Source organism: Cryptomeria japonica, chromosome 6 (genome assembly GCF_030272615.1).
Source record: "Cryptomeria japonica chromosome 6, Sugi_1.0, whole genome shotgun sequence".
Lineage (NCBI taxonomy): Eukaryota > Viridiplantae > Streptophyta > Pinopsida > Cupressales > Cupressaceae > Cryptomeria > Cryptomeria japonica.
In genome coordinates, this window is record NC_081410.1 from 606810067 (window position 1) to 606882155 (window position 72089).

General features: G+C 36.2%; 3 protein-coding genes across 3 annotated transcripts; 2 read left to right on the forward strand and 1 right to left on the reverse strand.

Moving 5' to 3' along the window:
* Nucleotides 1–27196: 27196 nt before the first annotated feature.
* LOC131036227 (ferruginol synthase 1-like) lies at nucleotides 27197–27922 on the reverse strand. The gene has a single exon (XM_057968074.2). It carries the CDS (start codon nucleotides 27920–27922, stop codon nucleotides 27197–27199), a length of 726 nt encoding a protein of 241 aa, XP_057824057.2.
* Nucleotides 27923–33402: 5480 nt separating this feature from the next.
* LOC131036226 ((S)-N-methylcoclaurine 3'-hydroxylase isozyme 1-like) lies at nucleotides 33403–35499 on the forward strand. Its single transcript, XM_059207157.1, has 2 exons — nucleotides 33403–34290; nucleotides 34867–35499. The coding sequence occupies exons 1-2, from the start codon at nucleotides 33403–33405 to the stop codon at nucleotides 35497–35499; spliced, it is 1521 nt and encodes a 506-aa protein (XP_059063140.1).
* A 9631-nt stretch (nucleotides 35500–45130) lies between these two features.
* On the forward strand, nucleotides 45131–45646 carry LOC131876737 (uncharacterized). Its single transcript, XM_059222202.1, has one exon. The coding sequence runs from the start codon at nucleotides 45131–45133 to the stop codon at nucleotides 45644–45646; it is 516 nt and encodes a 171-aa protein (XP_059078185.1).
* The last annotated feature ends 26443 nt before the right edge of the window (nucleotides 45647–72089 follow it).

A 72089-nucleotide genomic window follows, 5' to 3' on the forward strand; every position in this document is an offset into this window, starting at 1 on the left:
GAATTTCCAATATTTTCTTAGTCTTCTATCTGGGAGGCGATCACTTATACTGTGTGAATACATGTCTCGAGATGTGATACGTCAAATATCACTGAAGGCCTGATTCCACTTCACACATATAAATGATCTAATCTTGTCTGTTTATGCAATGCGTACTCAGGTCATCCTGGTTCAATTATACCTTGACGCTTGTGCAATCTTGCAAAATCAAATATCATGTAAATTTTACTCAGGTCATTATGGTTCAATTATACCATTATGCTTGTATAAATTTTCAACATATCCTAAACAAATCAATGATCAATGAGGATATCTACAAAGAAAGCAAACATATGGTTCTATCGGATGGCAAATACAGAATGAGGGATGCTCCAAAAACAATTAGTTGCATATCATTTTACAATTAGTTGAATATCATTTTACCAGTAGTTACATGTCATTTCACATCATTGCATATCATTTAAACATCATTGCATATCATTTAAGCATGTTTGCATATCATTTTCACATAATTGCATATCGTATTACATTTAGCTGCATATCAAAACATATATCTCATTTTCAAGATATATCTCACAGCATATAAATAGCATACATCTTGCATCATACATTACATCATATATTTCAGCATTGCATCAATAAATAGCCCACATAACATGCATCCATATAAACACATCACATGATAAAAAATGGTGCCATATATATATATATCTCAAAACTGATCAAAATCTACAAAATGTGTCCAAACACTGTGTCCAGTACAAAGAATAACAATGATCCAAAAATACGACAGAGACCATGTCTCTCAAGTATGACTATCTCCTAACAGAGATGGTCTCACTCCAGATGCACCCACCCCTGGATCTCCAGGAGGGTCTTGTCTCGGTGGCCCCGTCACACCTTGACTCTCAGATCCTGACCCAGTGGCTCGAGATCGGCTAGATCTCGACTGAGAAAAACTCTCAACTCGTCGATCCCTGGGTACTACAGCCTCATAGTGTCGCCTATAATATTCTGCCTCCTGCGCTCTCAGTGCCAACTCTCTAAGGGTGTCTCTCATGGGACCACCCGCTGCTGCTCTCTGCATGCTTGCCACCACCTCCTCCTCTCGTCCTCGCCGCTCTATCTCGATATCTCGCTCAGTGGTCAACTGAGCAATCTACCGCTGATAAGTCAAAATCTGTGCCTACAGCTGCTGCACAGTAATCTGTAAGGTCCGGATCTGATCATCCTCCATATGCCCTGAAACTCGAACCCATAGGGGTACCTGTACTAGAGGAACCCCTCCCACTCAGCCTGTGCTCAGTGCTGGAGGTGGGAGCACATCTGTCCTCCTCCTCTAAGCTGGTCGCATGGCCTCCTCTGCACCACCCACTACAACTAACACCTCCCCCACTCTCCCCTCTCCACTGGCTCCGATAGCCAATCCACCTCTCCCCCTGTCTATCCTCCCCTATCTGACAGCTCTATCCACCCCTCTCCTCCCTCTATCTCCCCACCTCCCTCTGGCTCCTCTAACTCCTCCTCCTCCATCATCCTCGTCATCTCCATCATCTCCCCCGTCTCCCTCCTCCTCATCTGAATCAAAAGCTGGCCTCATCTCCTCCGGATCTGAGATCCTAGCCATCGCTCGTGCAACAAATAATCGGGCAAACTCATCCGTCATACCCGTGTCCTGAATCTCTGGGGCATAATCCCAGATCTACCCAGCCAACCCCACAAATTCCTCCACCGCCATGGCACTATCAATATTCGGCCCCCAATCAGCCACATGCTACTGCCGCCGTGCATATAAGCACACTCCCTGAGGTATACCCTGCTGGCGCCCGAACTGTCTCAAAACTCGGGTCACCACAAACCGCTCAATCACGAACGGGGTCCTCCCAATCAAATATCTAGTCATAAATACAAAGGGCATCTCCAGCCCATCCTCTGCCCATACCTCACAGCCTGTATACGGTCGCCAGGTGACCGTATCTATATTGTCAAAAACCCTCCTCCAATGCTCTAGTTTGCCCAACTTACGCTGGACAACTAGACCTCTGTATCCGTAGGCATATGCTGCACCTATGGGCCTGTCCCTATCTTCTAGTGGCCTCGCTGCTGGAATATGCTCCCAACACCATACCTATAACAAAGTCACGCCAGCTGACAAACTACCGTAACCGAGGTATACTACCTCATATAGACTCCTGTATAGATGAGCCAACATCGCTGACCCCCATGCAAACCTCCGCCCCTGTGTGACCATCTTCTCCAAAACTAACCCCCATCCCACCGAGAATCCCTTTGACTTGTGATTAGGACAAAGGAATCCCCCAATGAAACCTGCTAGTACGGATGGCAGTGGTGCGTAATCCAAATCTAGAAACTCCTGCCATGGGATCTCATAACCACAGACAGTATCATCCTAGAATATCCAGCGCAGTGCCTCTGTGCCACCCTCCTCTGACTGCTTGTATGGTAGTAGTGCACCTACCATAGGAATTCGCAAAATCTGGTAACAGTCCTCAGGTGTGACTGTCATCTCTCCCATGGCAAAATGGAAGGTGTTCGTATCACTGTGTCACCTCTCTGCCAAAGCTGTCAAAAGCCCCCGGTTCATAGTGAACCGAGGCATATCCAAGAGAGAGGTCAATCCACATCTCTCAATAATATCCAGGTCGGCCTGCGACAAACGCGGTATCAATGTCCATAGTCTGGGAAATCTCTCCCTTGACTGTACCACACCCAATCGCTCCTGTCAACACGCAAACCAAATCCAATATCAGTTTCCACATCAAAACAAAGATATCAAAATCAAACTTACATCAACAACATGAAACAATTTGCTCATCTATATCAAAGTTCAAAATCCTATCATTTCATATCAACTTGTAAAACAACTCAAGTTATCAAAAACAATATCAAAACTTGTAAAACAACTCAAGTCTCCAAAATCACATAAACTTGTAAAACAACTCAAGTTTCCCACCCATATCAGCTTGTAAAACAACTCAAGTTTCCAACCCATATTGGCTTGTAATACAACTCAGGCTTTCACACACATTGAACTTGAAACAGAACACGCAAATACATCATACTCTGATTAACACAATAGATTGATATCTATAAATAACTTGGAAAATCGCAAATCAAAACAAGTTATACAAACACTCATGTTGGATAAATTCATCAAAACATGACAGGCAAACAAAACAAATTTTCAAATCGGCCAATTTTGCCAAATTTTTCAAATGCGCTAAAACAGTTATTAAATGCGCTAAAAAACCTCCCATGCACTAGGCTGTCTCTCCTACGTGCTATTCTATCTAACCTATGTGCTAGACTGACTCTACGCGCTAATCTTTTCTCTCCATGCACCACCTAACCCACCCTATGCGCTAGACTCTGTCTACGCGCTAATCTATCCCTCCTAGGCACTACCCGTTTAGCCCTATGCACTAGGTTAACCCTACGCGCTAAACCCCCTTGCCTATGTGAACCCCTGCGACCCCTATGCGCTAGGTCACCCCTACGCGCTAACCTGCTGAATGGATGCGCTACTCGACACTTTCCATGGGCTATTCTACATGCACACGCTAACCTAATAATTTTATGCGCTAGCCTACCTTTTTCGGATGCGACCCCTAAATTTGAACTCGACGCGCTACTTCACACTTCATATGCGCTACTGTAGACCCTAGACATGCTAAAACGTCACACCTGAACTTTAAAAATTCAAAAAAATGCCTAAAAATGACAAAATAAAAAATCAAAAGAGGGTAAAAAATGTTGACTTACTGGTGGTCCACGCGCTACAGGTCTCTGGTACCTCCAAATGCGCTCGAATCGGTGTCTATGATAAGGAATCGAAATTTTCTCTCCAGAGAAAATTCTCTTTCTCCAAAGTCAACAAAGCACAAATGAATCTAAATCAAGCCCTTTTTCCCCTTTTATAGGAGGAAAATGAAATTAGGGTTAGCCAAATGGACCTGTAATATGGTCACGGTCTCCCCTATACCATCACATTTGTAACTTATCGGGAGATGAATCAATTTGCACACTTTTTACATGCACAAAATCATACACATCATACGCAACTCATTAAATTACATCAAAAATTTTCAAACAAAAAAATTGATTCATCTCCTGAGGGGGCATCACCATCAAATATCAAATCTGGGGCATCACACATCAAATCAAAATCGGGGCATGGCTGGCAAATCAAAAGAGCGACACAGAAATTGCATTTGATCATAAATCATGATAAAGCATCATTTTCTTTGAAATAACATGTGCACACACGTCACTTCAAAGAGGGGCAAAATGTAGACATATAAAAATGACCATATTCCTAAATGAATATTTTATGTTCATTTCTCTATTTGATTAAATCCAATTTAATTAAACTACCCACATTCCTCTATTTAATTAAGTAAATTACTCAATTTATTTAAATAAAATTTACTATACCCATTTAATGAATAAATCATTTTATTCAATTAAATCCCCCTATCCACTTTTAATTAAATTCAAATTTAATTAAATAGTTATCCTAAATTGAATAAATCTAATTTATTTAATTTCCCCAAATTGCAACCAAATTGAATTAAATCATTTAAATCAATTAAATCCTATTATCCCTCCATCCACTTGCAAAATCCCAAACCCCTTTCTAATCCCTTCTAGAATCTTCTAATCGCTTCTAATTAACCTAACCCCTCCTCTAAACTTTGTCACATCCCTAAGCAAAGGGAAGTCACTTCTCAAAACCTCAAAGTCTTTGATAACCATTAAAGGTTTTCAACCTTCAACCACTAAATTCCTCAAAGTCTTTGATAACCATTAAAGGCTTCCAACTTTCAACCACTTAATCCCCAAAGTCTCCAATAACCATTAATGGTTAACTCAAACCCTCCTACATGGTTAAAACATTTGTTTTGACTCAACTTCTATCTAACCCAAGGGTCTCATCAGGCCTTTAATGCTTTGACCATGATTCTCTTAATCATTTGCACAAAGGTTTATCCTTGGATTAACTCTTAATCCAGTGGGTAATCTTAATTTAGACTTGACCCTTAGCCTGTAGATAACCATGAGGTCTTCTCAAGCTTTTAATGCCTCCAACCTCTTCTCTCAACCCAACCCTATGTTGACACTTGTCACCATTTCGTTGGTGCAAATCATGCACATGGATCCCCAACTTTCAAACTCAGCCCTTGATTAAACCATTCAATCCTGACCATCCATTGCCCTGTTTACGCTATAAATAGAGCTCTCATTCCTCCATTTTCAACAATCATCTTTCAAATTTGAAGCATTACACTTATGTTCAAATTCTTTCAAGCTTTCTCATTTCATATATGCTCATCATTTAGCCTCTTTTAGATCAGGAATTAGACTAATATACATGTTTAGAACAATTTCTTTATCATTTTAGCTCAATCATAGATTAAATATAGTATGCTAGGATAGTATTCATACTAATCTTGTCATCTTATCATTTAGTTTATTGCATTTCTAAGATCATACATAGTTTAACCCATCTCATCCTAAAAATTATCAGTGCATCCCTCGTTCTTGCATTTACCATCCCTAAACCATTTTGCTCAGTCATCTGAGAGCAAAAACGTTGGTTTGAGGGACATTGTGAGATAGAGAACAATGGGACCCTCCTTGGGAAGCTGAGTAATACGTTATTACTCCATAGCTTGCATCAAGAAGTCTTGTGTGTGTGTGTGGACTAGTATTTAATGATATTTTCACATATTAAGTTTTATTTGCCCACTTTTCCCGCATACAGATAGATATGTGCTTTGTCTTAGAATGAAATACTAGATTCTTTGATATATCAATAGCAACAGAGTTATCATAGTGAATAACTACTAATTCATTACAATCCACCTTTATATCCTTCAATATTTGCTTCATCCATAGAACTTGTGTACAGTTAGTAGCAACAACAACATACTCAACTTCAGCAGTAGATAAAGAAGTGCATGACTGCTTCTTGTTGATCCATGAAACAAGTTTCTTTCCAAGAAAGAAATCTCCACTGGATGTTCTCTTCCGGTCATCAACATCTCCAGCCCAATCTGCATTTGTATATGCACATAATGTAAATTCATCATTTTTTAGGATACCACAAACCATATTTAGTTGTTCCTTGCAGATACCTAAAAATCCTTTTCACCACACTCTCATGATTTTCTCTAGGATCACTCTGATATCTTGATACAATACAAATTAAATTCATTATATCCAATCTAGTTTGAGTCAAATATAACAAACCACCAATTATAGATTTGTACCTAGTAGGATTTATCAATGTAGATGCATCTTTCTTTGTCAATTTCTCACTTGTAACCATAGGAGTACTAGCCAGTTTATAATTTTTCATACCAAATTTATTCAACAGCTCTCTATAATACTTAGTTTGACAGATGAAAATACCTTTATCAGTTTGACTAATCTGCAAACCTAAGTGTAGTGTCATAAATTATGACCCTAGCAATTTATGACTGCATTAGGGTCCTCACGCATGCGAACTCAAATCTTCTAGCCTGATTGGAGACTGGAGAGTGCTCGGCTTGCGAAAATAGCTTCTTCCTTGGCCTTTGCATCACCTCGACCGCATTCTTCTCTGGAGAAAGGGGTAGGATAGGGGCATCTCACCACTGTCCCCCCTTGGATAGGGGTGTGGTGCCCCTATCCCTACCCTATTTTAGGGCAGGACCCTTCTTAGAGCATGCCTTGTGGGTTGTGCCTCAAGCATAAAACCTCCCCGATGTCGGCCCGTGATGAAATCCAAATCCACCAAACATGTATTTAAGGGGGAATTCATCCTCTCATTCATATAAGTTGAAGTTGGATAAGATTGGAGTATGCACACACGATCAAGCATTCAAGAGAATTCAAGCATTCAAGCATTCAAGCATTCTATTCCAGCATTGAGCATTCTCAAGTCTCCCTTCAAGGCTAGGTGTTGCATTCAAGTCAAGGATTCAACCATTGAAGAGGAGATTGATTTCAACATGCAATTCCATACAAGCATTTCTATCAACATTTCTACTACAACCTCCCTTGAGGTGATTTACAATTCAGTCTTTCATTTACATTTACTTGCAAGTACTTCCTTTCATTACTTGGTTAATTCCAAAACTACGGTTTGACCTAAAGGCAAACGCCCAATCCCAACCCATTTCCCTCTTTTTTATGCATGTAGGTTGCAAGTTCACAGTAGTACTTTTGGATTCAGGCTTCATTTGCAGAGGCGGGAAAACCCTTTTCATTTCACAAATTTTTCAAAGGACCGTGTACATTCCCGTCACGGTCCGGACAAATTTTCATCAAATTCGTAGCATGACTTCATCTCAACATTTTACTACTAGATCCAGGTGTACAACTTCATCCCATATCCCAATCTTAAGTTATAATTGATTCTTTGTCACTTTTGCTCTACATAATTCAATCAATTCCTTTCCATTTCAAACAAGGAAGAAGGGATCATCCTAACATTCTCAATTCATTAAGAATTCAATCTATCATCTTTGTGTGGATATTGGATCTAGCGAATTATCGCATCCCTTATCCTCCTAATGTAATGGTGGAAAGTTCTTGAATGGTAATCAATAGCAAAACTCTCATCTCTCTTTGAAAGAAAGGGTAGTTTCCTTCTTGATCTATCATTCACCATTTTTCCCACCATTACATTTTGGTGAAAACGACATCTTGTTTGCTTTCCTTTGAACAACATTGCATATTTTTCATTTATAAGTTTCCAATTTTTGCAAACTTAGTGGTTAAATCATTAAAAACCCTAGTTTTTAAATTTAAAACTGAACTTGTGATTTATAAAAACTTGTTTGTCTTAGATTTGCAAAAAAATTTGTTTGTCAAATTCAATTTCCTCTTTGTCTTGTTCAGTTTGCTATTAAAATTTACAAAATTAAGAGGTTACTTGTTAAAACCCTAATTTTCAAAAATCATCTTGAACTTGTGAAAAAATTGGATTTCAATTTAATTTTCAGATTTCTGATTGTTCTTAGATTTGTCTTCATTCCTACAATTCAAATTTCAAAATTAAGTGATTAGGTCATCAAACCCTAATTTTTAAAATTAATTAGATTTTGTGTCAATTTCAAATCATTTTCATTTACATTCAGATTTTTAAACATTTTCCAAGGTGTCCCTATCCATTAGGTTTGACCCTTTTCAAAATTGCACTTCAATTCCTCTTTTTCTTCAAAACCCTAATAGGGTCCTATTTTCACCTTTGTGCCTTCATTTCGCCCATCTAGAGATCATAAAATTCACCAATTTTGGGGGGTTAGATTTAAAATCATCATAATATCCATCGCTGGAAATTTTGAAAAAAGTTGGTCAGACCATGTGCGTTCCCGCCACAGTCCTCGACTTTTTTCCCAAAATTTTGAGAGACTGTTATGACTCTATTTAATAGCCTAAATCCGGAAGATTGGCTGATTTTATCAATTTTTCAACCCTTTAGAAACGGAAATACCTTTGTGTAGCGTCCTAAAATTGTGACACTTGCAATTTCGACCACATTTGGGTCTTCACGATGGCGATGCAACACAGAACCTGAATGGAGACCCCGAAACTTGCTTATAACATCAAAAACTGCATTTCTCAGCACCCTGGCCTGATCCTCCTTGCACCCTGCTGTCTCGAGAGGTGGGACCATGGCGCCCAGTGCCCTGGTCCCTGGCCCTATTTTGGGCCTGGTCTCCTATGGGACTTCGGGTCTTTTTGTTTGCAATTTGGAAAATAACATTTCCTGGTCGGCCTAAGGTCGAGAAAATCAGTCTTTTAACCCTAATTGGCAAGTATATAAACTACTTTTCCTCTCTCATTTTGGAAAGGGGGAAAAAGGCGTGGAAACGATATTCAAACATTCAAGCATTCAAGCATTCAAGCATTCCTTCAAGCAATTGATCATTCTAAGTCTCCATTCAAGGCTAAGTGTTGCATTCAAGACAAGGATTCAACCATTGAAGAGGAGATCACATACTACCACATACAACATACAACATACAACAACATCTATACCTTCGCATATAAGGATACAAACATCCTTACAACAAGGTATTAGTACTTGTTTTACATTACATTTACAACGTTTCTCATTTCTTGGTTAATTCCAAAACCAGGGTTTGACCTAAAGGCAAACCCCTCATCCCTAACCCCCCAATCGTCTTCGCTTTTCTGTGTGTAGGTTGCAGGTACGCGACTGTAATTGAAGATCTGGAATCCTTGTGCCGAGATGAACAGATCCACCTTCATTTCGCGGATTTTTTGGAGGACCGTGTGCACGCCGGGCGCCATCGTCCCGTCAACTTTCGCTCAAATTTGCAGAACAGCACCGTCTCGACATTTTACTGCTAATTCCAGGTCCGCAGCTTCATATCATATCCCTATCTCTGTTTATAAGCGAATATTTCCCACCTTACATGCATTCCTAGTTCAATCTTTCTATCTACATTTATTTACAAAAGAGGGTATCCTTGATGTCTTAACCCTTGAAACTCATTTAGAATCCAATCTTGCATTGTGTGGGATTGGATCTTGTGGGTTTCAACCCCTCTTTTGAATGTAAAGTCCCTCCTAAGTGAAAACCATCAACCCTAGTGACTCTCCCTTCTCTCTCCTTGGAGATTGGGGAGGAGAGAACAACTAGGGTTCGATTTTTCCGCTTTACATTTTGGTGAACCCGATGTGAACATCCTTTCTGATTTTTCATGGTTAGATTGGAAAAATTGATTCCTTGATTACATTTCTATGTTTGATCTTTTGCAAAGTTTAGAGGTTAATTGCATAAAAACCCTAAATTTTCTTTTTAGTAATTGAGCTTACGAAATGTTTAATTGTTAATGCTTGTTTCAGATCTACCCTTCTATTGCAAATCACCAATTCATATTTGTGCTTTAATTTTGAAAATTAAGTGGTTAAGTGTCAAAACCCTAATTTTTAGAACCCTCTTGATTCAACCTTTGTCCAACAAATTCACTGATCAAAACATCTCCAAATCAGTTGTAACTTTGGATTCTGCAACAAAATCGCAATATCTTTCATCCCTGAAAATTTGGAAAAAAGTTGCGAGGACCATGTGCACCCCGAGCGCCATCGTCCCCGACATTTTTTTCAAAATTTCGGGAGCTAGATCTTACTGTATTTTTCTGCTAAAATCCAGAATTTTGACTGATTTTATCAATTTTAACACTTTCAAAATTAAAGTCAAAGTTGGTCTTGTGATTGCTTGGATTAAGGCTTCTAATCATTCAAAAATTATTGAAATTGAAATTTTGTGTCAAAATTGTGTTTCTTACTGTCCTAAATCTGAAAAGTGTGTTGACATTCATTCGAAATTTTAGTGTTTTATTCAAATTCTTGAAATTTGTGACTTTTGAAGTTAAGTGTTTAATTGCGATAACTTTGATTTCCACTTTCAAATTTGAATTTTGCATGAAATCGAGTCAACTTTTAAATTTCAAAACTTGCATTGCTTTTAGCATTCCCTCTAAAATCATAAAATTCAAAATTTCAGTTTCCCTCTCTTTTTCAAAATTCAAATTTTGCATTTTTCAACAATCTTGGTAGGGTTCAATTTTGAGATTGCAACTTTAATTTGGCCTATCTACAGATCATAAAATCACTCAATTTTTTTAGATTAGCTTTAAAATCATCATAACTTTCATCCCTGAAAATTTCGAAAAAAATTGCGAGGACCGTGTGCACTCCGAGCACCACGGTCTCGGACATTTTTTCCGAAATTTCGGGAGATTGTCCTAATTGCATTTTACAACTTAAATCTAGGAGATTGGCTGATTTTATTGAAATTTGCTACCTCTAAAAATTCAAAATCTTCTCTCTCTCTTTAGTGCATGAGTTTTACAACAATAAGCCCTACTTACACTATTCCCGTTAGACGAAGCCTTAGAATTAAGTCTTTCCAAGGTGTAATTACCGAGGAGATGGAACCTAATTTGAATGGCCTTTTTAATGAGGACATGGGTAATTCCTCCAATCCTCTTAATGATGAAGAAGCTCTCCATGAGGTTTCTGTAGAACAACTTTTGAAATTGGATAACCAATTTGATGATTTTCAACAATGGATGTCTCAAGAATACCCCGATAGCGAAGCTCTTTCATTAATTGAGGGTCTAAAACGTATGATTCAAAGTGATAAGAATGGAATTGATATTTTGCATGGTATTGCACACATTGTGGATTCGAATGTGATGCCTATGAAAAGTTGTGCTGAAACTTTAGGTTACACACAACCTCCTACTCAAGTCAATCATTCTATTCCTTTGACAACTCCTATTGCTAGTATACCTACTTTTAAATCAAACATAATGACTACTTCAACACAAGACATCCCTCCTATGATCACCAGTCATGGGGGAAATCCCTCTTCTTCAATCAACCCTCTTCCTTCATTCAATCCAACTTCTTCATTCATTCCTTCAATGAGTGTTCCTATTATATCACCACAAATGAACATGACGCAAGGGGGCAATTCATTTAACCCTTCCATTCCTCCTTGTAGTGTTCCTCCTTTCCAATCATCTCCTATGACTAACTATCATAGTGTCCCGCCACCTTACTCTCTACCTTCTTTCAATAACATAACACCTCCATCACAATCTAACACATCTAATATGAACTCTTCGACTGAAGCGACCATTAACAATCTTGCACAAACTGTCTCTTCTTTACAGCAACAAATTGCCTCTATGAATCAATCTAAGTTTAGTGTGCCCACATTTGATGTTGCGAGCCCACTTTCTCTTGATATTGTTTGAGCTATCCCCCCTAAACATGTTGAAATTCCGCATTTGGAGCTTTATAATGGTAAGGGTGATCCTCTAACACATGTTAAGACCTTTCAAACAATATGCACTGATTTTGCTTATGACCAAAGGTTGCTTGCAAAACTGTTTACTAGAACATTAAGAGATAAAGCCCTACAATGGTATTGCTCGTTGCCTTCCTATTCTATTACTTCTTTCGAACAACTTGCAAATGCTTTTATTCAACAATTTCAAAACAATATAAGTCCTAAAGTTACTTTGATTGATTTAATGCATTGTAAACAAGGTGTTAAAGAAAATGTGACTGATTTCATTGGTAGATATAAGTATTTGTATGCTCAAATTTCTTTTCCAGTGCCTGACAATGATATTCAAAGAATCTTTATTTCTAATTTACAAAAAGATATTCGAGACAAACTTTTGTTTTCTGAGTTTACTTCTTTCCAACAGTTGTGTGCAACTCTTCACAATTATCAACTGACTGTGAGTCAAATGGAACAATCACATCCTATGGCTCCGAGTGATAAGGGTGATAGTAGTCAACAACCATTTGGAAAGTTTAAACCGAACAGAGATTCCATCAAATTCAATGAAAACATCATCAACAACAATGTGAATGCAGCATCAGGTGTGCCTCCTATTTCTAAGTTTTTCAAGAAAGAAAGAAAGTTTACTCCTTTGAATGAATCATTGCATAGTATTATGAATAAGTTATTGGAACAAAATGTACTTACCCTTCCTCCTATACGGCAAATAGATCCTGCAAAGATTAATTCACCCTATTTTGATAACAAATCTTTTTGTCAATTTCATCGTCATCCTGGGCATGATATTGAAAAATGTTTTTCTTTAAAGGGAAAAATTCAAGATTTGATTGATAATAATACTATCTCTATTTCTGGTGTGAATGATAAAGGCAACACATCTGTAGCTCCTCCTAACCAAAATCTTCAGATTTTTACTGATCCATTGCCTTCTCATACCTCTAATGTGATCAATACTACTGATTCCTCTGTCTCACTTGATGATCTTGTGTCTATGACTCCTAATGTGATTAACTTTGTGGAGCAGCAGAAAATCCCTAAAGAACCTTCCATCACATTTGATTCCAGTGAAACTATCAGGGCACCTGATGGTCCTTTATATATAGTTGCAAAAGTCAAGAATACACCTTGCCATGGAGTGCTTATTGATCCTTCTTGTATGGTTAATGTCATTACTGAAGAATTTCTTTTTACTTTGCAATTAAATCAAGTGATCTATGATGAAACAAATGTGGTTGTGAAACTATTTGATGCATTTTCTTCTCCTGCAATTGGTTCTATTACATTACCTATTGAGATCCATAACAAATCCCTTGATGTGGACTTTTCTATTATTCCATCATCCGAACAATTTCGTGTGAAGCTAGGCTATCCTTGGCTGTCTTCCATGAAAGATATTGCTTCTCCTATTCACAAGTGTTTGAAATTTCCCCATAATGGTGAAGTTGTTACTGTCAATCATAGTCTCTTTAAACCAGCTGAAAGAACTTCTAGTGTTCCTATTGATTACTTTTGGCCTAAACAGTTCCAATCTCTTCCTCCGCGAAGTGATCATCTTTTTAAATCTTATAGGAAGTGGAAAAAAGATATGATCCTATCTCTAAGTGAACCTAGAACACCCAAACTTGACATTCCTATCATTCTTGAGAAGGAAGTTCTTCCTTTGAAAGATGAAACTAATGTCTTTCCTCAAGAAGATTCCAAACTCATCCCTATGGATGTGACTATGCCTATATCTAATAAACTTCCTAAAAGTAGACCTATACCTCCTCGTCATGATGGGCTTGGTCTCCTTCCTAAACCAAATATTCCTCCCTTATATGGAGCAGTTCCTCCTCCTTCTTTTTATAGAGAGAAGAGACCTTCTTCTTCTCCTATTATCCAGCCTAAGAGACCATAACCTAAACACCCAAGTGATAAGAACATTCCTCCTCCTCAATCTCCTCAACTTCCTACTAAGACTACACAAAATTGTTCTGCACGTGAACGCCGACGAAAGCGTTGTCTTAGAGCTCAGGCAGCTGCTTCTCAAACTTTGCAATCCCCAAAAACACCTTCAGCTAGTATTATTCCATTTTCTCCTCAGCCGGAAATTGAGCCAAAATCTCCTAAACATAAGATGCATGATGGTCTTGATCCTGTGCGAGTTAAAGATCCTATTTTTATAAATCTTGATGATGATATAGATGAAAATGTTATTCATGATGCAACTGTTACTCCTGTTCATTCTGATAGTGAATATGAATATGTTGATGTTGATAACCATTTATCTAACGCATTTTCTAAAGCACTTATCCTAGCTCCTAGACAAGAACACCGTGGCTTGGGATATGAACATAGCCCTTGTTTTGATCTTGTGATAGCTCCATCTGCTATGTTGGATGTTCCTCCTCTAGCATGTTTCCTACCTTCCCAAAATACTGATCAGCAAGATCGGGGGGTAGATGACGTGCTAGACTAGTTTCATTAGCATAGCAGATTCTCTCCTCCTCTCTTTTGTTACTTCTTCTATGTGTTATTCTCATTCTTCTATTTGTTGTCCTTAGTTTTGTCTACTTGAGGACGATGCAAAGCATTGAGATCTCTTGGTCTCTCTCATGTTGACTCAAAAGACACATGTGTTCCCTTCTTCTAGGTGACCTTCCTTGATTGGGGAATGAAGAAAAATTATGCATACATACATATGATATACATGAATTATCATACAGCATACTGACCCCGAAGAAAGCGAAGTCACCTTGTGCTTTGTGTTTTGTCTCTATTATCCTTGGGCTTATCTCACAGTTGGGGGCTAAATCCTTGTGATAACGTGTTCCTTTCCCTTCTCATTTCTTATATGTATCACTACCTTAAATCAATCACCCCCCGGTGAGGCATGTGCGATCGCTTTAACATAGGGAGGCATACATCCCGTTCATATCTTTTCAAGATACTTGAAAATTTCTTGACAAATTTAGCTTTGCCTCGAAAATTTTTGAGATCTTTCTTGCATGACTCATAGTGAGGGAACCTTACTACTGACAGTCATGGTTCTCCCTCGTGATCTTCCCTGTTACTTTGTCAATCGGAGTCGTAAGATCCTTAGTCCACTGGGGGCTTGGTGTATCTTGCCTCCTTGACGTGGTGAAAGCCTTTTCAATGTTGTTTCCTTGTACTTTACCGGAAGTATTGGCGTACGCTTATACTCCCGCTAAAGTGGGGGCTAAATGTAGCATCCTAAAATTGTGACACTTACAATTTCAACCGCATTTGGGTCTTCACGATGGCGATGCAACACAGAACCTGAATGGAGACCCTGAAACTTGCTTATAACATCAAAAACTGCATTTCTCAACACCCTGGCCTGATCCTCCTTGCACCCTGCTGTCTCGGGAGGTGGGGACAATGGCACCCAACGCCCTGGTCCCTGGCCCTATTTTGGGCCCGGTCTCCTATGGGACTTCGGGTCCTTTTGTTTGCAATTTGGAAAATAACATTTCCTGGTCGGCCTAAGGTCGGGAAAATCAGTCTTTTAACCCTAATTGGCAAGTATATAAACTACTTTTCCTCTCTCATTTTGGAAAGGGGGAAAAAGGCATGGAAACAATATTCAAACATTCAAGCATTCAAGCATTCAAGCATTCAAGCATTCCTTCAAGCAATTGATCATTCTAAGTCTCCATTCAAGGCTAAGTGTTGCATTCAAGACAAGGATTCAACCATTGAAGAGGAGATCACATACTACCACATACAACATACAACATACAACAACATCTATACCTTCGCATATAAGGATACAAACATCCTTGCAACAAGGTATTAGTACTTGTTTTACATTACATTTACAGCATTTCTCATTTCTTGGTTAATTCCAAAACCGGGGTTTGACCTAAAGGCAAACCCCTCATCCCTAACCCCCCAATCGTCTTCGCTTTTCTGTGTGTAGGTTGCAGGTACGCGGCTGTAATTGAAGATCTGGAATCCTTGTGCCGAGACGAACAGATCCACCTTCATTTCGTGGATTTTTCAGAGGACTGTGTGCACGTCGGGCGCCATCGTCCCGTCAACTTTCGCTCAAATTTGCAGAACAGCACCGTCTCGACATTTTACTGCTAATTCCAGGTCCATAGCTTCATATCATATCCCTATCTCTGTTTATAAGCGAATATTTCCCACCTTACATGCATTCCTAGTTCAATCTTTCTATCTACATTTATTTACAAAAGAGGGTATCCTTGATGTCTTAACCCTTGAAACTCATTTAGAATCCAATCTTGCATTGTGTGGGATTGGATCTTGTGGGTTTCAACCCCTCTTTTGAATGTAAAGTCCCTCCTAAGTGAAAACCATCAACCCTAGTGACTCTCCCTTCTCTCTCCTTGGAGATTGGGGAGGAGAGAACTAGGGTTCGATTTTTCCACTTTACACTTTGAAATTCAACATTGCAACTTTCAAGAAATTTTTTAAAATTGAGAGGTTAATAACTGTCTGCCCTGATTTTAAAAATTCTAAAATTAAGTGGTATTCCCTTAGCCTAATTTTAAAATTCCAATTTCCTTTCATTTTTGGAAATTATGTCATTTTCTTCCTCCAACAAAGTTCAAATTGTGTAATCATTATTTTCTTGAATTTTGCATTACTCAATTTTGTAATCTTTGTTCTACAATTAAAAATTCAAATTTTCCCTCTAGTGTATGAGTTTTACGACTATTAGTCCTACCTATCCTATCCCCGTTAGACGAAGCATTAGAATTAAGGCTTCCCAAGGTTTAATTACCGAGGAGATAGAGCCTAATTTGGGTGGCTTCTTTAATGAGGATCATGTTATTTCTCCCCACCCTAATCATGTGCCTATTCACCCCATTGATGGATATCATGATGAAGAAGAAGCCTTGACTAGGGTTTCTTTAGATCAACTTTCTACATTGGACAAACAATTTGACCATTGATTTGTTCTTGTCAATCGAAGCACTATTTTTTCTTCTGCAATACTTTGCAATGTACCAGTTTTGTTGCATGCTCGACAAACAACATTATTCTTCATAGGTCTAAAGTTCATCTGATTTGGTCTTGTCCTGCACTGATTAGAGATGTGTCCAAACATTACACAAGCATAGCATCTCTTGTTTTGAAAGTTATTTATTACTACTCTACACATATTTGACTTGTGTCCAAAGTTATTGCATATGAAACATTGACTGCTAAAGGTAGGAACATTATTCATGTTGTTCATCATTTGTTATTGTTCATCATTCCATTATTCATTCTAATTCTACACTAACTCTCCATATGACCAAACTTGTTGCAAGTAAAACATCTACCATTGAATTTATGAATATTAGGTTGTCTTACTGGAGGATTCTTGCTCTTATTTTGATCAGGTTTTGCATTGCCTTGTCCAAATCCAGAGGATTCACCTTTCTCAAATCCTAGGCCTTGCATATCCTTTCCATGTCTCTGAATTTCTAGCATCTCATCAAGCCTTGCTGAACTGGTTTTGAATTTGTCTTTGTATTCATTGGCAGTAGCAAGTTCATCCCTCAAGGTAGCAATCTGTCTTTCAAGTTCTTGACCATTATTCCTTGATTGTGTCAGCTCAAGCTTCAACTGATCATTCTCATAAGTAAGCCTGAAGAAATATTCATCAACTCTTTCATTCAATGATTATGTTAGAATCTCTTCATTCTTCTTCTGGTCCTCAATTTCCTTAGTCAGTCTCATCACAATGGATTACATCTCATTCTTCAAAGGAGCATTCTCTCTCTCAATCTTGTCTGCCTCATCAACTTTGTCCTGGTATTCCATGATCTGATATTTTTTCTCCTTCAACTTGTCATTTAATTCCTTCCTCTTTTCTCTATAGATACCTTCTTGATCCTTCAGCTCACTAATGAATTCATCAACAACATTCAGGTTCTTCTTCAGTGTACATATCTCACTTCTAGTTGCATCAAGATCCAAAAGTGCCACATTGAGTTGTCTCTAAAATCAGAATCCATAGAATCAATCACCCAAATCTTCCTCAAGCGGTTAAGCTTCCTCAGAGGAACTAAGCTCTAATACCAATTGTTAGAATCAGAGATCACTGAGAGGTGGGGGTGGTGAATCAATGATCTACTAAAAAATCAAATCCACAAACGTATTCTTTATCCACTAGTTATCAATGCATAATAGAAAAGAACATAAACATGCAGCAAAGAATCCAAAAATCCACAACACCAAATTTTTTACGTGGGAACCTAGAAAGGGAAAAACAACGGTGGGGCTGGGACCCACAATATTCATATACTATGACCAGGAGTACATAAATATTACATAGATGGGGAATGCACTTTCATTCAGGCTCACTACCTAGAGCTCACTGCTCAATTACAATTTCCCGGAAGGCTACAACCTTCAAGGAAGTCTCACTGACTTACAATTTGATTACAATGATAAAATACAATGAAATGTACTCTTAAGTAGCATCTGACTATGCAATAATGAGTTCTGGTTAAGCACTGAATCTCTGACTGTCTTCGCTCTATTGAATACTTTGTTTCTATCTCAGTCAGCTACCGGATTATCTATCAAATAAATGTGCACATGAAACTGCACTCAATCACATTAAAACTCATCGCCACACCACTAATACCCCAAAAATCAATCGCCAATTCAATCTTATATATCCGGTCTTAACATAAAAGCAATCTCCTTCAAGTCGGCTTCAAGAAGTGTAACGTGTAGCTCCAAGTCGACTTCAATCTTAAACAAGACATAGAATTGGACCAGAAGATTATAATCACATGCTTCCTAAGGGTCTTCCCATTCACCGAGATCACAAAAACAACCACCAAAATTACCGCAATCATCGAAAATGCCCTATTTTATCGATTAACTGCCTATCGGTTAACTCTAGCTTCCAGATAAGATGAATCACAACCACTAGATCAAGTCTCTAAGAAGAGTTGCCATCAATGAAAACCCTAGACCATAAATCAAGCATCAAATATCACTGGATGAGTATCGATTGCCAACATTCCTACCAAAAATTTGGTAATTTAGTGCTCTAATTATTGTTTTAATTTTTATTCTAAACAAGTTCCACCTACAAATTGACTAGAGAATTTATTTTCAAAGTAGAAGAGGGAGACAAACTCACATCCCCACTAATCTACATTTCTAAAAGATCCACTTTTTCCATTTATCTCCTAGGGTAGGGTTGGTTTTGGTCAAAGGGAGGGCTATATTAAGTGACTCTAATATTTAGTGCTTCTCAACTTCAACATCTTAGCAAGAGTTGCCATACTACTAGAATCCTTTAGGTTTTACAGTGGATGTTAACAATAGAATAAACTCATAAATAGTCATGATTAGACCTTGATATAGTGGATGGTGAGCACCATGATCAATACACTTCCCAAGGAATAATTTTTTTCTTATTTTAGACAGTAGGAATCGGGTATAGAACCCCCTTATAAACTACAGTGTTTCGGGTGAACTTTTTAATGTAACCAGTGACACATCCTCCGCTACCAAGTGGGTTGGGGGAGACAAGACCATGTGACTATTGGAATTAGGGATCACTGAGAGGGGGGGGGTGAATCAGTGATCTACCAAATACTAAATTTTCTGACTTAACCTTGAAGCACCAGAAGCATACACATGAAACTGAAATGCAGAAACACAAAGCAATTAACCACACAATCATAACACCAGGATTTTTACTTGGAAACCCAAATGGGAAACACCACGGTGGGATTTGAACCCACAATATTATTCCACTATGACCAGTAGAAAAATAATATTACAATATGGAGAATTCATAGGCATTCAGGCACACTGCCTAGAGCTCACTGCTCAAATACAATAAGGGCTACAACCCCAGAAGGATCACTACTACTAATTAATTAAAATGATGAATTATAGAAAATAAACTCCAAAATGACATCTACAATGCCTAGATGAGTTTCGGTTAAGTGCCAAATATCTTGACTGTATCACATTTGTTGTTCTGCTTTGTTCTTTGTCTTAGTTAGCTACCAGATAAAGAATGCACATGTGAAACTACACTACAAAGTATTCTTGATCACCACTCATTCGCATACAATCATACCATTATTTTCAATTTGGAGAAATTAATTATGTTTTGCATTGATGTTTTATCATTGATGGCAACACCGGTTGTTTTGGTTGTTTACTGGTTTCCGATTGGTTCCAGTAGAGTGGTTGGTTTATGATATTGATCCGGTATGACCTGATATGCTTTGGTTTGTGGAATTAGTTTGGATATGTTATTCATGCTATTCAGATGTGTATCATCATCAATTGGTTCAGGATTTGATCACTCAGGAGCTATCATTTTTTCTAGTAAGCCTTTTGGTCACCGGTAAGGGTTTTATCGACAGAGCTTTGTTGAAGATCTTTTGATGCACGTGATAAGTGGTGTTGGTGTGGCTTCTAGATGGATTTCAGGATGTTGTTGGTTATCTTGTTCATGTTCTAGTTCATCGGTGGTGTTGGATTTCGTTTATGGCAACCTATTTTGGGTCCGGTATTATCTAGGTTATGGACTAGTTTATTTAAAATATTGGAGGATGTTCTTGATGCGTTACCGCTAGGATTTAAGGATTGGTTTACATTTTTCTTGGCCTAAGCCGACTTGGTTGATCATTGGTATTACGATTTTATGTTATGAACTTATTGTATTGGTGGCCGACCTAATTGTTTAGGTTCTGGGTTGGTATAAATATGATGTAATCATATGCATAAGGTTTGGTCAATCATAGGTGATTGAATTGGTTTTGTAAGAGAGGTTTAAGGCCTCTGGTATTGAACTTAACTAGAATTGTACATAGGCATAGGAGATGCTATACTTGCAGTTCCCTCTTCTTTCTGGATTGTAGTTCGATGATTTTGTAGTCAGTGAGGCTCCTTTTTGTGATGAGCAGTAAGCTCTAGGTTGTTGGCCTTCCTGCATGTGTAGGCCCCTCATATTTTAGTCACATACTTACTGTAGAAGTATTATCTAACTGTGGGTAGGCTTCCCACCGTGTTTTTTCCCTTTACTGATTTTTCCACGTACAAATCTTGGTGTCATGTGTTATGGATGGATGGTAACTATTTTGTGATTTATGCTTATGTTTAATTGCTTTATCAGTCATTATGGTATTTGGTTTATGGATTCTGGTATTAAGTTTATGTGTTTCAGTAATAAGGATTTGAATTCTTAGAGTTCTATAATCCGATGACAATTGATTGACCCCCCCCCCCCCCTCTCAGTTGTCATCTGGTTATTTGAGTTGTCTAACAATCGGTATCAGAGCTTGGTCCTCTCTGCAGAAGGTTAACCATTTGAGGAAGATCTTATGGCATCTAGGAGTTCAAGTTCATCAAATACATTTGCAGTTGTTTTTTGGAGAAAAATTCCTAGGCTTGATGGAACAAATTACAGGGTATGGAAGATTCAGATGGAGACTCATCTGAGATGTCTTGGAGAGGAGATTTGGGAGATCACTAAGAATGGTGTTACATCATTTAATCTGGCATCTGGCAATCCTCCTACGACAGGTCTGGATAAAGATCTTGAGAATGATTGCAGAGCTTGAGAAGCCCTTTTGTGTGCACGTTTTGATCAACAAATAATGGGAATAACTAACAAATCAATTTCAAAGTCTATATGGGACAAATTAGAGACTCTAAATGAAGGTGAACCTACTGTTACAATTGCTAAACTTGATGGTTACTGGGTGAGGTACGAAAACCTGAAGATGGAATAAGATGAAAGGATTACTGCTTTTATGGAGAGAGTTAATGAGATTGTTTTGAGAAGTCAATGTTGTGTTGGATCTCTAAGCGAAGATGAAATAGTTTCTAAAGTACTGAGAGTTTTGCCACCGGCTTATAAGATGAAGGCTACTGAAATTAATGAGTTGAGAACTATGGAAAACACCTATGTTAATAGGGATACCTTGGCTAGGAAGTTATCTTCTTTTGAGCTTGAGGAATTTGGACCTTCTAGTGCTGTGAATTCTGAACCTTCTTTTCATGCATCTACATCATCTACCAGTGAGAGTGTTAGGAAATATTTATATGCAAAGGAACTAGAGGATATGAAGAAATAAGATGAAGAGTTTGAGCAACTTGAAGCCTTATTTGCTAGAAGAGTACCTAAAGGACCGGCAAGAAGTAAGTATAAAGGGAAATCACCTTTTAAATGTTTTGCATGTAATAAGATAGGTCATTTTGCATCTAGATGTCCTAAAAGTAATTCAAGATTTCAAGAAAGAGCTAGAAGATATTTTAGGCCTAACCGTGATTATCAGAACAAGCATAAGTATAGGAAAAACAAAGACAAATCATGCTACTATGTGGATGAGGAAGGTGTGACTGATTCTGATGATGAACTGGCACAAGATTTAGCTAGTGGATCCGGTAATGGAAAGGAATGGGTTTTTTTGGATATCAAGGAAGATGATCCAATACCTAAAGAGAAGGCCCTCGCTGCTAAAATTTAAGACAAGGATGAATGGTTAATTCACATTGGATGTTCACATCATATGACTGGAGATAAAAGGAAGTTCTTATCTATGCAAGAATTTGATGGTGGTATGGTTAGATTTGGAGATGACAAATCATGCATGATCAAGGGAAAAGGAACAATATCATTGGATAGTAAGCATAACACTGATAATGTTTATTATGTTGAAGGTTTAAGGTATAATGTTTTGAGTGGAGGATAGTTGGTGGATAAGGGATTTCAGTTATAGTTCAAGGATGGAAAATGCAAGATTATCAATAGATTTGGATTGGAAATTGCAACTAGTACACAGACTAAAGGTAATATCTTTCATTTGAACTCCGGTGAGAAGACATGTTTGATTGCACAAATTTATGAGAGTTGGCTATGACATAAAAGGTTGTGTCATGTGAATTTTGATTTCATTGTGAAGATCAATTTTACTAACGCAGTTAGAGATATACCTAAGATTGTAAAGCCCTATAATCCGATATGTAAGGAATGTCAAATCAGAAAGGAAGTTAGAAGTTAATTTAAGAGTATACAAGACAAATCTAATGATGTTCTTGATCTTATTAATATTGATTTGTGTGGTCTTGCTAGAATCAAAATTTTTCAAGGTGATAGATATTTCATGCTAATCATTGATGATTATTCTAGAATGATCTGGGTTACTTTTCTAAGGGAGAAGTCTGAAGCATTTGGAAAGTTTAAAATCTTTAAAGCTAAAGTTGAGACAGAGATAGGATTGAAGATTAAATTTTTAAGGTTAGATCAGGGTGGCGAATTCACATCTGGTGAATTTAATAGCTATTGTGAGAAGAATGGGACCAGGAGACACTTTTCTGCACCCCAGACACCTTAGCAGAATGGAGTTATAGAAAGGAATAACATAGCTATCTTGGATGCAGCTAGAACTATGATAATGGAAGTGAATCTGCCTCATATCTACTAGAGAGAATCTATAAGAATGACAGTATACACATTAAAAAAAGTTCATATCAAAGGAGATATTGGTAAGACACCTTATGAGTTATGGTTTGTTCATACACCAACAGTTAAGTATTTCACAATCTTTGGTAGTAAATGATATATCAAAAGAGATGATTCGATTGGAAATTTTGATCCTAGATGTGATGAAGGAATATTTATTGGTTATTCTAATGAAAGAAAATCATATAGATGTTATAACAAAAGATTGCAGAGAACTGTGGAGAGAACAAATGTCAAAGTGGATGAGAAGAACATAAGTCAAATCAGAACCTATGAGAGAGAACCGACAGTGGAAATGATCATAACTGAACTAGTAGCACCTACACCAAAACAAAATGTTGAACTAGTTACTCCGACAGTATAAAAAAATTCAACAGTAACTGAAGATCAGGACAGAGGAACAAAAAATCAGAAGACTCCTAGGTATGTAAGGTTGAATCATTCTGAAGATCAGATCATGTTTTCTTTTTTAGATACATAAGTTTATATGCAGAGAAATGGAGAATTTGTGCTTTTGAATGAGATTCTAAGAATGGGGAATTCTTGAAGCTTTGTATCCATGCATGTTCTTTTGGTTAGCATTTACTTTCAAATTTACAATCAGTTCTTTGAATTCATCTGCCTATTATTATTATGAATGCGTATGTTTACAAAACTTTGAGTCTTGATGCATTTACATCATTTTAGAAGGATAACTATTAATTTCTTATGTCCATTTTTCATGCGTAACTAATGGGTGAACTTTGAGTTACCTATTTGTGTCTTTATCAGCTTTGTTCTTTCCTTCATTTTGTTTTTGTTTGCCTTTACTACTTTTTGGTCAAAAACATAACCCGTAAAAACCCCAATTATTTCATAAGAGGGAATTGTACCTTTAAATGTAGAGGAAAGTTGCTAATTTAATTATCAATTTCTCCAACTAATTGTTTCATATTTGTCTCTATCAATAGGGTGCAGAGGGTTTTGTTTTTTCTTCTAAAAGGAAAAAATATATACACAAACAATGAGTTAGTCGGTGTTTTTTCCTTGTTTCTTTGTTTGTTTGGTTTTTCAAAATTTGATATATATTTTGAGTCTCATTTATTTTTGTTCTTTCTTCCCATTTTTGTATTTTAGGTTGCTTTGGGTATGTTTGAATTATTGATTGTCTTTACTTGTTAATGGGTATATGCTTTGTGTCTTTTATTTTATTATATATTTTAATATATATATATATGATATTTTAATCCTTTTATTTATTTGTTTCTTTGATTTGTTTATCAGTTTATTATTTTCTAGTTCTTCTATGTAGGTCAACTATTCCCTCTTCTCCTAGCCTTGTACTTCATGCACCTTCTACCTCCACCCTTCCCCTTTTAATTTATTCTACTCAGTTCTACAACCAACCTATTTTTAATCTCCTTATTCGCTGTATCATCCTGATTACAAATCATAGAGTGTGATCCGAGACATTGATGAAAAAATATACATGCAATCTAATCCAAAAATTTCTACAATAATATAATTCATGTATTGTGGAAATCTACTAACATTAAGCATCTGTAATGTAAATACAACATATCATCGAGAATATATATTGATGGAAATAGAAAACATCATTGATAAGTATGATATTAGTAACAAATTAAAGTGAAACAAAAATACCTGGCATGCAGGCATTGCGGATTATGCATTTTCATAGTATTTATTTATTCATTCATAATATCACTTGACATAAACTTACACCAAACCCTGTAATAGAGCTAGTAAGTAATTTTTTTAGGAGAAAAATCTTATCATAAATTTCTTTGACCCTTATTTCTAACACATTATTCTAATATAGATGATTTGGTAATCTTCGTGTGGGGATTGCATGCAACTCTATAGCCTTCTTCACTATTGTTCCAAAGGTATCTGTCATGTCTATTTTCTAATAATTTAGTCCAATTGGAAGGTTCCAATAAAATGAATGGATTAAAGAAGCAATAGTAAAATGGACCATTTGATGAGCCAAAGGAAGTCCTAAGCATAATCTTCTTCCAACTCCAAATGGTATCAACTCAAAATCGTGTCCCTTATACTCGATCTTACTATTCTCACAATTAAAAAACCTCTCTGGCATAAATTTTAAAGGTTCCTTCCAATTTTTAGGATCCCTTCCAATTGCCCACACGTTCACAATCACTTGTGCATCCTTGGGTATCATATACCCCCCTACTTCACATAAGTTATCTTCTTTGTGAGGAGCTACCAAAGGAAGTGTTGGGTGTAGTCAAAACACTTCTTTCACTATAGCGTGGAGATAAGGTAGATGGTTTATGTTAGATTCTTCCACCTTTTTGTTGAGGCTGACTACCTCTTCTAATTCTTTTTGTGCTTGTTTCATTACATGAGGATTGGCAGTCAATTCCACTATAACCCATTCTATTGTTGTAGTAGTAGTGTCACTACTAGCAGCCAAAAATTCCTACATGATCATAAAGAAGTGATCCATCAACCATACAAATTTATATTTTATTGAAAATGAAAAATATGAGTTGAAGTGTGTATTGAACAACAAAATAATTCATATAACTAAAAGAAATCGCTTGGTGGGGCTATCTACCTTTTCTTACTTTAAAAAATTAAACAAACATATATGTTTTAGTTTTTTATTATATAAGAAACAAATAAACATTTAACATACATACAATTAAACATTTAATTTTTATTTTTATTGTGACTTAAGGCCCTAGAGAATTACTTATTATGGAGATGCTATGATTGGTTATGTGTACTCTATTTATAAATCAAATAATTTAATATCAAATAGTCTATAACAATTTTATTATTTATTTACATAGAAAAGAATAAATAATTATCTTAGATTTATTGAATTTTTTTTCTTTTCTTATTAAAATATTTAATATAAAAAATTAACCATTGAGTTGAAGACTCCACATCAATTAATTATCTTTTGTTTTATGATATTGCTATTAGGATTCAACTATGTAGTTTTCGAGTCAAACTCATTGACCCATATTTCATAAGTAGTGGTTCACAAGAACCCATCTCTCATGAGAATGAATGGTCCACTTAGCACTCATTGCATCTAGGTGATGCTCATAGAGGTGAAGCATTGGATCTTCTTAGAATTATCTTTTGTTTACTTTTGTAGGGTAATAAAAAATTGTTACGCATTTGTAAACGTAAAAAAGTTATGACATTTAGATTGAATATATCTAGATTATACGGCCGACCTTTAACCACACACACTAAGCAACATATTAGGATTAGAGAATGTTAGTCAACTCTGAGTGTTTAATACTTTTAATACTAGAAGTGTATTCTTAGTGTGACCACACACCTTAAGCAACATATTAAGCCTAGAAAATGTCAGTCAACTCTGTGTGCTTAACACTTTTAAGCCTAGAGGTGTATTCTTGGTGTGACCACACACCTTAAGCAACATATTAAGCCTAGAAAATGTCAGTCAACTCTGAGTGTTTAACAGTTTTAAGCCTAGAAGTTTATTCTTAGTGTGACCACACACCTTAAGCAATATATTAAGCCTAGAAAATATCAGTCAACTCTGAATGTTTTACACTTTTAAACCTAGAAGTATAAATTGTGTGTGTGATTTAAGCCATTCCCAATTATGCTATGTAATCATTTTTCTTCATAAATATTTTAGACCTATCTATTATCAAGATGACCAAACAAAACAACCAAAATCTCTTTGAGACTCATATTTATCCCGACTGATCCTAATAATAGATCATAAAATTGATGTGAAAAACTGAAAAACTAAGAGAATATGCAATACTTACCAAAACTAAAGCCCTGACGTTCACTAGAGTGAAATCATCTGCAGTCAAATCGAGGAGAATGTCGAGAAAGTCCTTTTCCTAGGGGAGATCCACGCCTCTCCTCCTCGCCGCCAGCCGATCTTGTATGAATACATCTAACAACTTATGTAGTCGCTTATTATGGACGGTCACACCACGGCTCACGCCCTGAGGGTCCAGGAATCTCAAAAATGGATAGAACTCGGCCAAATTGGGTATTCCGGCCAACCTCAGCGACTTAGTAAAAGTGTTCCTCAATTCTGCAGGGTCTGGATTGTTGGGATCGAAAAAGTTCTTACTGAAGATGGCGCTGCTCATGAGATTGAGACCCTCGTAGAACACCAAATGTGCAATGTTCAAACATTGTCCCCTCTTCTCGAAGACCATTCGAATCATGTCAGAGACTTGATCTCTTCTGAGATGTTGTAGCGATTGGAGTCTGCTGGTAGAGAAAAGCTCTGTGGTGGCGATTCGCCTCAATTTCCTCCAGTAATCTCCATACTGAGCAAACACTATTGAGGATTTGTGGTGAGAAAGAACCTTGACTGCTTCTAACACAAGCTGTCCTGCAAAGTTTTTGTCGTGGGTTTTGAAGATCTCCTTTGCCATTTCAGAGGATGAAACCACCACAGCAGTTTTCATGCCGAGAGAGAGAGTCATGAGAGGATCGTATTTCTGAGAAAGAGCCCACATTGATTCATTTGGGTTTTTCCCCAGCTGTAGAAGGTTTCCCACAATAGGCCAGCCAGGAGGTCCGGGAGGAAGATATTCACTTCTTTTCTTCATTGTTTTGGCGATTAGATCTAATAAGAAATACGACAGCACACTGCTCACCAGCGCAGAAAGCCAAATGAGCCATTACTCTTCCATTGAATGGATTTCAGATCTGCCAAGGAGACTCAATGGGAAACCAGCAACAATACATTAAAGATTTGTATATATAAAACGCTTAGTATCAAGATAGCTAATGACATCTGACAAAAACGTGCCCTTCCCTCGGAAGAAACGTGTATAAATTAAATAATGATAATGTTGATTTTTACTTGCTAATAGATACTCCTTTTGCTCAATTATTCATGTAGAAATAAATAATAATATAGTTGGTCATTATTTTAAAATTACATAGTATTGCCGTATATCTAGATACTCCAAAAGAATCTTTAATTAGGATTTATGGTAGCAATAAAGGTTGAATATAGAAATAAACAAGAGACGTCAAGTTCCTGTTCAGAGTGTAATGTTTTCAAGTAGATAGATTATGAAGATGGTTAAAAACATTTACAAATTTCTTTGGGAAATTAGAAAACAGATTTATAAATTGTTTGGGAAATTAAAGAACAGATTTATAAATTGTTAATGTTTTCAAATAGATAGATTATCAATATGGTTAAAAACATAAAAAATCATTTCTAAATTGCTTTGGAAAATTAAAGAACAGATTTATAGATTCTTGAAATAAATGGACAAAGGTATGAACTAAGAAATCGTTTACAAATTGCTTGAAATAATTAAACAGATGTTGTACAAGTTAAGCTTGCAGATGTTAGAGATTGAATAAATGCATTGAGCACATACTGTAACTCGATGTTGTAAGTGATATTTAAGTCATTTACAACATATTCAAAATGAAGGTAAGTCATAATGTAGCTAAAATGAAAATCAATTGTAATACCTTTTAAAGTAAAAACAAATAAATAAAACTGAAATGAACTGCATAGTCTTTCAAATAAAAATTATAATTAAATCAAACTTCGTGATCGGATCATAAGATTGTGTACATATCCTACCCTTTATGAAATTTAAACTTGTGACATCTCTTTTAAGACCATAAATACTCGACCACTACCAACTCAGACAGTACCCATTTATCTCCCTTTTACATGAATAGCAATCAAAGCTTTTATGAAATTTTTAAATGAATCTAGAGCAGGCACGACTCCTTATCTCAGTAATTTAACAGACTCCTTATCTCAGTATTTTAACAGAAGAAAGGAAAAGAGAACACAAAAACTAAATTCTACAGAAAAATTCGTACTGTGATTTTTGTCATAGAATTTGCCTTTTCAGACAAGTGCATGAAGAGATTCGAAACATAAAATTAGAGTAGCTAAAAGCTATTAATAATTACTTAAACCTGCTTCAAATTGACCAAAAAATTAAGGAAAATGATCATAACAGGTTCGTTGCAGAAGACATCTGAACCAACTTTTGTTTGTAGATATTTGAACTGTAGATCTCAAATGCTAAAAACTAGTAAAAATTCTTCCAAAATATATTAAGACAATACTAAAAACTTAGTTTACTTTGAAAATGTGAGAAAAAATTAAGAAATAATTAATGCGATAAAGGTTGAATATAGAAATAAATAAACAAAATTGTGCGGAGCACACAAAGGAGACTGAACTATATAAGATGTAATTCGTTTCGCAAAGAATGCATTAATTAGCTGTGCATTAATGGTCTATATTCTGTTATGTCAATGCCTCTTCAAACTTCTTTAAGTTCTATAAACAAATTTAAATATTAATAGGTACAAATATTAGAATTATTATTATTTTATTTATTTATTTATTTATTTTTAATTTTAGTATATAAGATAAGTATGAGTACAAATATAAAAAATTGTTAAATTAATCTTTTTATTGTAATATTATATAGAAATTATATCATTAATTAATAACTTTTTAATGATAATAATATACAAAAATGATATTAGGATTTAATCTATTTATTCAAAATGATTGCCACATTGTAAGTCTTTTTTCACAATGGCTGTAACACTGTAAGTCTAGATCCCATGTAGCATTCTTCTTCAATATAGCCATTCAAGCAAAGGTACTAGATCTCATGTGGCATTCTTCTTCAATACAACCATCTCTTCATTCATGGCTTCCATCAAAGAATCTACATCATGTATTCCCATTGCCTCTCTAACAGTCCTAGGCTCATTAGTGTTAGCAATCAAAGCAAAAATACAACTTGAACCTAACAACGAATAACCAAACCTTTCTAGTGAATATCTATATCTTTCGGGTTGTCAAATGATTATCAAAATAAAAAATTTACCATGACAAAGATATTTTAGAAAAGGAAAATGGTAGCCATGGACAATTTTCAATCTACCTTCCAAAGTGCAGTACATCACAATATATAGACTCGCTATCGATCACAATGTAGGAAAATCTTCCCAATTATAGTCAAATGTATACTTCTTCACTTTTTCATCCTCTTCAAGAAAGACATCTACAAAACCTTGATAATTTATCTTTTTGTTCTTTTTCACTTTATATCCTTTATAGTTAAGGCTCACCACCATCACTATATAAGCCTTGAATATAATAGAAAATAATCACTACCAAAGATCTAATTTCAATCTTTTGGAATTATCTAATAATCATCAATTTTGAGATTAATTAGTAAAATATCAAAAACTAGGTTTATGAATTTGCCAAATAGATTTGGAATGGATAAAACACATGCTCCCTGCACCCATAGTAGAAATAAAGAAAATTGAATTGAAATGCTTATGAAAAATACAAGATTATTTAACAAACAATTAATCCTTGTTCCAAATTTCTATAGGCTACACTAGAGTTATAAAGCCTCATGAATGAGAAAAACTTAGGGAATCATAACAACTATAAACCACAAGAAATTTTAATGAAAATACATACTACCAACATAACCTTTTATCTATTGTTGTTTCCTCTATTTGGGGAAGGCTGCCCTACTTCCCTCTCCATTTCTAGTGCAACTCTGCCTATGAAGCTATTGGTAATACTTTGGGTCATTTCCTCAACGTGGACCTTAATATAATCTATTTCTCCCACACTTCCTATGCTCAAAGTTTGGTGAATTTGGACTTTTTGAAGCCAACACTTATCGAGATCTCCCTGATGGTGTGAGGGTAGTTGTGACATCATATTTTGGACTATAAAGGGATACCTTTTCAGTGTATATATTTTTATATCGGTCATTTGCCTTCTTCTTGTCCATGTGGCTCTCATCCGCATTCCTCCCCCATTTGGTGAAATGTTGTTGACTACTGTAATCTCATAGCCTTTCTTGTTGCTTTTGATTATCGGTTGGAGTCTTTAATGGATTTGGTGCTTCCTTCTCCTGCAAGGTTATCTTGTTCAATGGCATAGACCCTTATTCCTATTGATGTGGCTCCTCTTGTGACTCTTGTGGGTCTCTCAAGTTTTATCATTAACCCCTCTATGGTTTATGACTCACTGTCTCTAGACTATAGGGTTCCCTCTCCAAATTTGGTAGCTTGTTTGGTTGATTTGTCTCCTACTTCCAATGGGTCTTTGGCCCTTGATCTATTGTGTTGTCATGGCAAATATCATTATTCTTGGACTATTGTTCACCACAAGAAAAAGAGTGTCATATTATTCCGAATATGCAGATTGTTCTGTTGGGACCACAAATGGGTTCTAACTTTGATTTTCAATGAAGGTCTATTTTGTTGTTTTGACCTGCTCTATGGAGTTTTTCATTTTGTTTCTGCTTTGTTGTCTATTGATTTCTTTTTATGTTGTTCCTCCTCTATTTCTTTTGATTACTCTTTTGGTAACCCTTATGATTTGTACTAGGATTGGGGACTTGTCAAAAACTCACTTATTTTTATTAAAAACATTATAACCTTTTAGTATTGTATTGCAATTAGAATATTTGTTAAATTTTGCCATCATTTTATTGTCAAAAAATATTAAATATTAATGTCATTTCTATATGATATTGCTATTGAGATTCAATAGTGTAGTTTTTGAGTCAAATTCATTGACCCATGTTTCATGAGTAGTGGTTCGCAATAACCCATCTCTCGTGTGAATGCATGGAATACTTAGCACTCATGCATCTAGGTGATTCTCATAAAGGTGAAGCATTAGGCATTCTTGGGATGTCACCCATCCTAGTACTATAACTCTTGCATGCTTAACCATGGAGTTTCCTACATTAAGCCCACTTAGCTTGCTACCTCATTTGCAAAACCTTCAACAAGGGTTGTTCCCTATGAACCATTCATTATAGAACCCATTTAACTCATCAATTGGTAGCTAGGAGATATTTTTTACAACAAGTCAAATTGTAATATTCCTATGAGGATTCAACTGTGTAGTTTTTGAGTCAAACTCATTGACTCATGTTTCATGAGTAGTGGTTCAAAAGAACCCATCTCTCATGAGAATAAATGGAACACATAGGCTCATTACATCTAGGTGAAGCATTGGGCCTTCCTAGGAGGTCACCCGTCCCAATATTGCTCCAACTCAAGCACACTTAACCATGTAGGTTCCTCCAATGTTAAGCCAACTTAGTTTGCTACCCTATTTGCATAACCTTAAACAAGTATTGTGCCTTATGAAGGCCCAATACTTCACCTCTATGAGCATCACCTAGATGGAATGAGTGAGCTAGTTGTTCCATTCATTCTCATGAGAGATTGGTTCTTGTGAACCACTACCCATTAAACTTGGGTCAATGAATTTGACTCAAAATCTACACAGTTAAATCTTGATAGTAATATCACAACTTGACTTACTATGGAAAATATCTCCTACTTAACATTGATGAGCTAAAGGGGCTCTATAATGAATGGTTCATAAGCCACAATACTTGTCAAAGGTCTTGCAAATGGAGTAGCAAGCTAAGTGGATATAATGTTAACGGAAACTTCATGGTTAAGTGTGCTTGAGTTGGAGTAGCACTGGGATGTATGACCTCTCAAGAAGGCCTAATGCTTCACCTCTGTGAGCATTACCTAGATGCAATGAGTGCTAAGTGTTCCATTCATTCTGATGAGAGATGGGTTCCTGTGAACCACTACTCATGAAATATGAGTCAATGAGTTTGACTCAAAAATTATATAGTTGAATTCTTATAGCAATATCACAATTTGAAATATCACCACCCATTTATCAATTTCTATATCATTGACTACTGAAATAAATACTAAATACTGCCTCAATTTATCAATTTCTAGAGTATATCGAATAATGTTGTTTATGACAATTCAAATGCATAGCCATTATTCGTTTTATACACAAAATGACAATGGCCGTTACCAAAATATGCGTTTCATGCCAGGGAAGGACATTTTTGCCAGATTTCATGAACGCTGTGCATGTTATCATCGAGATCATTCGAGGAAAATGATTTTTAGGAGGGAGAATGACGTCATTTGACAGATTCCGAGCAGATCTGAAATCCATATAAGTAAACCAAGTCATTGCCTTCCGAGAAGATCTGAAATCCATTCAATGGAAATGCAATGGGTGATTTGGCTTTCTGCACTGGTAAGCAGTGTGCTGACATGTTTCTTATTAGATTTAACGGTAAAAAGAAAGAATAAGAGCAAGGCAAATCTTCCTCCTGGACCTCCTGCCTGGCCTATTGTAGGAAACCTTCTTCAACTAGGGAAAAAACCGAATGAATCTCTGTGGGCTCTTTCTCAGCAATACGGCCCGCTGATGACTCTTTCTCTTGGCATGAAAACTGCTGTGGTGGTTTCCTCCCCTGAAATGGCAAAGGAGGTCTTCAAAACCCACGACCAAAACTTTGCAGGCCGGACTCTGATAGAAGCAGCAAAGGTTAATTCTCACCACGAATCATCAATAGTGTTTGCTCAGTATGGAGATTACTGGCGGAAGATGAGGCGCATTGCTACCACAGAGCTCTTCACTCCCACAAGACTCCAAGCGCTGCAACATCTCAGAAGAGATCAAGTCTCTCAGACAATTCGAATGGTCTTTGAGAAGAGAGGAAAGACTCTGAACATTAAACATCTGGTGTTCTACGAGGGTCTCAATCTCATGAGCAACATCATCTTCAGTAAGAACTTGTTCGATCCCACCAATCCAGACTCTGTGGAATTGAGGAACGCTTTTAATGAATCGTTGAGGTTGGCCGGAAAACCTAACCTGGCCGACTTTTATCCGTTTCTGAGATTCCTTGATCCTCAGGGTGTGAGCCGTGATCTGGGCGTCGTATTTAAGCGACTAAACAACTACTTGGATGTAGTCATACAAGATCGGCTGGCGGCGAGGAGAAAAGGCGTGGGTCTTCCTAAGGAAAAGGACTTTCTGAACATTCTGCTCGATTCGACTGCCCATGATTTCACTCTAGAGAATATCAGAGCTTTAATTACTGTAAGTGAAGATGTTTTCCTATATCAAATGATTTGATTCTTTATTACTACAAAACTCTTTTTAACATAAATATTTTGGATCACATTCTATAATCTTATTAGATTATGTAAATAAACTTGTTTAATCTAATGGTGATCCAAAACAGTGATGAAGAAAAAAGCTTATATGATCAAATTCAAGAATATTCAATCTAAATATATAGAAATAGTTTAAATGAGTACTATTGGCTATTTTGGACATATAGTAAACATAAGATAATTATTTAGTATTTTGTTTCAAAGTGTAAAATTGTTAGTGACTATTTAAAGTTGAATTATTCGATATATAAATAAAGTGCACCTAAACAACCGCATATTTAAATAAGGTTTTTCTCTATTCTTAGATCATAATAAAATAAAAATGAAAGATTTAATCATATTTATGTCTAAACCATATAAGTTTTCAGTTAATAATTAAGACTTTTTAAAAGTTTTATGAATTGGATAGTTGTTCAACACCTTCTTCAACTCCTATGCTTCATTTTCAAAACAATTATGAATTGCATTGTTGACAAGTGATTTCTTTATGATCATGTAGGAACTTTTGACTACTGGTAGTGATACCACTACTACAACAGTAGAATGGGCTATGGTGGAACTCATTGCTAATCCTCATGTAATGAAACAAGCACAAGAAGAATTAGAAGAGATAATTGGTTTGAATCGAAGAGTGGAAGAATCTGACATAGATCATCTACCTTATCTCCATGCTATAGTGAAAGAAGTTTTACGACTACACCCTACACTACCTTTGGCACTACCTCATAGAGCAGATAACTTGTGTGAGGTGGCTGGGTATATGATACCGAAGCATACCATGGTGATTGTAAATGTGTGGGCAATTGGAAGAGATCCTAAGATTTGGAAGGAACCTTTAAAATTTATGCCAGAGAGGTTTTTCAATGGTGAGAATAGTAAAATGACATATAAGGGACAAGATTTTGAGTTGATACCATTTGGAGCTGGAAGAAGAATATGCTTAGGATTTCCTTTGGCTCATCAAATGCTTCATTTTACTATTGCTTCTTTAATCCATTCATTTAATTGGAGCCTTCCAAGAGGGATGAATTATGAGAAAATAGACATGAGTGACACCTTTGGAATGGTATTGAAGAAGGCTATAGAATTGCATGCAATCTCCACACCAAGATTACCAAACCATCTGTATTAAAATACTATGTTAGAAAGAAGGGTCCCATGATGAGTTTTTGGTTGTGTGAATACTACTTATTAGCTCTTTTACCAAGTTTGATGTACATTTATGTTAAGAGATATTATGAATCCTTAAATAAATATTATGAAAATGTGTAACGTCCTATGCCTATGCGCCTTGTATGCCTATTTGGATTTTCTTTGATACTAACATTATGCATTATTAACCTTATATTTTACTGTTGATGACCTACTTTCAATAAAAATAAAATATAAAATATAAAAACTAATTAAAGTATTACAAGATATATATTTTGGGGAAATTCACTCATAGATCTATAAAAGAGTATTTTTAGATTTCAAAAAAAAATTATTTATAAGAGTAAGAGTTGTTGAAAGATCTATTTTTTTATTTTTTTTATTTCCTTGATAAGATAATCAACCTTATATTTGAGTGCTGATGACCTACTTTCAATAAAAATAAAATATATTGATGATGTTTTGTATAATTGCCATCAACATATTTAATAAATAATAGTTTGTATTTCCTTGGGATGTATACATAATTACTTATATATTTAAACTATAGTAATGTGTTGGCTTTAGGGTAAAAGTACAAAGTTGTGCCACACTTCTATAAAGGAAATTGTCAATGTTGATTCAATTTTTCAAAGTAAATCAATAGTAATTAGTTTATTGATGATGTTTTGTATAATTGCCATCAACATATTTAATAGATATTATTTTGTATTCACGTCATAGTGTTTGACTATGTATTAAGAAATGTATACATAATGACTTATATGTTTAAACTATAGTTATGTGTTGGCTTTGAACTATTCACTATATTTATTGTGTGTGATTATGATTATGATATCTTGTTCGAGACTATGAACATTGTTGTCATAACCAAATATTTTTAGCTGCTATGTTAAAAAAAAAGTTTGATTTAAAAATTATTACTTAAAAAAATATTTAAAACCACTATCTATTCATGCAATGAATTTCTGCATTATTTAAAGATCTTAACTTTAAGAGTCTATTTTTTAGGCGTGTGGGAAAAAACAGTTGAATGCTTTGTTTAATTGCGAAGTGGAGTGGAAGTTTATTGAAGATAAGAAAAAATAGAATTAAAAAAGATCACAAGAAAGAAAGACGTAAGCTTTGGGAAAGGAGAATGGCTATCTAGCTCTTAAAATATACCAATGAATAAATTACTTTCATACATCATAATTTATGCATAACTTAAACATCAATGCATCCCACTGTGATTTCTATTCTAAAATGAATTGCATGATCTCGGATTTCATTTTAGATTCTCTCTCAATATGTACTGAGGGTACGTGGTAGAACATACAATGCTATACTCACAAACTATCTAGGGGTCATGGTTTTCCATTAATTTAAATACATGTTACATACTGACAACCTCATTTCTTATATCAATTAGTGATCATTTAGCCTTGTAGTGAAGCCAAAAGACCACGGAAACAAGACCGATAACCTGGATAGATTTCGAAATATAAATCTATTGTCGTGATAATCATTCATCACTGTTTGGCATACATTAGTAGAAAAGCAATATTTGGATAATAGTAGTTTTGGTTTAGAGTTTCATAAAAAAGCTTTTAGCATTAGATAATATTAAAAATCAAAGAGGATATGTGTAGAGTCATTAATTGCAAGCTAATGATTAAATATGATTGTATAGTAGATATTGATACTTTGATTAGAAGTTAGACACTTCAGATATCTACATGTTTTGTTATGATAAGATGAATAAAAATATATTCAAGCTATCTATTATTCGTTTTGATTAGCATAAAACAAGTTTTACAGGGATCCAAAATTCATATAAAAGAGATAGTCATTAAAGACAAATTAGAAGCGAAGTCACAACGGGCTAGTAGCAATGAAAACAATAGAAAAAATGGTCTAACACCCCATAAAATAAACAATTTTGTTCAAGATTTGAACAATTTTAACATTTTTATCAATAAAGGCCCTATTGATATTAGTTAGCTCCTCCATATCACTGGCTTTGACCTACTTACCTTTATCTCTGCTACGAGTGCAAGTTGAAGGTCCTTGATTGGTTTGAGTCTTCCATCTAGGATGGGCTCCTTTACCTTGCCTTTGCCACAAACCAAAATTGAGGGGGAAGCATGAGTGGCCGAAGGGGAAACACTAAGAGATTAAACTTTTTCATTTTGCCTTGGAAGGCCCTTCATGCTATTGGTCATGGCAGTTCTGCTCACTACAATGACAACTCTTAGCTTCTCATTGACTCTATCCATAGCCACCTCCAGGTTCATTATTTTTTCTTCATGGCTTTAACACCTATCACCAGTTTTTGACTGAGCTCAAGTAGGTTGTTCGTGTTGTTTGAGGAGGGAGAGTTCAAGGTATTCTATACCGCTAAAAGGTTATTGATCCTAGTTTTCAAACCAAAGATCTCGACAACCACCCAATTGAAAACACTGATTTTTCCTTCCATTTCTGCCTTCACCACAACTTCTCTAACCCCAGAATCTACCACAGAGGAGCCTATATCTTTACCACAGGGGTAGCTATCTCATTATTGTTATTGTTGGTGTAAATAATTATTCATCTTGGATATTATTACACCTTACTTAAGTTTACTTAGGAAATGCATTTCATAGTAGTTTGGGTATGAGACACTTGGGTGTTTGTGCCACATTGGGATAGTGTGTGTAGGAGAATTTCCACCTTTTATGGTGTGATCTTGTTACCACTCTATCATATCCACTTATTGTGGAGTGATAATTCCACCTTTAGTGGGTGATCCACCTCATCATGTGGAATATTTTCTTGTTTCTCCTACCTACCACACCTATTTCCTACCTACCCTTGTTTCTTATTGAGCCACATGTCATGTTTGTGTGCTCACATATCCATATAGCCTTGCCTATATATGCAGGCTCATATTCATTGTATGAACAACTATTTTTTTAATCTATTGATGAGAATGCAGTTTATTCTTGTCCTATATTTTGTCTCTCTATTTTGTACATTTCATTGAGCTCTTAATCTTGGCACAATCTCACATGGTATCAAAGCCATTAGAGTGTCATTGATTCATCCTTGAGAGGCATTATTGCAATGTTAAGAGGAAGATCTGAGGAGTAGCATCTTTTGGAGGCATCCTAGACTAGATCTGACCTCGCCATTGCATCTGGGTGGCCATTTCCATGAATTTTGAGTATAAATTCAGCCTATTTTGGTGAAAGTCAAATTTCGAGTTTGGATGAAAAATTTTGCCCAATTTGGGCGGTACGGTACGGATTTGGAAATTTTTTCTGCAAAAAAAAAATTAAATTCATTTATCCACAGAAAAATAAATTTGTTGAAAATTTTTTTTTTGAAAAACAAAAAAAGAAAAAGAAAAGGCATAAGGGATTTTTTTTGTTTTTTTTTTTAAATCAAATTTATTTTTTTAGTTACGGGGGGAGTTCCCCCCCGCTGACCTCCATAGTCTGCAGGCTTGTTGCCATACCTGCCTTACCTACCTTTGTTGTCGTGACTGTCGTGCTCTCGCCGATTTGCACTACCGCAACCCTTCCTCCGCTCCCTCCCAAGCTCCTGGCTGCACCTTCCGGCGACCACCCAAAAGCCGACTATCCACCGCAGGCATCTCCCGGTTGTTGCTACACCCACAGTCCTTTTCAGTGCTGTTGCTTCACCTGTAGACCTCCGAGCGCCACACATTCCCGGCCTCCCTGCCGATGCCGACACCGGTCTCCCTGCCAGCAGCAGCATCGACTCCCTCCCGTCGGCAGTCTCCACTTTTCGGCTGCACACTGCCAGTCGCTCACCTCCTGACTGGCCCCATTCACTAATATCCACCATTCTCACCCAGCAACACATGGAAGCTGATCATTCATCCAAACAGACACCACGTACTTGCCACATCATCCTAGCGGGCAAATTGGATTTTGTCACATGTATGTCTGTATAGTACAGACGCCCAGTCAGCAGGGGAGGTGAATTTTTTATGATGGCTAGACGACTATAAAATTTAGGCTCATGAGTTGCTGATGTCATCACTTAAAAAAAAAATTTGTAGGCCCCTCCATTGAGCTTTTTGATTTTGTAGTTCAACATCAAATGGCCATATCTTGCTCATTTTTGCTTCTTTGTTGGTGCAATTTTTTTTTGAAATGGGCTAGAATTTCGTGTAGTTTCTCGTGGTGGAATTATTTTCTGATTTTTATGGACCAAGTTTTCAGAAATATCTATTTTTGGTGACTGTACCTGTCCAATCCCCATTTCTGCAACTTCCGAGACTCCTTTTGGGCTCATACGAACTCCTTTTTCAGGTGCCAATTTTTTTGAAAGTACATAATTTTTTGTATACTCTCATAATATGCTATCAGTTTGCAACAATTTTGGGTATAAATTATACTTTCAGAATATGGTCGTTTTTGGCCAATTTGGCACTTGTATTGCATAGATCTATCTTGTTGGTCTTTCACATTGTAGTTCTCAGCCTATTGGGGCAGTTGTAAACAAAAATCATAAGTCGACCTTGCCATTGTTTTCAAGTGGCCTATTGTACACGCACTACATATAAAGTTCCAAAATCATCATTTTCGGGGGGGGAGGGGGGGGGAGGTACTTTGATTGATTGTATTTAGGGGGGTGTCTCTTGTTCTTTTGTGCTCTTGTGTTCCCTCCTTTTTTCTGCTATGGGTTCTCCTAAGTTTCCTCTCTTAACTCCTCATAATTATGCTACTTAGAAAATTGATGCATGGAGTAAACTTATGGAAAAATGACTAACTCATTATATTGATGGAACTATTGTTGCTCTCATTGATCCTAAGGCCGATTCTGTTGGTCACTTGAATTGGCTCACTAAAAATATCATGGCAATTGGTACCTTAAGAAAGTATGTATCAAAGGATCTCATTTTTCATATTGATAAATATACTCTAATTAAGGATGCTTGGCAAAAGTTTCAACACTTGTATGGTCAAGTTGATGATATTACAGGATATCAGATTGATAGTGATCTCACCATGTTAGATCCCAAGAAATTTGATACTATATAAGATTATGTCACTAAGGAAAAAGAATTGAGGGCGCAACTCAAAGATTGTGGCATTGATAAGAAGGATACTCAATTGGTCTTCAATTTGATGGGCAAACTTCCACAAAAATATGCAATATTTGCTTCTAGTTTCCAAACCCATAGGATGACAATGGTTTCAAGCTACACAATGCCTACATTTGATGCTTTTTTTGAAATGTTGATGATGGAACAAACTAAGTTGATAAGCATGGGCATTCTTAAGGCTTCTAAGTCTCAAGAATTAGTGGCAAATCAAGGGAACAAAGAAAATCAAGGAAAGGACAACTCAAACAAGAATAAATGGAAATCAAAGCCTAAGGACAAAGCACCACCTTCTCCACAACAAGGAGATTCATCCTCTTCCAAGAGGGAGAATTCACCAAAGAGGGAGAGACCTACTTGTGCCTATTGTAAAAAGTTTGGTCATGAGGAGCATCGTTGCCATTCTAAGAAGATTGATGAGCTCTGACACATCCTCAAAAAGCACAACATTGATTTGCCTAATGCCTACAAGAAGGAGGATTCATAAACTTCAACTTCCACACATTCAAAAGGAGAGGGGCAAGCATTCATGCCTTCTACAAGTGGGAAGACTCACTCTTTTGGGACAAGAAAAGGAAAATCTCTTGGTGCTACTACAAGTCATGTTTCAGGGGCTTCTCATCATATGGCATCTTCATAGTCTATGTTCTCTTCATTTGAACCTTGCACCATGCTGCAGATTTTTATGGGCAATCATACACACATGGATGTGATTGGGAAAGGAACTATTTCCATTGGGGATAACTCCTTCAATTATGTGTTGTGTGTACCCCATTTGATAAACAATCTCCTTTCCAGCTATCAAATCACACCTGGCGCAACAAAGAGAATTGTGGAGTTCACACTTGAGTCAATTTTCATTAGAGACTTGGAGACTAGATCTATCATTGCGACTGGGTTGGTTGATCATGCATCTCGGTTATACTCCTTTTCAGATTTTGTTGATGATGATGATTTCACATATGATGATTCTATACATGATGATCACACTTCTTGTGATGGTTCAGATTTTGAGGAGAACTTTGGGTACTTGAACTTGGGGATTCTCACATGTGAACCCATTCTTGAGCCTTGTATTTCATCTCCTCCTCTTGATATCACATCACCTATTGCACCTGATGATGCAGATAGTGGGACAATTTTTCCTTCATATGATTCAGTGCAGTAGGATATTCATTGTCTTCCAGCTTCATATTCATGGGATGAGTACTTAATAGACATTGCAGGTTTGTTTGTGGAATCCTACATTGCAGATTTGGGAGACATCATTGATGATATTCATCTTCTCTTTGATGAAGATGATCCTTCTTCAATTGTTGTGAGGGAGCACTCTGACCCTCTTGATCATTCTCTACATGATCATTCTTTTGTGGTTGATATGATTGTGGATACTTGTATACATCAGTTGGAGGAGGTCTCTTTATGCTTTGAGGAGACATGTGAGTCTTTGGGACATGTTCTACATTCATCTCCACTAGATCTTGGAGTGCCTTTTTCAACAGTGTGGAGCGATTTACCACCTTTGGAGGGTGTATCTTTCAGCATCAACATGTGGACACTTGAGCAGTTTTCAGAGATTCCTTTCATCATGAGTTTTTTTCATACATCTTCCCTTCATGATTGGGGAGACTTCATGGATACACCTTTGGTTTTGTTTCTTCCTAAGGGGAGGAATGTTGTTCGACATTCATGGAGCAGTTTCTTCATTCATTCTCGAGCTTCTATCATTGGTGCAGATTCCACATTGAGGGTGGGTACCTCACTTCTCTTCTTCTCTCATATGGGGGGGAACTTTTTCCTCACATGGGGTTTTGTTCCTCACATACTTCTATGAGAGTTCTCTTGTATAGTTTTCATCTCTCTTTTGGGGGAGGATTTTTTCCCATTGGGTTTTTCTCTCTTTCCCCACTTTTTGAGAAATTTCATTGCATTGGTTTGCATGCGTTTGCATTTGTAGATGGGTACCTAACATGGCCTCGTAGCTGGGACCCATCTTGAATTTCTTAGTTGCGTTATAGACTTAAGTGCATTCCCCTAAGTTGCACCTAAGGGGGGGGTGTTGGTGTAAATAATTATTCATCTTGGATATTATTACACCTTACTTAAGTTTACTTAGGAAATGCATTTCATAGTATTTTGGGTATGAGACACTTGGGTGTTTGTGTCACATTGGGATAGTGTGTGTAGGAGAATTTCCACCTTTTATGGTGTGATCTTGTTACTAATCTATCATATCCACTTATTGTGGAGTGATAATTCCACCTTCAGTGGGTGATCCACCTCATGTGGAATATTTTACTATTTCTCCTACCTACCACACCTATTTCCTACCTACCCTTGTTTCTTATTGAGCCACATGTCATGTTTGTGTGTTCACATATTGATATAGACTTGCCTATATATGTAGGCTCATATTCATTGTATGAACAACTATTTTTTATCTATTGATGCGAATACAATTTATTCTTGTCCTATATTTTGTCTCTCTATTTTGTACATTTCATTGAGCTCTTGATCTTGGCAAAATCTCATAGTTATCATAAGGAGAATCAATATATTAATTATTGGAAGTTTTAAATATAAATATATTTGTTGGTTCTTTCTTTGTGTAAAGAGTTAAATATATAAGAATTTATTTAATCATTAAATCGTGACCTTTATTAGATAAGATGCATTGTTTTTTCATTAGCGATGATAAACTAGTAAAGGATATGCAAGGTATTAACAAATATGTGTAGTGAACTAGTTCTCATAGCTATGATTGAGTAATTATCTTTATGGTAGTATTAAGTATTACATGATTAGTTGGGTATCATTATCCAATAAGTCAATATTTGGTTAGTCTCTTGAAAAAAGACTAGGGGGAATCCAGTAGGCCTAGGTGTTCTATGGGAACCAAAGTAGAAGACAACAACTTTCAACTCTTTAGAGACATCTTTAGTTAGATTGTAGTTGTCACAATTTATCAAGATACTGAAGATAAGCTCAATAAAATCATCTTCATAATTAACATCTTTAATTAAATATCCCTATAGGTATCCTAAAAGAAGGAAACAACCACACACCCAATATGTTCCTCATCCTCCTAAATATTTCCATTTGTATTCATTATTTTCCTAATTGTGTTCCTCTTTGGTGCAGGGGCACAATTGGGTCTATGGGGCCTATTCAGTGTGTTTGTTTTTTATTTCATGTTTTTTTGTTAATATATGATGTAATAATGTCTCAAGGACCATCTTCAAATTTTTGGAGTCATTTTGTAAGGCCTTGGTGCCAATTTGTTTGGATGTACTCAAATAGGTTGTCTTGGTCAAACTAGGTCAACGCCTCCCAAAGTGTGGTATGGGAGTGCTTCTTGTTTATTTTATTTTGATATGTCCTATTTGACATTTTTTAAAGGTTCCTAGGGGTCATTGGTGTCTTTTGTGCAAAATGAGCAATTGAAGGCCTAATATCTCTATGTATTAGGTCGGTTTGACAAGGTTGGAAGATACATTGATGGTTTTTGTACCAAAAAAACCAAGGAGTCCACAAAATCTATAAAATCCATTCATTTTTGACATCCCCTTAGCTTCCAAAATGGTTGTGTAGATCAATGGATTGTCTAAGAGGTGGCTATAGTGTTGTTGGAGGCCTAATTAAGCTCTTGTAGGACTGTGTTAGTGAATCAAAAGATTATCTCGAAAAAGGGCTACTAGAGACTATGCCTCATAGGATGCAAATGGTGTTGGGTGACTAAGCAGGGTTTTCTCTAAAGGTGAAAGTGGTTATCCTGAGTCCAAATTGGTCAGGGGTCTTGTTGGAATTCTTGTCGTAATCCTTTCTTGTGTATTTTACCATGATGTCTCATTAGGCCTTTGTGAGACATTGACAAGGCTTCTTGATTGAGCAACTATTGGGTAACCTAAAGTGGGAATTGAAAACCTAATTCCAAGTTTTTTGTGAGGCCTCTTAGACTCTCTACATCAAAGTGGTATCAAAGCCACATTTGGTTTGGTAAGGGAAAGCAACAGTGTGTGAAGAAGGGTAAGTGATTTTGAGTAGGTAGTATGCCTCCAAAGACTAGATTGACAGTAGCTAGGGAGTTGAAAGCCCTAAGAGAAGAGTTAGAAATAGTGAAGGACAAAGAGAGGATGAGAGATAGGGTTGAAAACATTTATAGTGACCCCGAAGAGGAAGGAGGAGGAAAAGGTGAAGGTGAGATCCCTCCTGCAAGACCTCAAGAAGAGGAGATCCCTCCTAAATAAAGAAGGTTCATCAATGCTTTGAAGTCAGTAAAAGGGTACGTTGTTGATGTGAAAATGTATCTCCCAATGTATGAAGGAAAAATGGATGTTGAGGAGTTGATAGAGTGGATTGATTCCTTAAACAATTATTTTGAGTACAAGGAGGTGCTTGAAGATAAGAAGGTGAAATTTGCCAAGACCAAGTTGAAGGATTCTGCCTTGACATGGTGGAACTACACCCAGGGAGAAAGGACAAAACAAAAAAAACCATGATTAATTCATGGGATATGATGGTGAACAAACTAAAGGGACAATTCCTACCTGTTGATTGTGAGGTTCAAGTGTTCAGGAGGATGCAAAACTTGAAACAGAAAGACATGGATGTGGCTGCCTACATTGAGGAGTTTCATAAACTCAACATGAGATCAGGACATGTGGAGAATGAAAGAGAAAAGGTGGATAGATACCTTAATGGTCTGAGGTTTAATATCCAAGGTGAGATCAGCCTTCTTGTTCCTAAGACCGTGGATGAGTGTTTTCAAGTGGCATTGAGGGCAGAAGAAAAGTTGAAGAGGAAGAGTGATCAGAAAAGTAGAGGAAGATGCAGAAGTTTCAGAGGAAGAGGAAAATTTGGGGGCAAAAAACATTCTGAAAGACAAGAAGGAGAGTCAAATCAAAATGAACAAAATGGAGACTCAAATAGTAGAGGAAGTTTTAGAGGAAGGAGGCCCAATGGGAGAGGAAGTAATGGTGGACCGGGAAGAGGTTCGAGTACTTTTACTAGTAGATGTTACAATTGTAACTAAGTAGGACATCCAAAAGCTTCTAGTTCCCATAGAGGAGATAGGAGGAATCAACTAGTGCAAGAGGAAGATAGCCAAAGTGTCAATACACCACCCAAACCCATAGATCTAGAATAGGGAGAGTTTAATGATGAGGAGAACACTTTTGAAGGTTCCAAGCACCAAAGAGCAACCATAGAGGAAGTCACTTTTCAGAACTTCTTGTAAGTCCAAAGGGAAGGTATGTAAAGTCAAAGTTGATTCAGGATCCATAGATAACTTGGTGTCAGTAGAACTGGTTGAGAAATTAGGATTGAAGAAAATCCCTCATCTTACCCTTTATAAGGTGTCTTGGTTTAGTAAGGGCCAGCAAGTGCTTGTAAATGAACAATCTTGGGTAGAGTTTTAGATTGCGAGGTATAAGGATAGAGTCCTATGTGATGTGATTCCCATGGATGTTTGCCAATTACTTCTAGGACATCCATGGAAGATGATCTTAATGCTCAACATGATGGGCAAAAATTGCTTACACCATAACCAAAAATGGAGATTATTTTACTTTGAACCCTTTGTCGGATGAGAGTGTGGATAGGCAAGTTGGCTCTAGTGTCATGGTGGTAGGTGAGAAGGAGTTTGTAAGAACCTTGAAAGAAGAGGGTGGACAAGGGTTTTCTTTGATTTTGAAACCAAAAGGTAAATCAAACTTTTTAACAAGTAAGGGGAAAGACACATCACAAGCCTTATGTCCCCCATGGATTACAAGCTCATATCTCCCCTTATGACCCCCTTTGCATAAGCATAAAAATAATGTAGGAAGGGTCCCATAACCCTTGTGTATCTCTCTCTTCCAAGAAGAGTCTCTAAACTCATAGGCTATCAAGCAACCCTTCACCACCAAGGCTACTCTACCCTCCCAAGGGTGAGTATGGCCTTGAAACATCCATAACACAAATAATCATACTACTCAAAAAAAAAGAAAAAAAAAGAAGGAGCTTCCACATGCAACTCCACAAATCACATAAACAACAAAGCAAAATACACAAACAATTTTTCCTTCACATTAACAATGGTATTCAATATGCATGGAAGAAAACTACCAACCTTTGATCCTGCAAATGGTATGAGGAATGGTTGAAGGGGAGCTGCCCAATCCACTAGTATTTTCTTCCCAAAACTTAAAATGCAACTTCTAAATCCAAATTTCCAATAACAAATCTAAGTCTCCAAGATTCGAGAGTGGGTGATCAAAATACTAAGTTTGAAACCCTTCCCTAAGTAGACTCTTCTCACACTTTCAAACCTCTTGGAAAGGATGTGAGATCTCATAGGTTGGTCTTCCCAACCTCTTATAGCCTTACTAAAAATGGAAACTGAAAAAGGTAAGAGAAAGTGGGGACGAGAAACTATCACTCAAATGGAAGGTTGTCTAACCAAGGAGAAATCCTCAAAAGTTGAATTCCATCAATCTTGGAAAACTCAACTTTTAAGGTGACTTAGCAGTCACATGTGAGTGGTCACATGGTTAAAATTAACCTTTACCCCTAGGTATAACATATGGGCCTTCAAAAATTCCCTAAGCCTAACCTTAGAAGTTAGTTTGACCCTCTAGAAACTCACCTAAAGTTTACCTACGGGTCAAACTTGAGTTGACCATTCTAATGGCTCTCTATCCAAGACTCTATTGGGACCACACTAAGATATTTTGAATAATGCATTGGTTATACAAATTCCCTTCAAGGGACATGTCATTGCCAACTCACTTCACAACACAAGTGTCAAGTGACACCATAAAAATACACAATACTTTAATACGCATGGCAATGACCCTTTTTGGAATTAACAATTTTAAGAAATACAAATTAAACATACATTCAAGTATTCATATTTACAAATAAAACACATTACACACGAGGTGTTGTCTCTCCAAATGGACAACCCTTGGCTTCACAAATGCACATAGGTTTAGCTTGTTTCTTTGAATGGTTTCCATGGCCACATGGATTAGTTTTCCTGCACATCTCATTTCGCACATTAGTAATAACAAATAATCATATGCAATATTAATATATGGAAAGAATACAAATCAGAGACTTTGCATACAATTTAACTCATAACAATCAAATTATCAATTATCCAATAGAATCCACATGTAATAATTTACTCAATGGCATCATCATAATCATCATGAAATTCAATCATTCGTAAGGCATGCATCCATGTTTTCTAACATCATAAATAAAGTCAAATAAATGACATACATCATATCAATGTTATCCAATCACTGGATCATATAGAATCTATATCCATAATGCATCAAAATAAAGTATCAATAATAGGTCCAACATGAAAAATTAACTGCAATGCTATGATGTCTCGGGGTAGGGCCTCACACCTCCCCCTCTAGGTATAAACTTCCTCTTGGAGTTCATAAAAAAGATGGGGTTACTGAGATCTCATATGTCCTGCATCCTCCCATGATGTTGTAACCTCGTCATAACAATCCCACTAGATCCTAACCTACTCCAGCTCTCAGCCTTGACGAGCCAGCCTCCGACAAGCCAAAATACAAATGGGATCCAAAGCCAACTACTCGTCTGAATCCACCTGCAAGGCATCCCAATCTAATATGAGACTCATCATAAATATACTTCCTCAGTACAGACACATGAAACACATCATGGATGTGTGACAGGATAGGTGGCAAAGCTAGACGATATGCAACTAGTCCTATCCTCTCAAGGATCTCAAAACGTCTAACAAAGCAAGGTGCAAGCTTAGAACCCTTTCCATAACGGATTGGACTCTTATGCGGTCACACTCTCAAGAAGACTCTTTTTCCAATCATGAAGCTATGATCTATCCTCTTTGCATCTGCATACTTCTTTTGTCTATCATGTGCCTCTCTAAGGCGTTGTGTAATCAAATCCACCTGCTGCTCCATATCTGGACCTATCTCTAGACCAATAGCTACTCTATCCTTAATGCGGTCCCAACTCAAAGGTGTTCTACAAGGTCTTTCATACAAAGCCTGATAAGGTGGCATCCCTAAAGAAGTGTGATGCCCATTATTATAGGCAAAATCTACCAAAGGAAGATACTCTTCCCATCTGGTCAGATGATCCATGACATACATAAGTAGCATATCTTCCAACACCAGGTTCACCCTCTTTGTCTGTCCATCCATTTTCACATGATAGGTTGTGCTAAAGTTGAGTTTGGTACCCAACGTTACTTGCAACGCCTTCCAAAAGGAATAAGTAAAGAGGGAATCCATGTCTGAAATAATCTTGCATGGAACGCCATGAAGTCTGATAATATCTTGCAAGAATACTTGTGCCACTGCTAGTGCTATGAGAGTAATCTAAACTGGTGAGAAGTGGGCCACTTTGGTCAACTTGTCACCTATCACCATGATGGCATCATGACGACGTGATGACATAGGAAGACCAATGACAAAATCCATCGAAATAGTATCCCACTTCCATTTTGTTATCGCATGAGACTGGAGTAACCCACCTGGAAGGCAGTGATCCACCTTGATTCTATGGCACTCAAGACATCGGGCTACTAGTTCAGCAATGAGTTGCCACATACCTAGTCAATAATACAATTCCCTCAAATCTGCATGCATCTTCTTAACTTTGGGATGTGTAGCATAAGGAGTTGTATGAGCCTCCATCACAATGAAATCATACAACTTTTAGGAAGAAGGCACATAAATGTGCCCTCTATGGTGTAGTAGTCCATCAGACTCTAATGAATAGTCTACAAATCTCCCTTCTAGGGTCTCCTAAGATTGCACCGCCTGACATACCTCTAAAAACCACTCATCCTTAGGAAACTATTGCAATATGGGATCTCTCAAATTTATGTCCATAGACATGGAGTATATCTCATGACATCTCCTACTCAAGGCATCTGGAACTATGTTTTCTTTCCCCTTGATGTATTGAACATCAAAATCATACTCACATAAGAAATCCATCCATCTTCTTTGACGAGCATTAAGATTAGGTTGACTAAATATGTACTGCAAGCTCTGATGATCCGAATGAAGCTCAAAATGATGACCTAAAAGAAAGTGTATCCACCTCACAAGTGCGTGCACCACTGCTGCAAGCTCAAGGTCATGAGTAGGGTAGTTAAGCTTGTGAGTCTTAATTTTCCTAGACTCATATGTTATAGCTCGACCATCCTGCATAAGGACTGCTCCTAAACCATCCAAGGAAGCATCTGCACACACCATGAAATTGGTTGAGGGATCTAGCACAACAAGGATAGGTGCACTAGTAAGTGCCTTTTTGAGTTCCTGAAAGGCCCTCTCACACTTTTCTATCCACTGATTTTTTTCCCCTTTCGCTCAAGAGATGTAATAGGATGTGTAACCCTAGAGAACCCCTCAATGAAGCCTCTATAATAACCTGCTAGACCCATGAAACTCCTGACTTATGTCACACTAGTTAGCGCTGGCCAATCCATAATAGCTCTGATCTTCGATGGGTTGACTGAGATCCCATCACCGGATATGACATGTCCTATATAATGGATCTCTGATCTAAAGAACGCACACTTCAACAAACTGCCATACAACTGATTATCTCTCAAGCATAGTAATACCTACCTCAAGTGCTCCTCATGCTCCTTGTCATTATGAGAATATATCAATATATCATCAAGAAACACAATCACAAATCGATAAAGGAAATTGCGGAATACCCCATTCATGAGACTCATGAATACAGCTGAAGCATTCGTAAGACGACCAAATGGAACCATGATGAACTTATAGTGGCCATACCTAGTACGGAAAGCTCGGTCTTGTGGATATCGCTCTCCACTATCCTCATCTAATGGTACCCTGACTTCATATCTATCTTTGAAAATACTTTGGCACCCTGAATTTGATCAAATAGGTCATCGGTCTTGGGCAAAGGGTATCAGTTCTTAATGGTTACTTTGTTCAACTGTCGATAATCCATACATAACCAAAGGGATCCGTCCTTCTTCTTTACGAAGATGACTGGTACACCCCAAGGGAAGATGCTAGGGTGAATGTGACCTTTCTCTAAAAGTTCCTCAAGCTGCATATTAAGCTCATTAAGATCATTAGTGATCATCCTATATGGTGCTCTTGAAACTAGCTTAGCTCCTGGTACAAGATCTATGTGAAAATCAATCTATCTACGAGGTGACATACCAGGTAGCTCAGAAGGAAACACATCTGCAAACCCCTTAAGAATAGGATGATCATCAAGTGAAGGTTCCTTCTCATCCTCTTCTTCTCTATCACTAATGGTGATGGCAAATAACTGGCATCCCTTTCGCATGCTCTACTTAAGTTGCTTAGCGAAAATCATACAAAGTGAAACAGGTCTCTGAATCCCTAAAATTTCTTTGGAAGTACCATGATCGTCCACACACTCAATCTTTTTCTAGCTATAGTCCATCTTGGCTCTATGGGCATACAACCAATTCATGCCAAGAACAATGCCATAAGATCCTAGTGGTGTGATTCAAAGGTCTACTATGGTTGTTGTACTTCCAATTTGAAGCTGACAGTCCCTAACCACTGATTCAACGGACACCCTAGCTCCTGAAGCTAACTCCACTTCCCAACTAACATCTTGCCTAGTTACCACTATCCCGCAACGCTCCACAACCAATGGAGATATAAAAGAATCTGTAGCTCCTGAATCAAACAGGATAGTAACACTACTTCTTCTGATCATACCTATGGCCTCTATGGCTATGGCCTAATGCTCAGCTTGGCGGTTGTCAACTGCTGTGAAGACTCTACGGGACTTGCCCATGTCCCCAACTGTAGGTTCTAAACCTATCATACGCTGACTACCTACCATCTGGCCCTGTGGGCATTCTCTTGCCATGTGTCCCATGGCCCCATAAGTGAAGCAAGCACCATGGTCCATGTGTCTAAAACTGAACACACTGTGGCCTAGAGTATGCCTGTCCGATTGTCCTGCTCGATCCACTGTAACCACCCCTCGAGGACTGTTGAGTTCGAGTGGGAGGTGTGTATTGTACCTGTGGTCACTGATCGCACCTAGGACCTTGTCTCTGCCATAGCTTGAGCTTAAAGCCCCATTGTCCCTGTGGAGGCCTTTGCCTCTAAATCTGTTGTGGCTGCTGCGGAGGAGGGGGTTTGAAGGACCTCGATAAATTTTTGTGATTACCCTTCTAGTGGGGTTTCTGAAACCCAAAAGACTGAGGTATAGGGTTTTGGTTCTGACATCTATCTTGTGTGTCTTGAGGTCTACCCTAAATCTCCTCTGATAACAAGGCCTTCTCCACGGCAACCCAAAGGCTTCCTGGAGCTGCCATCCGAACTGGTCCTGCTATAGCAATATTGAATCTACTACTGGGAGCCTATCCTGAACTAATCCTATCAGGTTCTGAAGTGCTACCAAAATGTCTCGGTTAGGGTCAATCAGTTGTTTGGGAGGAGCTTCCTAATTCCCTTTCAGAACTAACTCTTCATGCACAACGTCTTCATGTGTCATGCGAGCACGTCTAGGACCCCTATCGTGCCTACGAGCTTGTTGCGTAGTCAGAGGCATCCTTCATGAACAATAAAATAAAATAAATAAATAAGTTGAAAAGAAAATCATAATTAAAGCGAAACTTAGTGGAGAAAGGTTCATAGTGCTGGAAACCTTTCTCTGATACCAAAATGTCATGGCCAAACTTTTGGGAAAAAATGCAACAAGAAAATTTTTTAAACAACACTAAAATACTAGATGTTCTACGTTCAAAAGATGAGATAACTTAATTTGTCTACACTAAAGGTTAACTCATGTGTCAATAAGAATGGGTTCCTAAAGAGAGCGATAATTAATTTAGTTTAATTAGGAGACTTAAGTCTCATCTCAATCTCTTAAGCTGCTTAATAAACAATTATATTTTAGTTTACTTAACAATTACAATAATTACCATTACTTAAATTGAATCATTTAACCCTATAAAGCCATCACAACTTTATCAATCAATTAATTTAATTCACCCAAATAAATCCTCCAAATATTTTAAGAGTTAATAATAATCCCTTGAAGTATTTAAATAATTCCCCAAATTTATAAAATTAATATTAATACAATTCCATTGTATTAAAAATAATAAATTGAGCCAATAAAATAAGGATATCAAAAATTGTCTTTTTTAAAATTTAACTAAATCTATAATAATATTACCTAACAAATAAACCTTCCAATAATGTTGAAATAAATTCCCCTCAAAGATTTAATATTCTTTAAAAGTAAAATTATCCCCCCTTTAGATTAAAATAATCATTAAATTTAAATCATCCTATTATATTAAAATAACTCTAATTAAGTTGTTATACAAATTCTCCTTTAAAAGGGTTATGACAAAAATACCTCCCTAATTTAAGACAATAATATAATAATAATTTCCTTCCATTTGAAATGGGGTTTTTACCCCCCAAAACTTAAATAAATTTAACTCTAATAAAATGGGAATTTTCCCATTCACTTATTTTAAATTCCAAAGGCCCTCTTATTTTTTTTATTTCTTTTTCTACCATAACTATGGTTTATTTTCTTTTTAATTTCCTTTTAACACTCATCTAACATTCTTTCTTTTCTTTGTTAGCTTTACTAACCCTAACCCAAAAATTGGGTTAGGGTTTTCTCTTAATGTTTATGTAGGTTGCTTGTAGGGAAGAGGGCCATGATGGTAGTAGAGTTACTACCCGGGCGACAGAGTTACTATGGCGACACTACAGTGGCTGGGCTGCACCACCCAAGACGCGGCTTCATAGTGGACGCCCACTATGGGTTGCGTTGAGGATGCGTCCTCACAGTGGTCGCCCACTGTGGGATATGTCAAGGATGCGGCGTGACAGTGCTCTCCCATTGTTGGTCGCACTGAGGACGCGGCCTCACAGTGGTCGCCCACTATGGGTCGCTCCGCCAGGGATGTCGTTGGCTCCTTTCTCAGGGCCCACTACTGCATTCCTAGCATTACTTTATATATATATATATTTTTATTATATCTTTAAAATATGTATATATATATATATATATACATATATATATATATACATATATATATATATACATATATATATATACATGTATGTATATATACATACATGTATGTATATATGTATGTATGTATGTATACATGTGTATGTATATATACATACATGTATGTATGTATATATATACATACATGTATGTATATATACATACATGTATGTATATATACATACATGTATGTATATATACATACATGTATGTATATATATACATACACATGTGTATGTATATATATATATATATGTATGTATGTATGTATGTATGTATATATATCTATGTATGTATATATATGTGTGTATACATATATGTATGTATGTATGTATGTTTGTATATGAACCAGAAAATGAAAGTAAATGCATATATATATACATGCTCAAATTTAGTCCTACTATACTATTTTGTTTTTGGTTAAATGCAGCATCTAATATATATATCTACAACAATACATTTAATGTGAGTAGGTTATTTTATAAATCAGATTAGTTTGTTGTAACAACTTGTTTGTCTACATGAAATGTGAAGGCATATATTTAAACATTTCCTTTGCAATGTATTTTCCATATTTACTAAATGTAGAGATTTATAGAAATGCTATAATGAACTTTGATTTTCAGATTTAGGAAATTTAATAGTTCCATGAGTTTAAATGAATACTAATGCAGTGATTAAATAGTCGAACTCTAAGCTAGGTAATAATCAAATTTAAATGCTAAAACAAAATATGAGAAAAGGGGTTTATCTATCCAATTTCTTTCCATGAAATCTATTTTCTTTTACAATGAAATTAAGCAACTGTAAATACATATATATTTCTCTTTACTCTTATTTTTGGAAATGAATATATATATATATTTTGAATGAATCTACTAAATAGTTCAGACAGATTTAAAATAAGACGTATATAAAGTTTAAAATTTTCAAGAATATTTATTTGACAATATCTAAATCTGAAACTTTACAACTTAATTTCATCTAAGAAATAAACTTCCCAACTTTATTCTTTTCTCTTAAAGAAGATTACAACAGAAAACATAACACTTTTATATTTTTTTTCATGGTACAAAAATAATAAAAATTACTAGCTTAATACATTCTTTTACTCATAGTCTTTTGAACACTTTCTAATAAAATACAAATCATTTTTTTTAATCCACTTTTACAATAGTAACAAGATCAAAATCTCAAGCCTCTTACATTTCTACAAGAATGTGGGCTTGTTAAAATACATATTTTCAGAATTTTCAAATGAACCAAATAGGAGACTTGCACATGAACTTGGCTTTTCTCCATCCTTTATTCCAAATAAAAAACCTGCAAATAAAACTTATAGCTTGTGACCATGGAGGCTCACCTCCCAACCTAGTCTTACAAGAAGCCACCCTCGAGCTAGGAGAACCAAGGCTAAACAGGTTACAAAAAAACTCAACCACATAAGCAAGAAGAACTTAAACATCACATGGAATCCCAACACAAGGATTTACATTGTCACTATGTGACTAACTTTTTGGGATGAAGGTGGACCAAGTACCTACAAGAGATCTGCAAGAAAGAGGAACAATAGCCTTCACAAAGCTACCAAAATATAACCAACTCAAGTCACATACTTGACCCAAAACAAACCTTATGTCCCCCATGGCTTACAAGCCCATATCTCCCCTTATGATCCCCTTTGCATAAGCATAAAAATAATGCAACAAGGGTCCCATAACCCTTGTGTATCTCTCTCTTCCAAGAAGAGAGTCTCTACACTCATCAGCTGTCAACCAGTCCTTCACCCCCAAGGCTACTCTACCCTCCCAAGGGTGAGTATGGCCTTAAAACACCCATAACACAAATAATCATACAACTCAAAAAAAAACAAATACAAAGAAGGAGCTTCCACATGCAACTCCAGAAATCACATAAACAACAAAACAAAATACAGACAATTTTTCCTTCACATTAACAATGGTATTCAATATACATGGAAGAACACTACCAACCTTTGATCCTGCAAATGGTATGAGGAATGGTTGAAGGAGAGCTGCCCAATCCAATTGTCTTTTCTTCCCAAAACTTAACACTAGTACATTTGGAATAGATTTCTGACTGAGGTTTCCGACGGAGAAGATATATTGTGGCCAAATTTGATTTTTTTTTTTTAAATTCCTGCATTCGTTGTAATTCTGACAGCAATTTCCCATTTGGTTTTGACGAAGAAGGCATTAGCAATGGGAATTTTCTTTTTTTCAAAAAAGTGCTCAAGTTCATCATAATTCTGATGACAATGACCATTACTTAAAAAAAGAAGAGGGGAATTCATTTATGCATTGGTAATCCCACGTAGGCGTCCGTGGCGACTTCAACCCCCAAGAACAACCTGCGTCGAAGGCATTTGTGGCATTGCTTGCAATCCCACGTAGGAGGTAGATTCAAATTGCCCTAGTTTTTAATTTCATGTTGCAAAAAATATACATGTGGTAGTTAATTGCCCTAGTTTAATTTTGTAAAACCATAGAACTGTGATTGAGGAGTGAGCGTTCAATTTTGTAGCAGCAATCCCTTCCTCCCGTATACACGCACATTGATTGTTCACATGAGATCACATCTCTTTGCGGTAACGTATCAAACAATTCACGAGCCTTGTCCATGTTTCCATATTTTGCATTCATGTCAAACTAGGTATTTGCAAGTACAACACCTAACAAAATTACTCTATCCGTTATGCTTTGATGGATGTCCATACCCTATTCCAAAGCTCCCATTTTTGCACAGGCAGGGAGGATGCTGGCAAAGGTTGTGGAATTTGGCTTTATGCCTTCCAATTTCATTTGCTTGAAAGTGTCTAAAGCCTTTTCGACAAATCCATTTTGTGCATATCCAACAATCATTGCAGTCCATGAGACAACATTTCTTTTAGGCATTCTATCAAACAGTTCACGTGCCTTGTCTATGCTTCCACATTTTGCATACATGTCTACCAAGGCAGTTTCAACTACAACATCTGACAAAATTCCTCTATCCTTTATGCTTCGATGAATGTCCATACCCTATTCCAAATCTCCCATTTTGGCACAGGCAGGGAGGATAGTAGCAATGGTCGTGGAATTTGGCTTTACACCTACCGATTCCATTTGCTTGAAAGTTTCTAAAGCCTTCTCAACAAATCCATTTTGTGCATATCCGACAATCATTGCAGTCCAGGAAACCACATTTCTTTGAGGCAATCCATCAAATAGTTCACGTGCCTTGTCTATGCTTCCACATTTTGCATACATGCTAACAGAGCAGTTGCAACTACATCTGACAAAATTCTTCTATCTTTTATGCTTTGATGGATGTCCATACCCTATTCCAAAGCTCCCATTTTGGCACAGGCTGGGAGTATGCTGGCAAACGTAACTAAATGAATGCAATGATCAGCTCCAAAGACATCAAACCACTACTAACAAAACCGAGAGTCTAAAATATGATAGGGAATAGTGTGAGCTGTCTTGAAATAAAATATTTTATTTTCAATTTCAACTAAAACATAATTACTCAGCCATTTAATGTTATTAATAAGTGTTTAATTTATGAAAGAGATAAATGGTTGGCCACAAGTACATGAATTACGAAATGCACACAAATAAGTGAATTTGATATTCAAAACTATCTACAATGAATTCAATTCTTGTCCATTAGTCATTTATGTTTGCAATAAGCATCTTTCTTAGTTTTTCTTAATCTTTATTCATAGTTATGTGCATATTTCACATTCTATAATTAGGATATCAATTGCTATGGCTGAACACTAGCATGATGTTTGTGTTGTGGTATAGATGCATGGAAACATAATTATGGGATTGTTATATTATAGAGATCATAAATCTAGATATCACATATTAGTTCTAGCTCTTCTTGGATTGAGTCTAAAGTTGACATACATTCATAAAGCCATTATTAGCAAATCTATCCATTTCTAGTAAAGACAATTGAGAAATTCATTTTGATATTGAGAATTTCTTATTTGTTTACCTATTGATCATTATTAAGCCATAATATTTAGGTCTATTTATCTCTCTTGCAAAACCTCTGTAAGTGTCCTAGATTGTCCCTACTACTCACTCTTCAATGAAATAGTGGAGTTCTAAAGATTTGTTGCACAAGATGGTGTTGAATGTATCAACAAGGCTAGCATGGAAGGCATGTTCAAGCATCCACTTGTACAACTTACAACAAATGATTTGTTGATAGAAAAAATTCTTGAAATGGGGATACAATCAAAAGACAAGTAAGTATATACAAACCTCCTTAGTTGAAAGTAAAATCTGTGTATAAAAATAGTACATTGAATCCCAGTCCATAAACACAATAGAGATACCGATGGAGACTTGGATGTAGCATGTCGCACCAAAGTTGTTAGAGTATGCTAAGCTAGTACATAATGTTTCCTAAAGCCATATTAGTATTTTACCCAAATCATTATCTACCAAAACTAACTATAGTAATCCTTCTGAGGATTCATTTCATGGTGCTAGATCTTCATTTAGTTCCACTTCTTGTTGGAGAAAAGAACAGTGATTTCTTGAGGTAGATGAATATCCCATCAACAAAGGACAATACCCTTTCTAGAATATAACAAATTCTACTCCAACAAAAGATCATGGAGGTTTCACTAGAGAAATTGAATAAGAGATAGACTTCTACTGCTGCATTAAAAGCATTGGCATGTTCTTCTTTTATTGATGTAAACTCTTTGTGATGCCACCACAACTAACAAAGGTGTAAAAAGTTGTTTGCAATGCATGGATTTTTAGGATTGTCCTTTGAGAAAATAGAATTAAAGTATGGAAGCAAGATCTGCTAGCTCCTGAGGGAATCTTGATGAAAAATAACTGTAAAATATTTGGGCGAGCTTATATGCAAAAACTCATGCTTCTTGATGGGTTTATGTACAGAAATAAGCGTGAATTAAGTGGTAAAGGGGCTTCTGGAAACAAGAGGGACAAAGAGGCAGTGGAAGTGAAAACTTCTAGTGTTGTGTTTGCTCCATCTCAGAATGGGAATGGCGAAGGTGCTGTAAGAGGAGCTGAGAAGGGTGTTGGAAGAAGTGGGGGTGTTTACATTCCCCCATTTAAGTTGGCTCAAATGATGAAAGATGTGGAAGACAAGAGCAGTATGGAATACTAGCGCATGACATGGGATGCTCTTCAGAAGAGTATCATTGGGCTAGTAAACAAGGTAAATGCATCTAACATCAAGAACATCATTCCAGAGTTGTTTACAGATAATCTCATCCATGGGAGGGGTCTATTTTGTAGGTCTTGTATGAAATCCCAAATGGCATCCCTTGGATTTACAGATGTTTTTGTTGTGTTGGTTGCTATGGTAAATACAAAATTTCCTGAAGTTGGCAATCTGCTTTTGCAAAGAACTATTTTGCAGCTTAAGAGGCCATACAAACGCGATGACAAGCACATGTTGATAGCAACACCCAAATTCATAGCTCATTCAGTGAATTAACAAGTTGCACATGAGATCATTGCCTTGGAACTTCTTAGCCTTTTACTAGAGAACCCCACAGATGATAGTGTAGAGGTTGTTGTTGGGTTCATGAAAGAATGTGGTTCTTTGTTGCAAGACCTTTTACCCAAAGGTCTCTATGGGATTTTTGAAATATTTAGAGGTATTCTCCATGAGGGGGAAATTGACAAATGAGTACAGTTTTTAATTGAAGGCCTTTTTGCAATTCGCAAAGCTAAGTTCGAGGGTTATCCAGCTATGCATCCAAATCAGTTAACACATGAAGTTTTCCTAGAAGATGAACTTGATCAAGAAGCTGGTTTGGATGTTTTCAAGCCAGATCCTGATTTCTTAGAGCATGAGGCAACCTATGAAAAACTGAAGAAAGATATCCTTGGAGATGCTTCTTCAGATGAAGCAGAAGGGGAGAATGATTCAGGCGATGATTCAGATGATGATGATGATGATGATGAAGAGGAAGGTGAGGAAGCACTGAGAATACAGGATGAGACAGAGACAAACTTGGTCAATTTAAGACATACAATTTATTTGACAATCATGTCAAGTGTTGATTTTGAGGAAGCTGGTCATAAGCTACTAAAGATCAAGCTTGAACCTGGTCAAGAGAGAACATACCTTTGTTATTATGGTCTTCTTGGGCAAAGATTCTATATGATCAATAAAATTTATGAGGAATTTTTTGATAAGTGTTTTGTACAATAGTATTCTATGATACACAGACTGGAAACAAATAAACTGCGTAATGTTGCAAAGTTTTTTGCTCACTTACTTGGCACAAATGCTCTTCCATGGCATTGTCTTGCTTATATATGTCTGACAGGGGAAGATACTACTTCCTCTTCCCGTACTTTTAAAAAGATGCTCTTGCAGGAGCTGGCAGAGCAACTTGGTATATTTTTGCTTAATGAAAGGTTGAACGATCCAACAATGCAGGAGCCTTTTGATTCAATTTCTCCAAAGGACAATCCCAAAAATTCATGGTTTGCTATCAATTTCTTTACTTCTATTGGTCTTGGTGATATCACTAAGAGTTTAGATGAGTTTTTGAAGAATATGCCAAGGCTTGTAATGTAGCAGCAAAAGTCTATTCCTGAGTCAGATGAATCTACCTCTAATGACGATTCTTCTAGTTCATCAGGTTTGTCAGATTCTGATACATCAGACTCAGATTTTGAGAGTGAAACTGATAGTGAGAGCAGTAAGGAGTCACCAAGAAAGAAAAATAATTCAAAGAATGACAATGAGTATGAAAAAACAAGAAGAAAGAAAAGGGCGAGGGCATCTGACTTGGAGGATGGAAGTGACAGTGAAAAAATAAGAAGGAAAAAGAAAAGGAATTAAAAATCTTTCTAGTCAGTTATTCAAGCTCCAGTAGACATCGTTTTCCTGGGTTGTGACAAACAAAAGAATCACTCCCAAGTGCTTTGGTTTTATAATAGATGATTATAAGATGCTACAATGTTGTCTTATGTGTTTTAATAGCCACGGGTTCTAGAGTTCTGTACTTGACAGGTAATGGATAAATAGTGTTAGGAGGAGAAAATATTGAAGGCCAAGTGCAGATTGTGATAATACTAGATCAATGAATCCTGTTATTTATTGAGTATTTCTTATTTTCCATGTTGTGTGATGTACCATAAGCAAACTAGAAATATAAATTCAATAAGATGCTTTGTTCAATGATGATAATTTCTATTTTCTTGCCTGTGAAGAAAGACCATGTCAGACAATATCAATGAACAACAAAATAAGGAGACAATTGCTAGATTGTGGTCTAACTTGAAAAGAAAACGTGATGGAAAATGTTATTGTCCGTGCAAAATTTGTAAGGGGTTAAAGACTAGAAGACTTCTAATCAAAATAGTGAAGAAACATTGTAGGTTGCATGGTCACATTGAAGGTGGACATGATTATCACCCATTGGTAAGTTTTTCATTATATCGTTTTGACAATTTATATACATAATAAATCACGTGATGATGAGATCATGATCACGGTTTATTTATGTTTATGAATTTTATATAGGTCGAGCACCCCGGAGCACATGGTATGGATCAACACAACCTTGAGAATATGGTTTTTGAAGTGGACGAACATGGAGGTGTGAATATCGAAGCTGAAGATAATGATCCCATGGAAGATGACGATCATGAGCCGGAAAACACAATTGAAGATGATGGTACAAATACACTGATCCATGACTCATTTAGTACTCGTGCAACTGATCATGATGATGAAGATGACCTTGATGTTGTTCATGATGTCCCTCTACTTGAGAAGGCATCTGAGGCCCTTTATGAAGGCTAGCAGGCAACTCTTCTCTCTGTTGTATTGTTGTTGGTGAACTTGAAGGTTATGAATGGTTTATCCAACATAACAATGTGACGTATGTTAAGGTATGTCATATATGTCATAATAAATTATGAATCATGTTGTACCATTAATATTCTTTATTATAACAAATTATATTTTTTTGCTGTAGATTGATAGGTGAGTTTTTGTTACCACCATCAAATATTCTACCTCACTCATACCGAGAATTATATGCCGTTATGAAAGATATTGGAATGGAGTATCAAGCAATAGATGTTTGTCCCAATGATCATATTATATATCACAAACAACATGAATTTCAAACTGAATTCCCTGAATGTCATATTAGTAGATATCGAATAGATCAAATAACAAAAAGGGTTCATCGCAAGGTTCTTCGCTATATTCCTATTATTCCATGTATGCAACGATTATTCAAGTGCACTAGCTTGGCACAATTTATGGATTACCATGCACGCAATAGAAGTTGAGATGACATTATTCGAATGCCTGCGGATGGTTCAGCATTTATGGAGATAGAGGAAAAGTGGCCACACTTTAAAAAAGAACCTCGTAATCTTAGGATTTCATTGGCAGCAGACGGTGTCAATACATTTGGAGAGATGAGATCTGTTTACTCAGTGTGGCTTTTTTTTGTTATCAACAATAACATTCCTCCATGGATGTCAATAAAGAGGGAGCACATAATGTTGGCAATGATTGTTCCAGGTATTTTATCATTTAAATATAGTCATCTAAATTTAATTATAAATATTGCAGTAAAATGGTCATAATAATTATGTAATGTTTTTGTTCATTCGATTAGGTAAGTACCAAGTTAAAGATATGAATGTATATATCGAGCCTCTTATTGACGAGTTGCTAGAGTTATGGAATGGTGCCACTATGTATGACATCTCTAGACCAATAGGACAAAGACAATTTCAATTCCATGTGATGCTTCTATGGACAATACACAATGCCCTAGGGCTAACACATTTTTGTGGTATGTTATAGTGTTTAAGTTGTGCATGAACATTATAATTCAAAAAATTATCATATTTAATCCAATTATACATTATCTTGTAGGTCTTCAAACAAAGGGAAAATTTGCATGTCCTGTTTGTGGTCCAAAGATGAAATCTTGTCATTCAAAAAGTTTACGAAAGTAGGTGTTTGATGAGTATAGGAACTTTCTCCACAAAAATCATAAGTATCAAAATACTGAAAAACATCTTTTCAATGGGAAAGAAGAGAATACATCAAAGCCACGAAGAAGGACACCTCACCTGTGGAAGTTGGAATATAATAGAATTAATCATCAAGGTAATGCCATTCCATCTATTGGTTTGTCATAAAACATCTTTTCTCTTTTGTTTTGTTTACTGATGATGTGATTGATGATCATGAAGGTCATGAAGGCATAAATGACCACCTTCCTAAGGGACTAAAAAGTTATCCCTGACAATTTAGTAGGTTTCCCTACTACGAGCAGTTACAAATTGTTCATTTATTTGATAGTATGCATATTGGAAAGAATATAATAGAGACAGTATGGAAAATATTGGATGGAAGGCATGACAAAGAAAAAATTTTCAAAATATGTAGTGACATTCAGGATTCCAATCATGCAATGATAAATGTCATTCAATCAAATAGCCATGGAGACCAGATTAATATAAGTGAGCTTCCTTGGTTATTAACGGACCAGCAAAGTAATGCTATAAAAGAAGTCATATGAAAAATTTGATTTCCCATAGGATTTGTTGTGAACATAAACAATCTCATATCAAAGAAAAGTGAATTTGGGCCAGGGATGAAAACGCATGATTGGCATACCTTCATTAAGGTAATTCATGCTCTTGTGTTTTTAGTATGTATTTAAGTACTGCGCGTACATCTACTTTTCATTATGTTACAAAAAATGAAAAGATAATTTTATAATTGTTGCAGTACGTTCTACCTCTATCTCTCCTAGATGACTTCGACAATAATGTCAAGCAAGTCATATATGATCTTGGAAAATACATAAGGTAAGTAGTGATATTTGTTTAGTTCATTGTATAGATATTATATTTGCGATTTGTTTTACTTGTAATGTAATTTATTTTTTTGCATCTTGAATACCTTGTAGGTGGTTGTCATGTAAGGAAATCCATAAAGACGATATAAAATATTGGAAGAGAAAAATTCCTCATTTAATGTGTGAAATGCAAAAGTGTCTACCTCCAACTTTTTTCAATGCACAAGAACACTACCTCATACACCAAGTTGAGGAGATTGAATTGTGTGGACCTGTACACACTAGGTCAATGTGGATGGTTAAGAGGCACTTGAAATTTTTGAAGGCTTTGGTTCGACAAAGAGCACATCCCGAGGGTCCATTAACAAATTCGAAGGGGAGTACTTGACGGGGAAAGGTAGATTGAGGAAAGTGAGAGGTAATTATAAGATATTATTATAGTTAATTAATTCTTAATCTTCAAAATAAATCGATTGTAAGACATCTATTTATTTTTTGTATAGTTGGTCGAGAGTGGGATGCACTACATTTGTATATTGCAAACAACCTTGATTGGATGATGGTATGGATTGAACGTTGTCAACATTCTGGATGCACGTTAACATGGGAAGGTGTGGCTTCATTGGTTAAAGAAGCACATCGTAATGGAGATTCCAATGTTATGCAAAGGGAAATTGATTTAGCATATGGTTTAAGAGATAAACAAGTATGTATAAATTAATTAATCACCCATATGTTTATCAACTCACAATGCAATAAATTTTACATGTTTGACATATCGCAGGTCAAACACCACAACGCTATGTGCTACAATGGTCATAAATTTCGCATAAAAAAGTTTGATGACATGAAGAAAACTTGTGATTCTAGCATCACTGCAGTCTTTGAGGTGACAAATATTTCATCAAGAAATGACATACATCCTCAACAGTCTCAAAATCGATACTATGGCATTTTGGACGATATACTTGAGTGTGACTTTAATTCCTTCAAATTAGTTTTGTTCGTCGTCAAATGGTACAGGCTACGATTGAATAAAAATGATCTTGATAGAACTGTTATTGAACATGATAATGGCTTTATAATGCTAAATACAAGGTCATTTGAACCAGTTGGGGATGAGCCCTATGTTCTTCCAAGCCGATGTGAGCAATTACTTTACTCAGAGGTTCCACATAAACTGGGTTGGTCATTTGTTGTTAGACATGATCCAAAAGGAAGGCCGATAAAGTATAATGTGAAGGAAGAAGAAGATACCGAAGAAGTAGAAGATGAAGTGGATGATGATAACGATCAACAGTTTCTCAATGACGATGAAGAAGAACAAGAAGAAGAAGATGATGATGATGATGATGGTGATGGTGATGGTGATGGTGATGGTGATGGTGATGGTGATGGTGATGGTGACGGTGATGATGGTGATGATGATGGAGAAGACGTTGATGATGATGATGATGATGATGATGATGATGATGATGATGATGACGATGATGATGATGATGATGATGATGATGATGACGACGATGACAACGACGACGACGACGATGATGACGATGACAACGACGATGATGATGATGACGACGACGACAACAATGACAATGACGATGACGATGACGACAACGACGACGACGACGACGATGACGACGACGATGATGATGATGATGATGATGATGATGATGATGATGATGATGATGATGATGATGATGATGATGATGATGATGTTGGCGATGATGACCTTGATGTTCATGATGATGAAGAATGAAATGTATGAGGTATGTGATTAGTATATTATCTATTTAATATTGACTTCTTGATAGAATTTTTTTTACATAATTAATTCATTATGTTTTGAATTCTAATGCCATTACATAATTAATTCATGATGCACCTTTTAATATGGAGATGGAGATAGGGAGAGTGACTATTTATGTGACAATTTTTAAACTATGTTTATTTATGGAAATTGGATTGTTTATTAGCTATGTGATGGATGTTGATTTAAAATACATATGTGATGGATCACATGTTTCTGATGATGCATGTGACATTTTTTGAACTTTGTGTTTACTAATAGAATGTGGATTGTTTATTACCTATGTGATGGATGGTGATTTATGATACATATGTGATGGATTACATGTTTATGATGACACATGATAGGTGATGCTAATTGTGATGCTCAATTGCATATATGATGACACATCATGTGATGCTTCTGATGCTTATGATACATATGTATTTATTGTTTATCAACTTACAAATGTAGTAATGCTTATGATGCTCAATTGATGGTGTTGATTTCAGGTATAGTCCCTGTGTGATGTTGTCACCCTTGGTGGGAACAGGTCGTTGACTATAGACATCGTCAACCATTTAGTTGAGGATCCTGCATAGTCTACATAAAGTAAAGGTAAGGAATTAAAAAATTTTACAATGATTTTGATGACAACATCTTTTTATTATTTAATACTCTTTTTGTCTACAAAGTTCATGTTGTTCATGTTGTGTACTATGTAATTTTTAGCTAACATAGGATAATTGAATTACATTGTACAGGACCTTGAACCCCTTTGACAAGGATCCTGCACAGTCTCATGGATGGACAGGTATAACTAGTCAATACACCCTATAGAAACAGTTTATTTTTTTTAAAACTACTTGGAAAACAAACTTCCTCAGTTTTTCAAACCTTGACATTAGCAACAAATCTAATACAGTTATCAACACTTGAGGCCCTAGTTGGACTTATTCCAATTTTCATCCCAAAGTCAACTTTAGGGCTGACTTCTTCATCAACATTACCCTCATTTGCAAAATTTCTCTCTCATTACCAATTAACTCTCTCATTTCATGGAGTGCAGGTACCCCCAAATAGGTATTTGTCAGATCTGTCTTCGTCTAGTGAGGAAAATGCAATAATAGAAAATGAAAGTGACACATGTAGTAGGTCTACAATAGGGAGATCAACAAGAGGTCAAAAGATTAGAAGAAAATTCAATAAATGCATGAAATTTGTCCTTGCTCAAGGGGGGTCATGTTCTTATGATGATGAGACCAAAGGTGACATTGAGGTGCCACTGAGGTACATAAATCTATAGAAACAATGGGTGCCCAAGGAACTTCCTCCAATAAACATCAATTTTTGTGTTAACGATAGGATATATCGCATAGCACCTTCGTTGTTACATGGTTTAGGCTTATTTTCCATGGACGGCATAAAGGTTTGTTACAATAGAGTTGTAGAATTGATGGAGTTTGTTGGACCTTGTTACAATTACAATCATTGGATGCAGATAGTTAAATATAAAAAACGTATGTGTAGGTATGCACTGTCAGCAAATTATATACAACAGAAAGATAATGATCAAAGCAAACGAGTGGCTGTATACATTGATGGTCAGCCAAAAGCAACAGGGAATATTGCAGGTTTTATAAATAGTACGCGACCTGGGTCAACTAATAAACAACCCAATTGCATATTTGAGGCGCGCGAGGGAAATCGTGTATTTGTATGTGCGATAAAATCAATAAGTGCAGGCGAAGAGCTTCTAATCGATTATAGTTTGAATTGTATAGATACGAACAAATTTAATATCATGGGGGTGGTACGTACTATATACCATTTAAATTAACCAACCTCCAATTAATGAATCCAATATACCATTTTATTATGAATTTTTTTTGCTAAGTCTATTGGTTTAATTTCGCTAACGTTTTTTATATTTTTTCTTTGTCACGGGCCGACATGGATCCATCACATATCGCAGACAGAGATGTAGCTTGCAACACTTCTACCAAGCAGGTAAACCTCATTGTAATTGTACAAATTAGATAGAAGCAAACTGTTACATTATTATGTTCTTTTCTTTAGTGATTTATACTAATTTTGTAATTGTTAATGATATTCTTGACATAGACGGATGTTTGGGGAAAGGGAAAGGGAGTTGTAGTACCTGAGCACATTTCTAGGGATGTGGAATCATTAGTATTAAGCGATGATGACCCTGAAGATCCCACAGACCTTATGAAATTCTTTAAAATGCCTCTTATAAAACTTAGAAAAGAGATTGTTGCTTTGGCAACTGTGCATCCTATCATTGATGAGATACGAGAGAGGATGGAATTATTGATTCAAACAGCAGAAAACTTGCAAGTAAGTAGTAATGAAAGCTTTAATTATAACAAAAGTTCAATAATGGTTTATATTTTATTCTCTTTTATGTCATTAACTAAAATATGTACGTATTGTTTTTACAGCAATTTATCTACCTGCATCAAAGTCATTCCCATGATCAGGGTGTTGCAGGATCTTCAGGTGATGACAATTTTCTTGTATTATCACTTGCTTGGCTTATCACTCTAAGTACCCAAAACACATCATACTTGATACTATCAATTTTTGAAATAAAGGTTCATCCTTGTTTACAATTCTTGCATTTTTCATATATTTAATGTATTATTCTTTAGGTGTTGTCAATGTTACTGTGCAAATGTCGCCACCGCCTCATCAAAGGTTACGCTCACCTATATTGTTGACTACAATGTTGGCAACATGTAGCATGTAGACATCCTCTAGTGCATGTCATATTGGCCTGTTCACTGTTGGTAGATCCCTCTTTTGCTCTATCTTCTATCATGTGTTTATTTCCCTTCAAGCGTTCTTTCTTGAATTCTAATGCCATTTCATAGTGGATTCATTTTTTGCAGGGGGAGATGCACATGAGGATGTGCCAGAGGTGACTATTGCTGATAACATACCATCATTTCCTAGATCTTCTCATATTGCTAGTATGGGAACGTTCTAGGCCACATCGGTGGTGAGCGACGAAGAAATGATTCCCTTAAAGATACAAAAGGTTCCAGGTACACTAAAATTATTATTATATATACTCTAATTGTAATTTACTCTATGATCACTTGTTTTGGACTAATAATCCCATGAATTTTTTGCAGGCAATGATATTTTCTATAAACATCTTAGTGACATTGCATTGCAGATATTTGCGCCCACCATATGTAAAAGGTGGTACATCATATGTGAACTAACCCTAATCCACTTTTGATTTCATATCATTGCTAGAATAGTTTTCCTTTGATCCATTTCTTGAAGTGTAATAAATGTAGCTTCAGTTCATTTCTGAATCTAACAGGCTTGTTTTTGCTTTAAAAGGTGGAATGACCAAGAAAAAAGGTTAAAAGATGAATTGACAAACCAAATGGTTGAGTGGTTTGGAAATGACACCTTTGACAAAACCAAGCTCCTTGAAAAAGCTCACACATATCTAAAGTATGTGAGGGACCAATATAGGACCCATTTGGAGAGGAACCTAAAGTATGAGCATCCCCCCATGATTTCTTGAGAGGGAGTGGAAGGACCTGATTTTGGATGCCAAGGAGAAAATTGAAAGGAAAAAAGGAAATACACCACTAGACGCTAGAAGAAGGTACAGGATACTATTAAGAATGTAATTATGTACTAATTAATTACTCTTTATATTTATATAATCTAACATTTTTCAAACTTTTTATAGACTGAGTGACATGTCAAAGGCAACCAAGGCAAGAAAAGCACAGGCAACAAAAACTCAGCTCTGGTGATTACATGAAACTTGCTGCATGAATTGTAAGTATCTCATGTAAACGAAATATTGCATCAAAATATTAATAAATTGCAAACAATTTTTTTTATCAAACAGTGCAAGCAAAATTCACGGTACCAAGCAAAAATGTAGGGCTCTAAATTCAAAAGAGCGCCCACAGAAGATGACAAGAGAATTGCCTTCCTACCAGCAAGCCTATTCAACCATGGCTGATCGGCTACAAGAATTGAGTGGGCATACAAAACATTCGAGTGCATCCATCAAACAGGTAAATATGCTAAATGGAAGTTGTTTCAAATTGAATACTTTACCAATAATCTAATTGATGTTGAGTTCCAACATAAAGTGACTATATTTGTTTTAAATAAGCAATTAATGATAACAATGTGCATGTCATTGGAATGCAGCCTACTAATTGTGAAACACCACCTGCACATGAAGGTTTGGATGTGCCTCCCAGTAGTGGAGGTATTCATTTGCTATTCAAATTTATTTATTTAGCTATTAATATAATTAAACATCTTAATTTGTAATTACAGTAGTAATTAATGTAACCTTTTTTGTTAATATTTTAGAGCATGTAGTCAGTGGTGAGCAAGTGGAGCATGATCTAGGTACACAACATCAAGAACGTGATGTTCCCAACTCAGGTAAAGAGGACCACTATTATTGCTTTAAACAAATATAATTGCAATTGGTGTTCATTATTAATGTAACCTTTAGTATTTCAACTCCAGATGATCTAGAGGGTGTTCAACATGTTGAGGTTGAGGCTACACAAAATGATGTGGCCCCATCAGGTAAAGAGCACAACAATTATGTTATCTAAATTAATGAAATACTTGTAACAATAATTTATTTTTTTTTTAATTTAACCCATTTCTTTGTTATTGTAGAGGACCCCCCTTCGCTTTAGTGTCCTCGTCCTCAGTACAGGACTAGGCATACATTGAGATCACGAGTAGTTGGTGGAACATCTGCAAATGGGGAAATAATGTAGAAACCAATGTTCCACTTAGTCTTTTCATAACTTCAAAGAAAAAACAAAGAAAGAAATGATTGTAATCTAACTTATTTGATAATGACTGTTTTTTATGTGTTAGTGAATGTAATTATGTGCTAATTAATGGTTATGGATGATATGTGTTAATTAATATTGATGAATGTTGCATGTTAATTATTGTTAATCAATGTTATGTGCTATTGAACATTATGTGATATTAATGAATGAATGCTATATTTTATTAATGGTAGAAAGAATAAATGAATTAATGTTATAAAATGTTAATGGGGAATTTAGAGTGATGTTAGGGGGGGGGGGGGGGGGGGCAAATGAACTTCCACCTTCATGTGGTTGGCCGTGTTATGTAGAGAATATTAAACTCTTCTTGAAACCAAGCGAAGCTCAACAAGATAACACACTTTTCAATATTTCATTATGTTGCACAATTAATCTTACTGAATAATGTATATTGAATCTTATTTGCAGGGTCCAACAGAGCCAACATGAACAACAACACCACAAGTTGCTGGGTATAATGAACTCCCATATTGTCTTGTCTGTACACAAATAATATGAGTTGCTTCTAGTGTTGATATCCAAGGTAGGATTACAGAAGTTATGAATATGCCTCATCCTTGTAAGTTTTTTTATTACTTGTAAGTAATGAATATGCCTCATCCTTGTAAGTTTTTTTATTACTTGTAAGTCATGAATATTGTTCTTTAGTTGATTAAAATTAAATTAAAATCGTTAATGAATAAACAAAACTATATACATATACAGGCGCACCATGGTTGAGATGGTCCAACTCCCTAGTCTCACTCTACAACTAAGCTCATGCCATATCTAAATCAAAGACATCTCAAATACATCATTGGTGGAAAGCTACAAAATACCATTTTCATACATAAGCAAGACATACAAAATTGGGCACAATCACCAGGAGAATGGTAAAAAGTGTGTTTGATATTGTATCATGGATGCTTTTAAGGATTGCATCATGGATGCAAAAAATCTCTTCATTAATCCTTGACTCATGATTGCTATAATACTTCTTTAGACTTCTCATGTCATTTGTTGCACTTCTTCACTATTTTGGACTGAGTTTCAACTATGTATTTGCCTTGACTTATGACTGTACCTAGCTTTGTCCTATCTTTGTAAGCTTCCTCTTTGAATTGTGGATGTAGCTTTGATAATAACTTTTTAATGTTGCACTATTTGTAAGGAAGACAAATCCTAATGCATGTTGCAAATTGTGTTCTAGTGACTGAGACTAACCTTTTTGTACTTGATGTTTTTGACTAGTTGTCATAACCTCTGACTTTGATGCTTGTGCCTTAATAGAACTAGATGTTTCTTGTATGCATACTTGGTCAAGGACTGCATTATGATGCTATAGGGCTACAAACTAAGATTATTTATTGTATCCAGTTGCACATTTGACATGAGTTGCCCTATGACTGCTATGCCTCTTGAGGTTATAAGGTGTTGTTCTTGTCAAGTTTTGACAATGCTGCAACAATAACGTGTTATTTGTTGTTAAGGTTTGAAAAGACCTTTTAGAAACTTATACCCTGCTCTTTTTCACTCAGTATAATTGATTACTGTCATTTTATTTGGTACTAGGTATGACTACCTACTGGCTTTACTGTAGACTGCAATCTCTCTAGACTGTATTTTCTGAGTGTTGTTGTTCTATACTTGACCATCTATTAGGAAAACATAACTTAAAATGTCCAAAACAATTAATGAATGACTGCACTATCACCAATCTACCTTGAAGATTTGACTACTCTTTAGATTATGATTATGACTATCATGATATTTCATGAGACTACTCTATCCCCATATGAAACCCTTTGTTCCCACAAATCAATGCTTTGAACTTGACTGCAACTTTATAGTGATCATTGTCTTTGTACAGTAAGCTTGCTACTTTCTCAAC

Coding starts and splice junctions, on each gene's coding strand:
- LOC131036227 (XM_057968074.2), bottom strand. CDS start 27,922: ATGAAGAAAAGAAGTGAATATCTTCCTCCCGGACCTCCTGGCTGGCCT.
- LOC131036226 (XM_059207157.1), top strand. CDS start 33,403: ATGGAAATGCAATGGGTGATTTGGCTTTCTGCACTGGTAAGCAGTGTG. Junction 34,291..34,866: donor ATATCAGAGCTTTAATTACT/GTAAGTGAAGAT, acceptor ATGATCATGTAG/GAACTTTTGACTACTGGTAG.
- LOC131876737 (XM_059222202.1), top strand. CDS start 45,131: ATGGTGAACAAACTAAAGGGACAATTCCTACCTGTTGATTGTGAGGTT.